The sequence below is a fragment of the Ylistrum balloti genome, unplaced genomic scaffold (genome assembly GCF_031769215.1).
Source record: "Ylistrum balloti isolate Yb309-2 unplaced genomic scaffold, AGI_CSIRO_Ybal_v1 Utg369948, whole genome shotgun sequence".
NCBI classification, from domain to species: Eukaryota; Metazoa; Mollusca; class Bivalvia; order Pectinida; family Pectinidae; genus Ylistrum; species Ylistrum balloti.
In genome coordinates this window covers 1-72,089 of record NW_026782052.1, presented here as the reverse complement: position 1 = coordinate 72,089, position 72,089 = coordinate 1, and the positions used below count along the sequence as shown (strand labels likewise).

Below are 72,089 nucleotides of genomic sequence, written 5' to 3'. Positions count from 1 at the left end.
TGTTTTATAAGTGTTGTTACAGTGTTATTTAAGTGTTGATACAGTGTTATATAAGTGTTGATACAGTGTTATATAAGTGTTGTTACAGTGTTATCTAAGTGTTGATACAGTGTTATCTAAGTGTTGATACAGTGTTATATAAGTGTTGTTACAGTGTTATCTAAGTGTTATATAAGTGTTGATACAGTGTTAGCTAAGTGTTGATACAGTGTTAAAAAGAAAAAAACACGAGACATTCAAACGTTAGCTTGCTGAATGCAATTTTATGGTTATTTTTTTTTATGTGATCTATCTTTTTGTTTATTTATTTTTTGTTTCCGTTTGTCACATGTCAAGGGCTCCCTCGCTCCGTTGTTAGGATTGGAACTGTTCAAGTGGTGTACAGTGTTGGGTCAAGTAGGTGTTATATTGTACCAAACACACACAAATGAAACGCAGTATTTTATACAAAGTTAGAGTTAGATACAATGGACAAAACAGGAAATGATTGTACTATAAACCCAATAGTGACATAGAACACTTCTGATTGAATAGATCTTACCAAACCGATTGACTTGGAACAAAGGTGTCGCCAACGTTTTCTTTAACAACATTTCTGGCTTTTTTCCATTTTAAAGAGTGATTTTTATGTTATTTATCCATAGCTTCCCATCATGCATTGCAATATATTTGTAGAGTGTTGTATACTCCATCGACACTTTAATCATATCTGCTGATAAGTGCCTTACACATTCTTTACATTAACTACGAACCGAATAATGTGTTTCAGGGTCTATTGATTGAAATGTTTGAGATGTCAGTGGAAATCAAGCTGGGTCGGCTGAAATATCAAAGTCTAGGTAGGGGTGTCCACTGACTGCATCATTCAACCAATTTCGTAGATTTTAGTATTCATTATATTATTTCAGAAGACCGTTCTGAGCAATGTCACTATTGAATGTAACACAAATCGGTACACAGGTCATACAGCTGTTTAGTCCTTCTAAGGCCTCTCAATAATGTTATATCATTCAACTGTTTCGTCCTTCTAGGATTCGTCAGTGATGCTGCATCATACAGCTGTTTCGTCCTTCTAGGACTCATCAGTGATGTTACATCATACAACTGTTTTGTCCTTCTCGGACGCGTCAGTGAAGCTGCATCATACAGCTGTTTCGCACTTCTAAGACTCGGCAGTGATGCTGCATCATACAGCTATTCCCTCTTTCAAGGAGTCATCAGTGATGCTGCAGCATACAGCTGTTTCGTTCTTCTAGGACTTATAAATGACTTTGTTCATACCACCAAAACTTGTTGATCTAATGACATAAATAAAATCTCATATAACAATTTAGATTTAGAAATGTTGGCAACCATTCTGTAACATGATTGATTTCCTACCATTCATCTCGAGTCCAGTAAATAATGTAATGAAGACAAGTATCTGAAATGACTCAAAAACAAGAGAAAAATGCAGATATTCTATCAGAATTGTTTCCATTGACTTCCCCATGTGCAATGATAACTTGGTTTTGCACATGGTAATTATTTGACAGCCTGGAATTAATTTGACAATTGTTGACCACATAGGGATATTTTTTGGCCACTAGATTATATTTTTTACCTCCAGATAATTTTTTTCCACCAGATAATTTATTTTTTTGACAACCAGATATCTGATTTTGGAACACAAGTTATATTTTTTAACCTGCAGATTAAATTTACTGACCTCCTGGGTATATCTTTAGAACACTAGATTAGATTTTCTCACAACCTGGGTATATTTTCACGCAGACTGTAGGAGACCATATGTACCGGAAAGGTAAGCTTTTTGGGCTCGTTATATACACACACCATTAAATATTTGCAGATCCATGTAAGTAATATGACGTTCTCATAATGAGAACCATATTTTTACAACGATTATAGTTTTATCAGCCGAAATGTTTTCATCTAAATTTGATGATGAATGTCTTATGTTTCAAGAACAAAACAAATGAAATTCATGTGCCAGTTTGTCGACTCCTAAACATTTATTTTTAACTCCCATTTTCTGGGGTTTTTTTTTCATTCTGCACTAAAACCCTGTAAACTATATTATGTACTAGCAATAGTAGGTCGTTGGTATGCTTTGCCTTTGTATAATTGTGTAACGGAGGGGACATTGATAAGTTGTGATAACTTGCATCGGATGAATTTGTAGATCATTACGCAGTAAAATTGGTTTTAATTAAAAAAAAAATAATAAATTAGAAAATATCAATTTTACTTTTTTGATATGCTTCTTTATAGAATTTTTGAGACATAAGTCTTTTTTTATTGATGACCAGAATCAATTACAGGAATGATGGTACAAGCTCTGATTGTCTGATGTTTCCTAGAAATATTAAAACGATGAAGAATACTTACAGTTTTAGTTAAACAAGAAGAGTACTTTTTTGTCGTCATCATTGGCCTTGCACTTACATCGAACATAAACCAACCATAAATCCAAATGTATATTCTTATTTACATGCAGTGTCCAGCGACGTTGCAAGGGAGACAACCTACAGCATAACAAACATATACGCCAAAAGCTACCCTGCTTCTTCTCCGAGTTATAATCGTCACTGAAAAGCAGACCAATCGACCGTCTGCACTCTGTAATTGAAATATTCTTTAAATTGTTGGTCATGTTTGAGATATACAGGTATAGCAGATTGGTTATGAAAAATACATCATTACATTTATATATATTTATAAACTACATAACAATTACATTGATAGTAGAGAGATAAAATTTGTGCAAATCAAATATTTCCTCTGATTTCTGACATGTGATTGCCATGTTAACCTACTGAAAAAATGCTAAAAATGCAAAAATACTGCTAATTCAAACCTAACACTACAACTTTCTAGAAGAAATTTATTTCTAAACACATATCTTACAATCAACAACACTGTCATGGTAACAAAGTATTATATTTCAGAAAATTCCAACTTGGAAATCTTCACAACATGGCCACATGTAAACACTATGAAAATTTCACTTCTTGTAAAGCTAGTTTTTGGTGTGTAGACACAGATTCGAGACTGCCCAAATAGTAATCTCCAACTCAAAGCTAAAATATTATTCTGAAAAAAAAAAAAAAAAAATGAAACCCCACATTGTCTACTTTAACATGACAAGACCAATTTTAGCAAGGATTTGTTTTTTTTTTTTTTTTTTAATTTTAATGAAAACCTTTATAATGGGGTAATCTAATGAACAAAAAATCACCCATGACCACGTGTCACAGATATTCAGAACTCAATCTTACAATAATTATGTCATCACCAGTCAATACTAATGGTAATTACGTCATCAACTTGTTAATTTGAACGGTTATTACGTCATCAACAGTCAATTCTTACGGTTATTACATGAAAGGTAGTCAAACTTTATGATAAGCCTGCTTGTATCTGTGGAACTCCTTGTGAAAATGCCTATCTTCTCGTTTCTGATTGTCCTTATTCTAGACACCGGGGTTTGGAGTTGTTTCAACGTTTGAATATAAACCATTAACTTAACCTAGAATATCTTCTATCATAGGTATTCCTGAATTGACAAAGTATACAATATGTATCACAGGAGAGGGCGTTAGTAATGTTGTACTAAGTTGTGCCCAATTCTATTGTCTATTTCAAGACAATAAGATATGTTTAACCTAAAACCAAAACTCCGGTATCAGTTACACATCTTAGGAACATAAATACGTAATCATTGTGGACCTTTGCCAAGAAAAAAATATTCAATACTAATACATAAAACGTTAAGATTAAGTTTTATGATGTATATATTTAGGGAGCTACATGTATAAAGTGGGGTTGATATATTTGTCCTCTATATTAGGCGGTCTATACCTTTTATTAAACAGCTGTGCAAAACTGCTCCAGTTAACGGGACAATGACTCCGTTTTACATTTGTATATACATGTACAAATGTATATACGGTAAAGTAAGGATAAAAATCAAACCAAATATTTAAACTTGTTTGAATTCCATGGTTTTATGACGCTTAGTCATCTACATTCATCTGTAGGAAAAATGACAGTCTCAATTATCCGATAAAAGATCGACGGAGACAGCTGATATAAAACATACATACAACGATGTTACCTGGGTAAATCATTGAGCGCGTGCTATCATACACTACATACATGTATATGACAATAGACCAGACCTGCAGAGGAGTTCCGAGGACTGGACACTAGGGTAACCGTCTCTTCAAGAACTAACATTACATGTATTATATATATATATATATAATATATAACGGTAATTATATCATCAGCAATCAGTCTTAATTACGTCATCATCGGTCAATCTTAACGATAATTACGTCATCGGCGGTCAATCTTTACAGTAATTACGTCATCGGCAGTCAATCTTTACAGTAATTACGTCATCGGCAGTCAATCTTCACAGTAGTACGTCATTGGCAGTCAATCTTTACTGTAGTTACGTCATCGGCAGTCAATCTTTACATTAATTACGTCATCGGCAGTCAATCTTTACAGTAGTTACGTCATCGGCGGTCAATCTTCACAGTAGTACGTCATTGGCAGTCAATCTTTATGGTAGTTACGTCATCGGCGGTCAATCTTCACAGTAATTACGTCATCGGCGGTCAATCTTTACAGTTATTACGTCATCATCGGTCAATCTTAACGATAATTACGTCATCATCGGTCAATCTTTACAGTAGTACGTCACCGACAGTCAATCTTTACGGTAGTTACGTCATCGGCGGTCAATCTTTACAGTTAATACGTCATCGGCAGTCAATCTTCACAATAATTACGTCATCGGCAGTCAATCTTTACGGTATTACGTCATCGGCAGTCAATCTTTACAGTAATTACGTCATCGGCAGTCAATCTTCACAGTAGTACGTCATTGGCAGTCAATATTTACTGTAGTTACGTCATCGGCGGTCAATGTTTACAGTAATTACGTCATCGACAGTCAATCTTTACGGTAGTTACGTTATCGGCAGTCAATCTTTACGGTAGTTACGTCATCGGCAGTCAATCTTTACAGTAATTACGTCATCGGCAGTCAATATTTACGGTAGTTACGTCATCGGCAGTCAATCTTTACGGTAGTTACGTCATTGGCAGTCAATGTTTACGGTAATTACGTCATCCCCAGTCAATATTAACGGATATTACATCATCGGCAGTCAACCTTTTCACAAATTAGTATTTGTTTTGAGTAGCCATTGTTTATAGCCCGGCTTGTATCTGCAGAACTCTTGTCTCTATCTTTCTTCTCTCTCTCTCTCTTTCTCTCTCTCTCAGGCTTCAAATTGACAAACATAAAATCTCGATGTTTTATGAAGTGTTCACAGATTCACTCTCTCTCTTCTAATGATTATATCTTTTGTATATATGTGAAATTGTTTGATCTCTCCTCTTCCTCCTCTTTTTCTCTGTCTCTTTGTCTCTCTCTCTCTCTCTCTCTTTGTCTCTCTCTCTGTCTCTCAATGTCTGTCTATCTGTCTCTCTCTGTCTCCCTGTGTCTCTTTCTCCCTCCCCCTCTCTCTCTGTCTCTCTCTATCACTTCTCTCCCAAACCTCTCTCTCTCTCTGTCCCTGTCTGTCTGTCCGTCTGTCTGTCTGTCTGTCTGTCTCACGTCACCCCTCTCTCTCACTTAATCTCTCTCCTTTGTCTTCTGTAGTTGCACTGAGTTCAATTAACATCCTACCGAGCAAGGTCGATATATATGTACAGTTGAAATATGTATCACAGGAGAAAACGTTAATAATGCCGTACTGAATTGTACCCTATCCTATGGTCTATTTCATGACAACAAAATATGTTTAAACTAAAACCTTAACACCGGTATCAGTTACACTTCCAATTTTTACAAATACTAAATCATTGTGGACCTTTAGCAAGAAAAAAATCATTTGATCCTTATACATAAAACGTTAAGATTAAGTTTTATGATGTATATATTTAGGGAGCTACATGTATAAAGTGGGGTTGATATGTTTGTCCTCTATATTAGGCGGTCTATACCTTTTATTAAACAGCTGTGCAAAACTGCTCCAGTTAACGGGACAATGACTCCGTTTTACATTTGTATATACATGTACAAATGTATATCGGTAAAGTAAGGATGAAAATCAAACCAAATATTTAAACTTGTTTGAATTCCATGGTTTTATGACGCTTAGTCATCTACATTCATCTGTAGGAAAAATGACAGTCTCAATTATCCGATAAAAGATCGACGGAGACAGCTGATATAAAACATACATACAACGATGTTACCTGGGTAAATCATTGAGCGCTTGCTATCATACACTACATACATGTATATGACAATAGACCAGACCTGCAGAGGAGTTCCGAGGACTGGACACTAGGGTAACCGTCTCTTCAAGAACTAACATTACGTGTATTATATATATTATATATAATATATAACGGTAATTATATCATCAGCAATCAGTCTTAATTACGTCATCATCGGTCAATCTTAACGATAATTACGTCATCGGCGGTCAATCTTTACAGTAATTACGTCATCGGCAGTCAATCTTTACAGTAATTACGTCATCGGCAGTCAATCTTTACGGTAGTTACGTCATTGGCAGTCAATCTTTACTGTAGTTACGTCATCGGCAGTCAATCTTTACAGTAATTACGTCATCGGCGGTCAATCTTTACAGTAGTTACGTCATCGGCGGTCAATATTTACGGTAGTTACGTCATCGGCAGTCAATCTGAATGGTAGTTACGTCATCGGCGGTCAATCTTTACAGTAATTACGTCATCGGCGGTCAATCTTTACAGTAATTACGTCATCATCGGTCAATCTTAACGATAATTACGTCATCATCGGTCAATCTTTACAGTAGTACGTCATCGGCAATCAATCTTTACGGTAGTTACGTCATCAGCGGTCAATCTTAATAGTAATTACGTCATCGGCAGTCAATCTATACAATAATTACGTCATCGGCAGTCAATCTTCACAGTAGTACGTCATTGGCAGTCAATATTTACTGTAGTTAGGTCATCGGCGGTCAATCTTTACAGTAATTACGTCATCGGCAGTCAATCTTTACGGTAGTTACGTTATCGGCAGTCAATCTTTACGGTAGTTACGTCATCGGCAGTCAATCTTTACAGTAATTACGTCATCGGCAGTCAATATTTACGGTAGTTACGTCATCGGCGGTCAATCTTTACAGTAAATACGTCATCTGCATTCAATCTTTACGGTAGTTACGTCATCGGCGGTCAATCTTTACAGTAATTACGTCATCGGCATTCAATCTTTACAGTAATTACGTCATCGGCGGTCAATCTTTACAGTAATTACGTCATCATCGGTCAATCTTAACGATAATTACGCCATCGGCAGTCAATCTTTATGGTAGTTACGTCATCGGCAGTCAATCTTTACGGTAGTTACGTCATCGGCAGTCAATGTTTACGGTAGTTACGTCATCGGCGGTCAATATTTACGGTAGTTACAACATCGGCAGTCAATCTTTTCACAAATTTAGTCAATTTAGAGTTAAAATTGTTGATAACCCTGCCTTTATCTGCAGAACTCCTTCTTTTTGACACCATAGGTTAGAGTTGTTTCAACGTTAGAATATAAATCATTAAATTAACCTAGATTGTCTATTATCAGGTTTCCGTGAATTGACAAAACACAATCTTGATGTTTTTCCAAGTATTCACAGATTCACGAAGATCGGTGGAAGTTTTGTTTCATAATGATTATATCATTTGTATTGATATGAAATTGCCCCCCCCCCCCACCGCTCTCTCTCTCTCTCTCACACTCAAACACACACACACTTCTCTCCCCCACCTCCCCCCTCTCTCTCTCTCTCACACACATTCCTCTCTCCCACCGCTCTCTCTCTCTCTCACTCTCTCACACACACACTCCTCTCCCTCACCTCCCCTCCTCTCTCTCTCACACACACACACACACACACCTCTCCCCCATCTCCCCCCCTCTCTCTCTCACACATTCCTCTCCCCCACCTCTCTCTCTCCTCCTCTCTCTCTCTCTCTCCCTCCCTCTCTCCCTAATCTTTCTGTCTCTCTCCCTCCTCCCTCTCCCTGTGTCTCTTCCCCCTCTCTCTCCCTTTCTGTCTGTCTGTCTGTCTGTCTGTCTGTCTCACGTCACCCCTCTCTCTCACTCTATCTCTCTCCTTTGTCTTCTGTAGTTGCACTGAGTTCAATTAACATCCTACCGAGCAAGGTCGATATATATGGACAGTTGAAATATGTATCACAGGAGAAAACGTTAATAATGCCGTACTGAATTGTACCGTATCCTATGGTCTATTTCATGACAACAAAATATGTTTAAACTAAAACCTTAACACCGGTATCAGTTACACTTCCAATTTTCACAAATACTAAATCCTTGTGGACCTTTAGCAAGAAAAAAATATTCAATACTAATACATAAAACGTTAAGATTAAGTTTTATGATGTATATATTTAGGGAGCTACATGTATAAAGTGGGGTTGATATGTTTGTCCTCTTTATTAGGCGGTCTATACCTTTTATTAAACAGCTGTGCAAAACTGCTCCAGTTAACGGGACAATGACTCCGTTTTACATTTGTATATACATGTACAAATGTATATACGGTAAAGTAAGGATGAAAATCAAACCAAATATTTAAACTTGTTTGAATTCCATGGTTTTATGACGCTTAGTCATCTACATTCATCTGTAGGAAAAATGACAGTCTCAATTATTCGATAAAAGATCGACGGAACCAGTTGATATAAAATGTACATACAACGATGTTACCTGGGTAAATCATTGAGCGCGTGCTATCATACACTACATACATTTATATGACACTAGACCAGACCTGCAGAGGAGTTCCGAGGACTGGACACTAGGGTAACCGTCTCTTCAAGAACTAACATTACGTGTATTATATATATATTATATATAATATATAACGGTAATTATATCATCAGCAATCAGTCTTAATTACGTCATCATCGGTCAATCTTAACGATAATTACGTCATCGGCGGTCAATCTTTACAGTAATTACGTCATTGGCAGTCAATCTTTACAGTAATTACGTCATCGGCAGTCAATCTTCACAGTAGTACGTCATTGGCAGTCAATCTTTACTGTAGTTACGTCATCGGCGGTCAATCTTTACAGTAATTACGTCATCGACGGTCAATCTTTACAGTAGTTACGTCATCGGCGGTCAATATTTACGGTAGTTACGTCATCGGCAGTCAATCTTTATGGTAGTTACGTCATCGGCGGTCAATCTTTACAGTAATTACGTCATCGGCAGTCAATCTTCACAGTAGTACGTCATTGGCAGTCAATATTTACTGTAGTTACGTCATCGGCGGTCAATCTTTACAGTAATTACGTCATCGACAGTCAATCTTTACGGTAGTTACGTTATCGGCAGTCAATCTTTACGGTAGTTACGTCATCGGCAGTCAATCTTTACAGTTATTACGTCATCGGCAGTTAATATTTACGGTAGTTACGTCATCGGCGGTCAATCTTTACAGTAATTACGTCATCATCGGTCAATCTTTACAGCAGTACGTCATCGGCAGTCAATCTTTACGGTAGTGACGTCATCGGCGGTCAATCTTTACAGTAATTACGTAATCGGCAGTCAATCTTTACAGTAATTACGTCATCATCGGTCAATCTTAACGATAATTATGTCATCATCGGTCAATCTTTACAGTAGTACGTCATCAGCAGTCAATCTTTACAGTAGTACGTCATCAGCAGTCAATCTTTACGGTATTACGTTATCGGCAGTCAATCTTTATAGTAATTACGTCATCGGCAGTCAATCTTCACAGTAGTACGTCATCGGCGGTCAATCTTTACAGTTAATACGTCATCGGCAGTCAATCTTTACAGTTAATACGTCATCGGCAGTCAATCTTTACAGTAATTACGTCATCGGCAGTCAATCTTTACAGTAATTACGTCATCGGCAGTCAATCTTTACTGTAGTTACGTCATCGGCGGTCAATCTTTACAGTAAATACGTCATCGGCAGTTAATATTTACGGTAGTTACGTCATTGGCGGTCAATCTTTACAGTAAATACGTCATCGGCATTCAATCTTTACGGTAGTTACGTTATCGGCAGTCAATCTTTACGGTAGTTACGTCATCGGCGGTCAATCTTTACAGTAATTACGTCATCGACAGTCAATCTTTACAGTAGTACGTCATTGGCAGTCAATATTTACTGTAGTTACGTCATCGGCGGTCAATCTTTACAGTAATTACGTCATCGGCATTCAATCTTCACAGTAGTACGTCATTGGCAGTCAATATTTACTGTAGTTACGTCATCGGCGGTCAATCTTTACAGTAATTACGTCATCGACATTCAATCTTCACAGTAGTACGTCATTGGCAGTCAATCTTTACTGTAGTTACGTCATCGGCGGTCAATCTTTACAGTAATTACGTCATCGACAGTCAATCTTTACGGTAGTTACGTTATCGGCAGTCAATCTTTACGGTAGTTACGTCATCGGCAGTCAATCTTTACAGTAATTACGTCATCGGCAGTTAATATTTACGGTAGTTACGTCATTGGCGGTCAATCTTTACAGTAAATACGTTATCGGCAGTCAATCTTTACGGTAGTTACGTCATCGGCGGTCAATCTTAACAGTAATTACGTCATCGGCGGTCAATCTTTACAGTAATTACGTCATCATTGGTTATGCTTAACGATAATTACGTCATCATCGGTCAATCTTTACAGTAGTACGTCATCGGCAGTCAATCTTTACGGTAGTTACGTCATCGGCGGTCAATCTTTACAGTAATTACGTCATCGGCAGTCAATCTTTACGGTAGTTACGTCATCGGCGGTCAATCTTAACAGTAGTTAGGTCATCGGCGGTCAATCTTTACAGTAGTTACGTCATCGGCGGTCAATCTTTACAATAATTACGTCATCGGCAGTCAATCTTTACGGTAGTTACGTCATCGGCGGTCAATCTTAACAGTAGTTAGGTCATCGGCGGTCAATCTTTACGGTAGTTACGTCATCGGCGGTCAATCTTAACAGTAGTTAGGTCATCGGCAGTCAATCTTCACAGTAGTACGTCATTGGCAGTCAATGTTTACGGTAGTTACGTCATCGGCGGTCAATATTTACGGAAGTACGTCATCGGCAGTCAATCTTTTCACAAATTTAGTCAATTTAGATTTAAAATTGTTGATAACCCTGCTTGTATCTGCAGAACTCCTTCTTTTTGACACCATAGGTTAGAGTTGTTTCAACGTTATAATATAAATCATAAAATTAACCTAGATTGTCTATTATCAGGTTTCCGTGAATTGACAAAACATAAAATCTTGATGTTTTATGAAGTGTTCACAGATTCACGAAGATCGGTGGAAGTTTTGATTGATAATGATTATATCTTTTGTATATATGTGAAATTGTTTGATCTCTCCTCTTCCTCCTCTTCTTTTCTGTCTCTTTGTCTCTCTCCCTCTCTCTCTGTCTCTGTCCTCGTCTCTCTCTCTCTCTCTGTGTCTGTCTGTCTCTGTCTCTGCTGTCTGTCTGTCTATCTTACGTCACCTCTCTCACTCTCTCTCTCTCTCTCTCTGTTTCTCCTCTCCCCCACCTCTCTGTCTGTCTGTCTGTCTGTCTGTCTATCTCACGTCACCCTTCTCTCTCACTCTCTCTCTCCTTTGTCTTCTTGTTTGTGGTTGCACTGAGTTCAATTAACATCCTACCGAGCAAGGTCGATATATATGTACAGTTGAAATATGTATCACAGGAGAGAACGTTAATAATGCCGTACTGAATTGTACCCAATCCTATGGTCTATTTCATGACAATAAAATATGTTTAAACTAAAACCTTAACCCAGTTATCAGTTACACATCCAAGTTATACAAATGCTTAATCAGTGTTGACCTTTGCCAAGACAAAATCATTTGATCCTTATACATAAAACGTTTAGATTAAGTTTTATGATGTATATATTTAGGGAGCTACATGTATAAAGTGGGGTTGATGTGTTTTGTCCTCTATATAAGACGGTCTATACCTCTTATTAAAGCGGCTATTACTTCAGATTTCAACATCGGGAAATGGAGAATCCAGCTTATGAATAATAAGATATATCCATAATAAAGCGATACACGCGCCTATAACGCCAAATTTGTTGTTTTTGTACATATTTTCATCTTCGGAACATTGTCTATCTTGACCATCGTTTATAAACATGTTCATGCTCTGTTTATTACGAAGAAAGCCGAGTGGGTCACATGGCTTGTCGCGTGACGAAGTCGAGGAAAGTGTAAACAAACGCGCATGTCTTATGTATGACACTTGCTTTTGCGCCATTCTGCTAATTCTTGTTTGCAGTAAATAATTCTATAGTGTTATAATATATAATTTTCAACAATCAATCTTAGTAATTCGTTTTGTTTTGGCTTGTCGTGCGAGAATTGTCGATCGGGGGCGCTATACTTGGAGGGCCCCAAAGGGGGTAATTACAATACAATACAATAACCTTTATTTTGTGTCGTATATGATAAACAAAGTCAACAGTAGCTCAGAGGAGCTATTATTACGACAAAACATATCAATATAAAAGAAAAAAAAACAAAAAACAAAATGTGAAACATACGTGTATGGACATAAATCATGCACAGAGTAGTAACTCGAGATGTTAATTACGGGATTTCCATTGATTAAAATGTACATAAAGACACAGCATATTAAAGTTATGAAAGCACTAATGGTTATAAATTAAAATGGCCCAGAGGTCTGGTAAGTTGGGCCAGGTCCCTAGTCCATAAAAAATATATAGAAACAAACAGTGAGAAATAAACATTGGCAACAAAGACCAAATGACAAGCACACACAGAAAGCAGATCAATGTTTCATTTTGGCACAGATAGAACAGGAACATATCGGGCCATCCCAGGTGTGGATCAGCCTCCTGAATTCTGGGTAGTATTCACACTTCCGTAATTCATTCGGAAGGCTGTTCCACACCCGTGCTGCCTCAAAACTAAACGATTTCTGTCCATACTTGGTAGACTTTACATTTGGCACAGTGACTGTGTAGTCCTTCTTAAAATTATAAATAGACTCTTTAAATTTCACCAGATCTTGAATGTATTCAGGGGACAATTTGTATAAAATTTTGTAAACTTCACAGCCCATGTCTTTAAGTCTCTTGATGTCTAAAAGAGTAGTTTTACTGTTTGTTAAAAGCTGAATAAAAGACGACTCATAATCACTTTTAACAAATCTTAGAGCACGCTCATGGATCTTTTCCATCTTTCGCACACTTTTCATAATTGTAAAATGCCAGACTAATGGGCAGAATTGGAAATTTGAAAATATAAAAGAATTATATATAACTTTTCTGCCCTGTTTATTTAAGTAAGTTCCAATTCTTTTCAGAACATTCAATTGTCTGGAGGCCTTTATACATAGCTCCGAGACATGAAAGTCAAAATCTAAAAGTGAATCAAAATAAACTCCAAGCAATTTTACAGTTTTCTCAGGTAAAATGGTTACATTATCTATTTTGAAATTTGCAAATGCCTCCATTGATTTTTTTACCTACACAAAGAGCCTGAAATTTTTCAGGATTTGCCCTCATTTGGTTCTTGTAAAACCATTTAACCAAGTTTGAACAGTCTGTTTTAACAGCTTGTTTTAGAGTGAGGGGATCTTTGCTAGAGTTACTGATGGTGTTATCATCAGCGTAATTATATAAGTTGGATGACTTGACATATAAAAACATATCATTAATGAAAATATTGAAAAGTAAAGGGCCCATGATTGAGCCTTGAGGGACACCTTTCAGCACTTTCATCCAGTCACCGCATTTGGAACCCAGCCTTACCTGCTGAATTCTGTCACTCAAATAGCTAGAGACCAGGTCTACTGAGCCAGAGCTCAGACCATAAGCCTCAAGCTTTCTGAGCAGCAGATCATGAGGAAGGCAGTCAAAAGCCTTGGATAGATCCATGAGTATGGCGGCGACATACTCCTGGTTATCCAAGGCCTTTCGCCAATCCTCAGATAATCTCAACAGGGTAGATTGACAACCAAATCCTGGTCGAAAGGCGGCTAGAAAGGAATTAAAAATATTACTGAAGTATTGCCCGAGTTGGTCACTCATACTCCTTTCAAAAATTTTTGAGATACATGGCAAGATACTGACAGGCCTGTAATTTTGCTTATCCATGGCATCTTTCTTTTTATAAACAGGAACCACTTGAGCCATTTTAAGTTGACTTGGAAAAGTACTGGATTGGAGTGGATAGCTGATGCTGTTATTACAAGCCTTCAGTAGTGTGGCCGAAATTCCATCAAGGCCTGTTGCCTTTTTGGTACTTAACTGCTTTATACTTTTGTGAACATACACAGGAGAAACTGGATTAAAATCAAAAATGTTATTTTCAGGACTTTTGATATGGTAATGATGTCATCATCTGCGACATCACCACCAATATCACTAGCCACATTTACATAAAAGTCATTTAAAACATTACACACTTCAGTCTGGTCACAAACAATTGATTCGTTTTCTTTCAAGATAATGTTATTGTCAGCACTATAGCCATTTTTGGAGAGGAAAGGTTTGATGGTGGGCCAAAAATCCCGAGATGTTGGCCCACCAGCACACCTTTCAATAAAGTAGTTTCTCAAAGACTGTTTTCAGATCTTTGTCACCAAATTTCTTTGCTGTCTATACATCTCCCAATTATGTTGGGTTCTGATCTTCTTGTACTTGTTAAAAAGCATACGCTTACGATAAATAGCTTCACGAAGTGAGCTATTAAAAAATGGACATCTCTTTTGCCTTACCTGCTTTTCCTTAATGGGGGCATGCTCATCTATAATTTCCATGAATAGTTTTTCATGAGCCCAAATGGCCAATGATTTCATTCCTCTGAATATATCAGAGTCACGATAATTGTGTGATATTGACGTGTGTTCGGCAACTCTAGGGTGAGTAGTGTTCAGTGAAAATTTATACAACAGTAATTTCACACATGCAGTGTTAGATTTCTCCCAATTTTCACTCAAAATGTATTTACAGACATTGTTCTTACTTATCTGCGTCAGCTGAATGTTAGAGGGGGAAAGAAAAAAAAACTCAGTGCACAGAAATGCACAGGAATAAATACTTTGTCTGTACACATTAATATACATTGTTTACCATTCAATATGTGTCTATGTGTTTATTATGAGGTTGCATTTATCATCACGGTCGTTATTCTCACAGTAACACCAGTGCCGTCATATCTTTACACTTAGAACGAATACCCCCAATTGGGCCCCTCCTTACAACAACAAACACACGTTATCTACAGTAAATTCAAGCGCATAACACAACTATTTTCATTCAACATTTATCAGATGATAGTTTTAGTAGTGTTTTTCATAACATATTCACGCGTCAAACACTGGATATTGGATTATAATCAATGACAGGCGGATACGTTATAATTATAGGGCTGACGTTAAGCTTCGCAGATTGTCCTTCATCTTTCGCCGTCTATCGATCTCCTGTCTAATGTAACTTCATGCCTGTCCTCTGTTCTGGTCTGACTCCTTTCTCTTACGCTTTTTGGCAATTTCTGTAATGTAACTTTTAGGTCCTCGTCGCCTTTTTGTATTTGCGTCCGCCATATTGCTTCTTTCTAGGCTTATACGCATGCGCAGCATTAGGGTTACGAGCGGTAATGTATGAATTAGATCAAGACCGCACTGTTTACATTCTTTATTTTTCAGATATCAATAAAAAAAATGGTTGCATTGACTTCCAATTTTAGTAATTAACAGAAAGTCTTAGTTTTGTAATATACTATTAGAAAATAGAACGTTTTATATCGTTTTCTCGTAGTGTCTTTTAAATGTTAGGCGATATAACTGCCAACCGAAATTCCAGAAATGTTGCTAAGGTTCCTGGAAGATTTGCAGTCAGGGAATTCTGCAATTATATCGACTACAATCACCATAATATGTCAATAATTTATCTACAGTGTACCAATTACATATAATTGGGATCAGGCACAAGGTTTCCAACTTATGTCAAACCTTCTCCCAAAAATGATATGTAACACCTCAACATTTACACAAGATGGCATACATATCTATATGTAAAATAATTGTTTCCTTTATGGAAGAATAGGTAGGGCACAGATGGTTTGTAATGTCAGAAGGAAATGTATAAGGTTGGGGAAATCGGAGGTCTCCTTCATGTTCATTTTTGTACCGTAACTTTTGAATAATTTTATCAATAATACATTAGGTTAAGTGAGGATTTTTTTCCCGACCCATCTGGCACTAGTAACCATTCTTTTAGAAAAATAATGTATTCAGCGTCAAATTTACGATATTTCTTTGTCTATATATATCAAATAAGTGTTATGTGGGAAGGAATAAGGCAATGCATAAGGAGGGGAAACGTGGGTTTTCTTTATGTTCACTTTGGTACGGAAAATTCATAATGATTTGCTAAATGATGTTTTAAACTGAATGAGTGAACTACATTCCTCCTATAGCTATTTTCAAAAAGAAATTTACATCACAGGCCCAGGTACAGTTGTGGAAACGTACAACGAACAAAAACATACATGTGTTCACCACGGATACATCGAGCGCACATCACGCGAACACGCGCGATACAACATCGTGCGCACAACTGTTCGATGGGATCGCAAATTTTGTACGGTTTGGTAAAAACGGTTGGTTAATAATACGCAAACGGAAAATTCGTGAAGTTATTGTTAAATAACGATCACGTGAACATTAAAATTGTTCGGTGAGTATAAAAGTCACACTTGACCTGCATTAATTAGTGTTATCGGATATAGTTTCACACCTCAGACTGTCGTTAGTAGTGGTGCCTCGGGCAACAAACGTTTACCTGTAACATTGCGCGTTCCCATAACTATAAATAGCAAATGCACCAGAATCGTGACAAAGCAGACCATGACGTCACTCGCATATCGTTGTTAATCACGTAATACGAACCTCTAAAGAAGTATTGTTTTCATAAGTTCTTTGGTCAGTTACCTAACCCGACAAGTCGTCATTTAAATAAATATCCTTATTACGTGCACGTGTTACTGATTTCGGACATTCGTCGGCTTGTGACGTCACGATGATCTATTCATGCTGAAGCGGGCAGGGACAAGCCGGACGTGTTGGTATTGTACAGGTAATTTAGATTGTCGGGTAACTCTTAAAACGTCCTATTGACCGCGTTGTTGTTATTTACAAGGAATCTACCGTGACGTACATATTTAAACAAAGCATCAATGCATAGATGGAGTGTAAACGGGTTTCAAGACTAGTGAGTTCACATATATAAAAATAGCTAGAAACTGTTCCCCTGAAGATCAGGTAAGTGAGTTTTTTATCATTATTCTGCAGCAAAGTTTAAATTGTATGTGTATAGTATGATCCCCTTGAACTATATGACGTTTTCACAGTTAATAAAACGTGATGTTTGGTTACCCGTGACCGGATGATCGTCTGTCGGTTACGGAGTGATTTCGTATTATAGCGTGGTGTGAAAATTAACAAAATATCTGTGTAGGGACCAGTATTGACTAAATATCTGTGTAGGGACCAGTATTGACTAAATATCTGTGTAGGGACCAGTATTGACTAAATATCTGTGTAGGGACCAGTATTAAATAAATATCTTTGTAGGGACCAATATCAACTAAATATCTGTGTAGGGACCAATATTAACTAAATATCTGTTTAGACCAATATTAACTAAATATCTGTGTAGGGACCAATATTAACTAAATATCTGTGTAGGGACCAATATTAACTAAATATCTGTGTAGGGACCAGTATTGACTAAATATCTGTGTAGGGACCAATATTAACTAAATATCTGTGTAGGGACCAATATTAACTAAATATCTGTGTAGTGACCAATATTAACTAAATATCTGTGTAGGGACCAGTATTAACTAAATATCTGTGTAGGGACCAATATCAACTAAATATCTGTGTAGGGACCAATATCAACTAAATATCTGTGTAGGGACCAATATTAGCTAAATATCTGTGTAGGGACCAATATCAACTAAATATCTGTGTAGGGACCAATATCGACTAAATATCTGTGTAGGGACCAGTATTGACTAAATATCTGTGTAGGGACCAATATCAACTAAATATCTGTGTAGGGACCAATATCGACTAAATATCTGTGTAGGGACCAGTATCGACTAAATATCTGTGTAGGGACCAGTATTGACTAAATATCTGTGTAGGGACCAGTATTGACTAAATATCTGTGTAGGGACCAGTATTGACTAAATATCTGTGTAGGGACCAATATTAACTAAATATCTGTGTAGGGACCAATATTAACTAAATATCTGTGTAGTGACCAATATTAACTAAATATCTGTGTAGGGACCAGTATTAACTAAATATCTGTGTAGGGACCAATATCAACTAAATATCTGTGTAGGGACCAATATCAACTAAATATCTGTGTAGGGACCAATATCGACTAAATATCTGTGTAGGGACCAATATCGACTAAATATCTGTGTAGGGACCAGTATTGACTAAATATCTGTGTAGGGACCAATATCAACTAAATATCTGTGTAGGGACCAATATCGACTAAATATCTGTGTAGGGACCAGTATTGACTAAATATCTGTGTAGGGACCAGTATTGACTTAATATCTGTGTAGGGACCAGTATTGACTAAATATCTGTGTAGGGACCAATATTAACTAAATATCTGTGTAGGGACCAATATTAACTAAATATCTGTGTAGGGACCAATATTAACAAAATACTAAATATTAAGTATTTCTTAAATATATTTCCTTGTTATCTAGTTCAATCTCTATAAACGGGTCATCTCTCTATACGGGTCACCTATCTGGAAGGGTCACCTATCATAAAAATAACCGCGATATAATTAAGTACACACACTCATCAAAATTGTATCAGAACCATCTCAGAATGAAGAATACATCTCTGATATATTAAGAGCATTTTTCTATTACAACAGACTCACTGATACGATCACTTCTTAAGTGTTATATATACAAATAATTAATTATTACAAGTGTAGGAATAATACTTAGTTATTATGATATATACAAATAATTAATTATTACAAGTGAAGAACACCTTTTTATTACAACCATCTTAATATTGCACACACATACACCCTCACACACACACACACACACACACACACACACACACACACACACACACACACACACACACACACACACACACACACACACACACACACACACACACACACACACACACACACACACACACACACACACACACACACACACACACACACACACACACACGCACACACACACACACACACACACACACACAATGAAGTAATTACGACAGCAAGTGCAAGTGAATTTATGTGTCTCGATAATCCCTTCGGTCGATGAACTGTCCTTTACAATGGACTGTGATATTACAAACAATCAAAATTATAAATTGCTGTTTTAACATAGCAGAGCCTAACATTACTAAAACATGCCTGTTTTGTAATCGTCAAGGCGGAATTACACAAGCATGTCAGTATCTATTTTACAATAATTGTGAAAAAAGCTTTCGACTTATATTAATCACTCGTGTTGACCCGGATGGGCGCGCGAGGAGTATCCAAGGAAAGCCAACATGGTCGGTAGGTTACCTTTTCACGTCTGTGCCAGGAATCGAACCCCAGACGCCTTGGTGAAAGGCGAGTGAGTAACCACTGCGCCATCATATTTGAAGTTCCAACAGGACATGTCCTTACAAATCTATCACTTCCCCATACTTCTTCATACTTCTCTTCTTTTCCAAGCTCCCCCAACATTCCACCTTTATACACTTCTCCTCGTTCCTTTCACATTTCGTCCTTTCACCCATTTCACTTCTCGTTCCCCCACATCTCGTTCCTCCCACATTCCGTCATTTCACCCATCCCATTTCTCGTTCCTCCCACATTTCGTCATTTCACCCATCCCACTTCCCGTTCCTCCCACATTCCGTCATTTCACCCATCCCACTTCTCGTTGCTCCCGCATTTCGTCATTTCACCCATCTCACTTCTCGTTCCTTCTACACTCCGTCATTTCACCCATCCCACTTCTCGTTCTTTCCACATTTCGTCATTTCACCCATCCCACTTCTCGTTCCTCCCGCATATCGTCATTTCCCCCATCTCACTTCTCGTTCTTCCCGCATTTCGTCATTTCACCCATCCCATCCATCCCACTTCTCGTTCCTTCCACATTTCGTCATTTCACCCATCCCACTTCTCGTTCCCCCACATCTCGTTCCTTCTACATTTCGTCATTTCACAAATCTCACTTCTCGTTCCTTCTACATTTCGTCATTTCACCCATACCACTTCTCGTTCCTCCCGCATTTCGTCATTTCACCCATCCCACTTCTCGTTCCCCCACATCTCGTTCTTTCTACATTTCGTCATTTCACCCATTCCACTTCTCGTTCCTCCCGCATTTCGTCATTTCACCCATCCCACTTTTCGTTCCCCAACATCTCGTTCCTTCTACATTTCGTCATTTCACCCATCCCACTTCTCGTTCATTCCACATGCTGTCATTTCACCCATCCCACTTCCCGTTCCTTCCACATTTCGTCATTTCACCCATCCCACTTCTCGTTCCTCCCGCATTTCGTTCCTTCTACATTTCGTCATTTCACCCATCTCACTTCTCTTTCCCCCACATCTCGTTCCTTCTACATTTCGTCATTTCACCCATCTCACTTCTCGTTCCTTCTACATTTCGTCATTTCACCCATCCCACTTCTCTTTCCTTCTACATTTCGTCATTTCACCCATCCCACTTCTCGTTTCCCCAAATCTCGTTCTTTCTACATTTCGTCATTTCACCCATCCCACTTCTCGTTCCTCCCGCATTTCGTCATTTCACCCATCCCACTTCTCGTTCTTCCCGCATTTCGTCATTTCACCCATCCCACTTTCTTCCCCCACATCTAAATTTCGTCATTTCACCCATCTCACTTCTCGTTCCATGTACATTTCGTCATTTCACCCATACCACTTCTCGTTCCTCCCGCATTTCGTCATTTCACCCATCCCACTTCTCGTTCCCCCATATCTCGTTCCTTCTACATTTCGTCATTTCACCCATCTCACTTCTCGTTCCTCCCACATTACGTCATTTCACCCATTTCACTTCTCGTTCCTTCTACATTTCGCCATTTCACCCATACCACTTCTCGTTCCTCCCGCATTTCATCATTTCACCCATCCCATTTCTCGTTCCTCCCGCATTTCTTTATTTCACCCATCCCACTTCTCGTTCCTCCCGCATTTCGTCATTTCACCCATCCCACTTCTCGTTCCTCCCGCATTTCGTCGTTTCACCCATTCCACATCTCGTTCCCCCACATTTCTTTCTTTCTACATTTCGTCATTTCACCCATCCCACTTCTCGTTCCTCCCGCATTTCGTCATTTCACCTATCCAACTTCTCGTTCTTCCCGCGTTTCGTCATTTCACCCATACCACTTCTCGTTCCCCAACATCTCCTTCTTTCTACATTTCGTCATTTCACCCATTCCACTTCTCGTTCCTCTCGCATTTCGTCATTTCACCCATTTCACTCCTCGTTCGCCCACATCTCGTTCCTCCCAAATTTTCGTCATATCACCCATCCCACTTCTCGTTCCTCCTGCATTTCGTTATTTAACCCATCTCACTTTTCGTTCATTCCACATTCTGTCATTTCACCCATCCCACTTCCCGTTCCTTCCACATTCCGTCATTTAACCCATCCCACTTCCCTTTCCTCTCGCATTTCGTCATTTCGCCCATCCCATTTCTCGTTCCATCCGAATTTCGTCATTTCACCCATCCCACTTCTCGTTCCTTCCACATTTCGTCATTTCAGCCATCTCACTACTCGTTCCCCTACATCTCTATCCTCCTGCATTTCGTCATTTCAATCATCTCACTTCTCGTTCCTCCCGCATTTCATCATTTCACCCATCTCACTTCTCGTTCCTCCTGCATTTCGTCATTTCACCCATCTCACGTCTCGTTCCTACCACATTCCGTCGTTTCACCCATCCCACTTCTCGGTCCTCCGGCATTTCGTCATTTCACCCATCTCACTTCTCGTTCCCCAACATCTCGTTCCTTGTACATTTCGTCATTTCACCCATCTCACTTTTCGTTCCCCTACATCTCGTTCCTCCCGCATTTCGTCATTTCACCCATCTCACTTCTCGTTCCCCAACATCTCGTTCCTTCTACATTTCGTCATTTTACCCATCCCACTTCTCGTTCCCCAACATCTCGTTCCTTCTACATTTCGTCATTTCACCCATCCCACTTCTCGTTCCTTCTACATTTCGTCATTTCACCCATTTCACTTCTCGTTCTTCCCGCATTTCGTCATTTCACCCATCCCACTTCTCATTCCCCCACATCTCGTTCCTTCTACATTTCGTCATTTCACTCATCCCACTTCTCGCTCCTCCCACATTCCGGCATTTCACCCATCTCACTTCTCGTTCCCCCACTTTTCGTTCCTTCTACATTTCGTCATTTCACCCATCCCACTTCTCGTTCCTTTTACATTTCGTCATTTCACTCATCCCACTTCTAGTTCCTTCAATATTCTGTCATTTCACCCATCCAACTGCTCGTTCCTCCCGCATTTCGTCATTTCACCCATCCCACTTCTCGTTCCTCCCACATTCCGTCATTTCACCCATACCACTTCTCGTTCCTCCTGCATTCCGTCATTTCACCCATCTCACTTCTCGTTCATTCCACATTCTGTCATTTCACCCATCCCACTTCCCGTTCCTTACACATTCTGTCATTTCACCCATCCCACTTCTCGTTTCTTCCACATTCTGTCATTTCACCCATCCCACCTCTCGTTCCTACCACATTCCGTCATTTCACCCATCCCACTTCTCTTTCCTTCCACATTTCGTCATTTCAGCCATCTCACGTCTCGTTCCCCAACATCTCGTTCCTCCCGCATTTCGTCATTTCACCCATCTCACTTCTCGTTCCTCCTGCATTTCGTCATTTCAACCATCTCACTTCTTGTTCCTACCACATTCCGTCGTTTCACCCATCCCACTTCTCGTTCCTCCCGCATTTCGTCATTTCACCCATCTCACTTCTCGTTCCCCTACATCTCGTTCCTCCCGCATTTCCTCATTTCACCCATCTCACTTCTCGTTCCTCCCGCATTTCGTCATTTCACCCATCCCATTTCTCGTTCCTCCCTCATTTCGTCATTTCAACCATCCCACTTCTCGTTCCTTCTTCATTTCGTCATTCACCCATCCCACTTCTCGCTCCTCCCACATTCCATCATTTCACCCATCTCACTTCTCGTTCCCCCCATTTCGTCATTTCACCCATCTCACTTCTCGTTCCTACCACATTCCGTCGTTTCACCCATCCCACTTCTCGGTCCTCCGGCATTTCGTCATTTCACCCATCCCACTTCTCGTTCCTTGTACATTTCGTCATTTCACCCATCTCACTTTTCGTTCCCCTACATCTCGTTCCTCCCGCATTTCGTCATTTCACCCATCTCACTTCTCGTTCCCCAACATCTCGTTCCTTCTACATTTCGTCATTTCACCCATCCCACTTCTCGTTCCCCAACATCTCGTTCCTTCTACATTTCGTCATTTCACCCATCCCACTTCTCGTTCCTTCTACATTTCGTCATTTCAACCATCCCACTTCTCGTTCCTTCTTCATTTCGTCATTCACCCATCCCACTTCTCGCTCCTCCCACATTCCATCATTTCACCCATCTCACTTCTCGTTCCCCCCATTTCGTCATTTCACCCTTCCCACTTCTCGTTCTCCCTGCATTTCGTCATTTCACCCATCTCACTTCTCGTTCCCCCACATCTCGTCCTTCCCACACTTTGTCCTATACCTCTTCAAACATCTCATTCCTCCCACTTTTCTTTTCATCCTTCTTATCCTAGCTCCACTCATATTTCCTCTCATCCTTCTTTTCCTAGCTCCTCCCACATTTCCTCTCATCCTTCCTTTCCTAGCTCCTCCCACATTTCCTTTCATCCTTCCTTTCCTAGCTCCTCCCACATTTCCTCTCATCCTTCCTTTCCTAGCTCCTCCCACTTTTCCTGTTATACTTCCTTTCCTAGCTCCTCCCACATTTCCTTTCATCCTTCCTTTCCTAGCTCCTCCCACATTTCCTTTCATCCTTCCTTTCCTAGCTCCTCCTACAGTTCCTTTCATCCTTCTTTTCCTAGCTCCTCCCACATTTCCTCTCGTCCTTCCTTCCGTTGTTTCCTATGCCTCGCACTGTTACCCATTTCCGGTGAAAGACATCTTGTGTTTCAGATGTTGGACGCTACGGTGATATACAATGTAAGCTCTAATTTTATTTGTACATTTGCGCTGTCAATTCTTATTTCGGAATTTATCCCTAATGTTAATATGGTTTATAAAATGTATTAGCACGGACTTAATACGTGGTAACAACGTTTTTAAATTCGGATAAATCCGGCAAAGCCCGGATGTTTGTGGAGTTTGCCGATATCTTTTCTATGTACCTGATTATAGACAGTTGAACACTGTGGGCTGTTTTTATAATACTGACCCTTGTCAACACATCCCGTCTGATTGGCAGACGCGTCTGACGAATCTATAGTTAAGAGATTATTCTCATATAATATTTATTTGGTTCGTGTTATTGTTGTTGGCGTCAGTTTGTAATTTATCCTGTCAATAACCAGCATGTAACCTGTGATTACAACAATATATATTCCTTGTAATTGTAGCAAATTAAAATAAAGAAAAAAATATATCATTATTGGTCTTATTGACTGAGTGTTGTTTGATGTGCGTAATGAATCACGTTTAAATAGCCCGAATTTATATTACCAACGCCGCGTCAAGCATTGACTTACACGTTACCTTGTAGTCATGCCTGTGTACAATGGCCTCGTTCACGAACATCGATGGGGTCAATCAGCATTTGTCAAATTTAATAAGTTTATAACTACAGCGTCACGAACATTTTCTCAAAGACAAATCCTGGCCCCACTTGTATAAAACATCTCAACTTGAGATTTCCTCATGTCGAGATTTTCCTCAGGTGATATCTCCTCAATAACGGTTTGTATAAAATATTCTCAAGGAACAGGAGGAAGTCATCGGCTAGGATGTCCTGAAATTCCTTGAGGAATTTTCATACAAGATATTTTCAAGGAGATATTAGTTGAGGAAAATCTCGACTTGAGGAAATCTCAAGTTGAGATGTTTTATACAAGTGGGGCCTGACCATATCGAAGAGAATGAGAGAGAGATATAAATTTACATTCGAGAAAAGTTTCCTAATTATTGGAGTAATTAAAAATAATTAACAAAACTATCTTGGCTCTCTACTGAACCTTATTACCTGAATGATCTTAATGAAAAGAACCTTTCTCCGTCTACTAGATTTGAATATATAATCGGTTCTAAATTTTTAACCAAAGAAAGAATTCGATATGATAAAATATGAAAAAGCAGCTTGTCAGTGTTTAACTGAAAATATTAAAATCGATAAAGTTAATTATGTCATGGTTTTTAGATAAAATCCGTTTATCCGATCGTTTACTGATCTGTGTCCCATTCAAGTTGTACAGGATTTCTCTGTCAATCTTTGGGTATGACAAAATGCACGCGCTTATCTTCTGAACCGGAACCAGAACCTATTTGAAAGCGGAATCCTTGGATTTCGAAGGAATATTTTCTAACGAAGCCGTATTCCAACATCTGGTGGATATCAATATCTACTTTAGCTCTATCTAAATCCGGGATGTGGTTTATTTGCCCCATTTTTAGGGAAAATTATAGAACCCGTGCTTTAAGGAAGTTTCACTTATCGACGACCTGTCGTTGTAGAAAATTTGGAAGAAATGTCGTTTTTAGACAATATTCATCAGACATTGATATCAGAATGCAGTTGGTCGCATGTTAGGAAGAAATCTCTGCCTATGGAACAGCCACAAGTCTATCATTGTATACATTCTGAACAGTGACATTGATCTCTGACCTTAGAAAACAAATCAATTAGAATGTTATGTAAAATATATTGCTAGATTTAATGAAAGTATGCACATTTCTTGATATCATTTCATTCGTGTGTACAGGCAGATTTTTATTTCAAGAGAGAAGATTAACTCAAAACTGCGTATTCACAGATTAAGGAAAAATATACGTCTCTGGTGTTTATAATTGGGACAATAAAAAAACGAAAGGGAAAGCATTTTCACGAGTATTTTGACATGACTTTTCGACTCCATCAGTCAGGTTTACACCAAACATTTCAAAGACCTGAATCGGTGACGTAACTTTGTGCAAACTATGAGCTTTAGATCCAGCGTTATAGGAATTCAAATATTTGTTAATGAATTCGACTTCAAAGTCACGTTTGGTGTGTGTTAAGAAAAAATAACTCCTGTCAAAGGAATAACAACTGACGCTGTCATGGTTTACTGTTGAGTTGACTGTTATAAGAGAATGGCGTCACAAACTAAATACTGGTGAAAGATTCCGAAGTTTATCAATCCTACACAAAACAATATCTACAGACATCGACTACAATCCAGCATTATTCTGTTTTTTGTTAGGTAAGATATTAACTGCTTTAGATCGATCTTGTTAACACCATGTGTACACCAGACACATTTAAAACTGCAACACTATACAATATGCTGTATGGCAGTATAACCCTTCTACGTACGGATCAAATATCACAGTACAGAAGTTACACGCGCTCCAAACACGCGACCTAAATATACCTTTCTGCAGTTAATATACAATAGAGTCTATGTTTTTTAATCTCTGCTGTGATTTATTTTCTAACTAGATAGATAGATAAAATAAATGAAAAATAAAATAAATAAATAAATGAGTAAATACATAAATATAATTAATTGATTAAATAAAGAAATAGAATTATAAGTAATTAATTAAATAAATTAAGAATAATTCAAAATACTCTTCCTTTCAGTTGGTTTGTTGGCTGGGTCTATAGCCCCCAGTTTAACTAAAGTCATTTCAGTTGGTTTGTTGGCTGGGTCTATAGCCCCCAGTTTAACTAAAGTCATTTCAGTTGGTTTGTTGGCTGGGTCTATAGCCCCCAGTTTAACTAAAGTCATTTCAGTTGGTTTGTTGGCTGGGTCTATAGCCCCCAGTTTAACTAAAGTCATTTCAGTTGGTTTGTTGGCTGGGTCTATAGCCCCCAGTTTAACTTAAGTCATTTCAGTTGGTTTGTTGGCTGGGTCTATAGCCCCCAGTTTAACTAAAATCATTTCAGTTGGTTTGTTAGCTGGGTCTATAGCCCCCAGTTTAACTAAAGTCATTTCAGTGTTTCCTTGTAGAATAGAACTGTCTCGTTCAACAGCCTACATTTTTAATAACATAAGCGTAAACGCATTCGGTCGAAGTTACGTAATTATATATATATATATAAAAAATAATTAAGTTTACTTTAACACTTTCCATCTAATATCTAAAAACGTTTAAATTTAAAGATCTGTACATGTAACATAGTCATTAAACTACAGTCATGTAAATTTCTGAAATCAGTTTTTAATACAAAAGCACATTGTCTGTTTTAAACTTCCCAAGTATATACTACGCGGCTCAAATTGTGCCCAACTAAAACAACAGCTCTGTTCTTGCTCATAGTGTTAGGTATGGTTTGGTTCGAGCATGTGACCTGTCCCGTAAATTCAATAGTTTCGTAAGCATTTTTCACAGATTAAAATCTACTGACGTCAGTTACTCTCCACGTGGTGGACAATAGGGTATACAATCAAATGTCACGCTTGATAGGTTGCCGTCTCGCGTCGTCCAATTGGTCAGTTTGACGATCAGGTATTGGCTTAGTCTAAGGTATTGATTTTTCTTTGTGTATTTATATAGATGAATGTAATCTATATTCCAGACGGAAGGAAAGTTACTGCCTTGGTGTAATGGCGGTTTCTGACCAGCGCCTTTTTCTTCGAGTCGCCCTTATTTTCGCTACACTGACTTTTTTAGGTAAGTATTTTAGTTTTTTCTTAATCAGATTTATTCATAAATTTATTAATATTTTTCAATTACATTTTTTTTATTTTGCTTTTGTTTTCGTTTGTTAATAAAAAGTTCAACTTTTCCCACTGGAGAGAAAATCTATAGATTTCAGCTATCCAGAATCTCGAATATCCGGAATCTCATCTTTCCGAAAGCTCGGTTGTCCGGAATCTTGTCTATCCGAAAGCTCGGTTGTCCGGAATCTTGTCTATCCGGAATCTTGGCTGTCCGGGTCCAAAATTAGAAACGGATTGTCCGCATTCACATCCCCAATTACAACACCAGCTAATTTTACGATATGTATCTTTTAACATTAAAAAAAGAAAGATACACGAAAATATGTTTCACTGTTGACAGGTCTGCAACAGATTGATTTACTTGAAATAAAAATAAATTATTCCCCTGAAAAGTTGTTTGATTAAAACATATTCTATTTGTATGAAATATATACAAAACGATTGGGCACAAGTTATCAAACTTATGTTGAGCCGTTTTCTGAAAATATTCAGCAATATAAACCATCAAGATGGACAATTATATAATATGGATATATATTTATTTATAATTATATATATATGTATATAACTGTCCATATTTGTAATATATAAATAAATATATATATAGACATATATATTATATACACATATATTTATTTATATTACAAATACATATCAGTGAATTGAATATGAAGGATTTCTGTTGGTGCTGTAATGAAAAGTATCTAGTAAGGCTGATTTGATGTATCTCACTGTGGCTTCAATTTACGATCCAATTGTCGGATTACAACTGTATTAACACTTGCATTGACTCAACAAAATTATCTTTTATCTTGCTTGAATATTACATTTGAATTGTGGCTAACTTTAAAGTAGTGAACAGGTTTATAAACGAAAGCTCGTGAAATTCAGTTATATGTGTTTAAGTATGGAATTGCTTTGTGAATAATTCTGCGCGGAGCAACCATTTTGGCGTTAACACGCATAATTCGACGTTAACAAAACTTAAAAAAAACAAACCTTTGGCGCTCCGGAAACCTGCAATTTAAATAAAGTTGCCAATTAAATAGAATAAATTATCAGTGTCATAGAATGTAAGCAGCGAACAGAAAGATAAAGGTGGTTCACAGCTTATGTTTTAAATAAGATACCGCTGAAAAAAAAAATAAATAAAAAAACACAAAAAAATTAAAAAAAAAAAAACAAAAACAAAAAAAAACCCCACAGAATTGACTGTATCTTATAGTTGTGTTTGTTCCTAGGTAACAGCTCTTTGCATTACACTATGTTACTAAAACAACAAATTTCTGTTGAAAAAGATATTTACCTGAGGCGGTACATGGCCGTTATAGGTAATAACAGCATTTTGTAGCAAGAAAAGGAAAGAAAGTGATGTTTAATGTCTGATTAACACAGTAAAGTGATTTACAGAGAGTACCAACATTTGTCCAAGCTATGATCGTAATGAACCCTGGGAAGTTTTAAGTGTATCCGTTGGAAACTACTATCGAGCAGGTACTGTTTAGGTTATCGAAATCAGGGGTCATAACTCTGTAAATTACAGGTCGAAAGTTGCGGTTATCGAACTTGTACGAGCTATCCCTATGACGATTGCTGTTGATCCATTGAAGCCTACTTTCGATAATGATTGGACGATGTTGCCGTTATGAAATAAAGGCCAAAAACTCCATAAAGTTTGGTCCGAATATGAGCTTGCCTATAAAGTTTGAAATTATTTTGTTAATAACTGCTTGCCATATCATGAACAAGGGGCCATAACTCCGTAAATTTTAGGGTGATCGAAGTTGTTTGAGCTATCATGGTAATTGACTTCCACGTGAAGTTTGAAGTTGGTCCGTTGAAAATTACTCCTGTTACTGAGCGGACACCGCCTGACCGCTCAAATGATGACACGATAAGACCAGTCTATCGACGAGCGTATAAAAAAGAATGTCGGTGTTTAGGAAACACTTCAATCGGCCTCAGGAATTCTGACCCGGAGTAACAAATACATAGCTCAATGTGTTAAAGTAAAATTACCTGTGGCTGTGTCAATAGGAAGGGTTTCATTTTTGTTTAAGTTTATTGTCTTATCAACAGCCGAGGTCATTTAAGGAAGGTATCCCAATGTAGGCGAGGTGAGCGCAAGTATTAAATGCGCGTGTTTCCGAGAGGTTGTGATATGTTTGTATAAGTCTGCTGTGTGAAAATGCGGACATGATGCAGATTTATAGTGCTGTCACACTGAAGTATACTACAGAATTCCCTAACAGGTCACGTCATCTCTGGTAATGCATGATAGTGAAATGGGCGAACTAATTATTACGTTTCCACCATGACGAGCGTTAAGCTGTTTCTTTTTAAGACTATTTTGTCTCGGCAAGAGGCAGAACGCAATGTCTTGCTCACAGAGTCAAACTCCCTACTAAAGGCCAAAGGTTAGAAGGGAGGACCAAGGGAAATGTTAAAAACTGCATGGAATGTACGTATATCCCTAGTTCAGAATAGATGACCGAGATGATGTCGATCGGTTACTTACTTAATTATTTTCTCTTTGAGGGATGATCAGGTTTCTCATTATAGCGTATCTTTAAATGTTTATACATTAATCAAGAAAGAGATAGAACTATCAGAATAAAATCTGATTTAATTATCATAGCATGTCACAATCAGATCGTTCTCGACATGCTTATGATATTTGAATCCTGGTAAATTCAAAAGTAGCACCCTTTGGTTTGGACGAAGTGTAATTATAAAGAAGAATGAAATCTATCGGTATGATCACCTCGAGGTAATCGATATATACCAACACGGGATGATCGGGTTTTGATTTCTGTAAACCTATCAATATCTTAAATAGCATTTAAGAATAATGATCAGAAGATTATACCTTTAATTTCCTCATTATGAATATTTCTACAGTCGTAATGGATGAAGTCATTAATAATACCTTGTTGGGATTCGAACTAATGACCCCTCAATCTCTAGCCTAACACTCTACCGCTCGATTAAAGAGAATTTTCCACAAACCAAGCTTATTAAAGCAACAAGTATTCTTAATTTCTACATCACTCCCTCCTTCAAAATGTCTTCGACCCCGAAGACTAAAACCCTTGGAGATGAGATAGATATATATCTCAATCGTGGAAGGGGGGTGGGGGTAGTGGTGGGGCGTTGGGGGATGGGGGTTGGGGGTTGGGGGGGGGGGGGGGGGGGGGGTGAGAAGATTAAGTTAACAAACACGAAGCTTGCCGAGTGAAAATCTTTTCCCTGGGAAACACCCCCCCCTCCGTCTCAACTCTAGGGTGTGACCAGGAAATCTCACACTGGTAATAAGCATAGATTGACCTGTTAAGGATAAGAGAAAACAAAATCCCGGGTTCGTTATCTCAAAGGAAACATCCCAATTAAGGGCAACAAATCTGTAATAGGGAGGTGTTATGAAAAATATCCTCCGGCAGCTTGAGTTGGAACTAAAGACCATTCGGTCATCTCAGTATATCTTCTATCATGTCGGCGGCATAAAATCTATAAAAGAAGAAAAACGCCCTGCCAGCACTGGAAATCGAACTAGTAATGCTTTCCCCTCTAGCTGGTCACTCTGCCGCTCGGCTAAAGATAAATTCCCACTAGTCAGATGTAGTAAGTCAACTTGTACTTTAAAATCTTCACAATACACATTATATAGTTACAGTATACAGTTTGATTGGTGTTTCATGTCCCGTAGAAACTACATATAATTTGCGTACGATTATCGTACATTTTTATAGTGTGATCACACTGAAATCTCACGACCTGTACACTCTAGGATAGCGCCCTGTCTGGTCACATTATACTGAAGGTAGGACACCATTCTGGGAGGGACGTGCCGATTCTATCAACTTCGATTTGTTGGTCCGAGATCAGAACCTAAAGTTTTCATTACTTGGATTGGAACTCAATCCAATAATAAAAAAGTCTCATAGCGTGGCTCTGTGAGGCATGTATAACACAGATTTTCGCGCCGAAAAAAGGTGAAGCTTCTGACACAGATCGGGGTGAAATGTAAGTTTGTCATTGAATACAAATTATAAAAATATACATCATACATCAACTCCATGTTTAATAAATTATTTGTGATGAAGAAATGAAAATAAAAGATATTTATTTTTTTATGTTTTCACCTTTGATATATACAAACATGTAAACAATGTGAAGGAAATACCGCCGTGTGATTTGTGTGTGTGTTTTTACAAAATTTGAAATACATGTAGAAATATCTTTATTTCAGTTCCTGCAATCGCCATATACTGCATCAGCCGTAAACCAAATTGAAAGTTTTAATCGTGATTTTGACGGATCTAATTTTAAGTATAACACTGCTAACGTACTACCATCGTTTTATGGAACAAACAGTTTTATATGATAAATATAGCGATGTCCACGAGACATCAAAGTGCCTGAGATTTAATGAATTGGTCACTTTATAAATGGTGTTACCGAGTCGCGAGTACATTTATTGGAAAACAATAATGTTTTATTGGAAACTCACATTGGAGTAGAATTTCATTATCTTCCATTCAATGTGTGATGTTGATGCATTGACCGACATCCTCGTAACTCTGGTATTTCACCTTTAATATGTATTATAGTATATCTCTTGTCGATAAATTACGTATCTTGAAAACAGAGTCGGTGGGATTTGAAGCTTACGTCTTCAATGAACACCATAAGGGAGGCCCATCGCATTAAGTGAACTGTTTTGCCTGAGATTAAAATCAGTACAACTCCATCCAAAAGTCAAACCGCCTTGAATCGTACCCCGGACGGCTAGGTTAAAGGCGAGTGCGTTACCACTGCGTCACCCAACCACCTATATTAGGTATCACAACCCAATTAAGTGTGGATCAGACCTCAGACCTCGGATCCATATTGGAGGGTGTGAAGCTGGTGACTATCGAGATACCTGAACATCAGCTGAAATGTTTGCTAAAATATACATAATCACAAAATACTTATCTATAAGTTAACTCTCAAGTAACTATATTTTATATATATATCTAAAAGTACATACTCGAGTCACCCTTAAAATTGATTTAAAGTTCAACTGACCGACCGGACAGGTCAGAACAATATTTCTTCTTTGAGGGCAGACTTTACTCTGACGTCAATCAATAAGTGCCTTTACTTTGACGTAATTTAAATGGTTTAAGCACCTTTGATTGCTATGACTTGTGTCCAAATTGGTCTCAAAGTTCGAGATTAAATTCAGATTTATTTAAAGAGTATATCAGCTGGAATAACATTTGATAATCCGCAGACAATTAAATCTTAATCCATGTTTTTTTATACATTTGATCAGTTATAAATAACCATACAAACTAATAACCAGCCGACGCCGGGACAAATACATGTAAAATAAACAAGAGTTGACGGCCGAATGATCAGAGCTGTTTAAGTATATTGGTAACATTTAACACATCTGGTACATCTGTACCTAACATTTTACAGAAAAACTTGGACCTATTGTCCTAGAAGGCGGTCAGGCAGGGGTCAGCACTTCACGTCGTGAACTTTTGACATGTGGTGCATATTAAATATATTATAAATATTTAAAATAGATCTGTGATAATCTAATTATGAATGCTACATTTGCACGTCAGCTTTGATATAGGTAAAACATTTTTTCTTTATTTTAAATCCACATACATTTGACAACAAAATAATAATAATAATAATGATAAAAACCTGTCTGACATGAGGACGCAAACTTTACGAATTCTTTGATTTGGACGTATATATTAAAAAAAATCGGAAGTTTCCATGTAATTAAGGTATTTCGTTTGTATGTAATATTTGTTTATGGTGTTCTCTCACAATCACCTTAAAATCAATTTTTTTGTTTTTTTTTTGTTTTTTTTTTTTATTTTCGTAACCATCATTTGCGTAAATATCTACATAATCATGTAGATTTTCGGACTTACACAAGTCCCAGCAAAGTACAAGTCTAAATTCCTGCCTTGATAAATAAATTCAGAACGTCCGTTTTATTCCGGAAGACTGTCTCTGTATGATACGTGGTTTGTATATCATACGGATTGCTAAATCATGTCTAATCCGTCATTATTCTATGACTGGTCATTTCTCCGGACACTCACAAGATGAGTTCCTGACCTCATCTATTTAGAAATATAAAAGAAAAACGTTGATTTTTCGTCGGCTCATGACAAATAACTAATATCTATAAAGATTCCAAAATTAAACATACGGATTTATAGAATATTTGAAGAAACCCGTATCCGCATTCGCATAATAAAACGGTCCAGTCGATCCGTGTACTTTTAGATCATTATCTAACAGGCCACTGGCTATTTTAATTCTAGATTTGTGTAGGTTACAGTTAATGGTCAAGCTTCGGTCCCATTACACGGTTGTTTTGACCAATATTAAAGCTAACCCGATATTTTACACAACAGCTTTAAATACTTTGTGGTGATTGTAATCTCCTCAATCGTCATTGGGAGACAGTGCTTTGTGTCTCTCGTCAGCATTTAACCGTTCACTGCTTCTCCTCTGTTCACCTTCTTATGGTGTCGATTGTAACAGGAATTTCATTTAAGGAATAAGAAGGTATATTTATTCATACCGCGGTTGTATAAACACTTCTCATTCTTCATAAGTCAAAGTACGTAATTTAATTACAATTTCAAGAGATCAGTGTTTTGTCAAGATAAGAAAACAATATCTTTGTCTGGTGTGCTTTCAATGTGGTCGGTTGCGCATGACTTAATTCGTCCAGGATATGGAACACAACATAAGTACACAGATAATCTACTTTGAATATCAATTAATATTTCATATAGTAAGTGTTGCATGTTCATACCTACATTTAAACAGAATACGCTTCTGAGGCACATAGTTATGAAATTACACATTAAATCCTCATATGATACATTTGTAGGAGAAGCGCCGTCTTTACATAAATTAGAATGTTACAGGCGAAAAAAAAAAATGGTTTTTTTATTTTTATTTTTTTATTTGTTTTGTTTTTGTTTTTGCTTATTTTCTGTTATTTTTATTCTTTATTTTTCTACCTCGTCATCAATTTAAAAATTTAATCTAACCGTTTATTGTTTTAAATCGTGTCATTTTAATGACATACATTTCCTCTAACTTTACAGCGCCAGATCATTGAGTCAGTCACATAGTTGATAAAATTACCACTATAATCGTTGATATTTCATTTGTCATCATTCATTACAAATATGGTACAGTTTTACTATCACACCTAAATAATGTAGAAACATGATCGATATGAGTGAATTCGTGTTAATAAACCTATCTCTTTTAAAAGGTTGACATTAAACCTACTTTCTGACCATAAAACAGGCATGATACGCGTTTTCCTTATTTACGAGTTATTGAGTGTTTCCACTTCGTAATTTATTCTACAAGTTTTAAATCCCTAATGGGTATTTCCTCCTTTTAACACAAAAAAATCAACCCATATAAAAGACACATGGGTTTATTAATGTTTACAAGAATCACAAACAGGTTTATTAATGTTTTAGTCTTATTACACGTAGTACGTTTTAAAACGTAGCAAATCTCAAAGGGCGTTCAAAATCCTATTCATTATAAAGGTCGGTCTTCTAATCAAGCGATATATTGATAAAAATTTTCTGAAAATGCGTTGAAATATAATTCACAACCAATTAATAAATAAATCAATGAAATGTGCTCATCTCCTTCGAAAATCATTCAACATGTTGTTTTTCAAAATAAGATATCTCGCGCGCCTCAAACTAATTGATAATAACCCAATGGAAAATGAACAAGAAGGGGAAAAAAAACCGTGAATCCTTCATGTTTCATAAACTTGGAATTACATGACATATGTTCGATCGGTTGGCTGACTTTTGACCTTTCTTTCACTAAAAGTAAATATATTCTGTTTGTATAAAACCTTATACAGCAATTATGAAGTCGTGGAATGGCCCAGTTTTGAAAAGGTGAAATACATTTATAAACAAACGAACACTTAATTCTGTTTGAACTCAATTTCATTTATACATGACAAACAAGGAATCAATAACGACGGACGATAGAAGTAAAACATTTCAATTAAAACAACTGATATCATTTTGATTCGATAAATTAAATTTATTCACTCTAAAGTGTCTGTGTTTTCTCAAACATTGTTGTACAATAATATTTTCTCCCTAAATTGAAATGTAAATACATGTAGGATATAGAGGTGTTTAAATAAACGCACGCTGGTTTAGTTTAAACATATTTTATTAAAACAAAGAGATTTGACTCCAGTTATTGAACCTATAGAAAACCTCCTCCCGCATGATTACAAACATACATTTACAAATGTAAATGGACGCCGGTCAGTTGACAAGACGGGTCAAATGGAACCAGAACATAATGCGTGTACTTTGGTCCTTTTTTGTCCGTGGTCACGTAAATATTGAATATTCGGAATCTCTTTTCAGTGTTTCATCGTAATAAAAAACCACTTTACATTGGCATCTGATCAATGGCAGAGTACTACAGTTGTGGTAGTATCGGTAAAACTATTGGACGTTATACCAAACACAACGGGCAAAGAAATGCAGGGTCAGCATTGAAGATGATTCTATGTAAGACGTATAACATTCAATATTTTAAAATAAAAATGAAGATGGATCAATACAGAACAGACTGCTATATTAACGATTTGTATCTGGTAAGTGATTTAGAAGTTATTGAAAGGAATTGAAACAGAACCCTGTAACCTGATATCGATATGGACTGATTGTGGTAGCTGGCTAGTCAATACCAGGCATATTCCCCATTCGCTCTCTTCACAGCCTTGATTTCATACGCCAGAGTAATCGGGGAATGCTGGCGTCGTCGAACCAGTCTATCCAGCTGGTCACACAACTGCTCAATAGGGGATAGGTCGGGGATGTATGGCGTTCAGCATTATCCTGCTGGAATGTGAAATTGTTTTTTTGCAATAATAGGACAACATGGGGTCGGAGGATCTCATCTCTACATCTAGGTGACAATCCGCCCAGTTTCCGTTTTTCGTCTACAAAGACGTTCTATAGTACAAATATGCACACCGAGATGTCTAGCAACTTGTATTTACCGTTGACCTTGCATAATCATCGCAATGGCCTGACCCCTCTGAACTTCTGTCAACAGGTCCATTGGTTAATGCTATCAGAAATTAACCAAAATGTATGACGAGCAGTGTAACTCAGCGCCACAACACTGCTGAAAGACATCATCACGCAATACAATAATGCAACGTGCGATATCGGGCCACGTGCATTGTGACCTAAATATTTGCTTGACTGGTTTTCATTGTTTTTGAACAATGCGTTTACAAGATATTGCAAGAAAAATTGTCACGTTGCGTTACTTTATCCCTTGAGTATATATACCACTTGTATAGATGTCGGACACCTGGGCACCGAGAAAACGATCATATCACTGGATATATTGAAACACCGACTTAAAAGAATAAACATTTATTATAAACAAACCACAAATTGCCTTTGTTCGTTTAAAGGGAGATTTGATATATAAAAGAATTAGGTATGGACACTCGTCAATTATATGTCTGTCACAGAGACGAGTCATAATAGGTTTTGTTGATTTTTCATCTTAGTCGTGTTTTAATATTTATAATAACTAGCCCACAGGAAAATTAATTAATAAAGTCACCTGTGGTTTTTGTACAACTAAGGACTTGGGAATCGGAAATGTGTTTATACACCTGCGTTTTAGGTTAATGTTAGATACTTTGTAAGACATTTCCCGACAACTGTGTATCATAGCTAATGTTTAAAGATAACATTTCTGCCATAAACAAGTACCGATTTATGTTTTGATAGACTTACCTAATCTTCTTATACTTAGTATGGGCTGAGACGATAGCAGATTACGCTGTAGGGTTGGACGTTATAAACTGTATCCAGTTAGGTAAACATATATGGTAATTACAAAAACAAATATTTTGTATAAATCTTGTTTGATGTCAGTCACATTTACTTATAACGTCTTATCTATAAAGGATGTAATTCTGTAAATAATTAAGTTATTGTGTCCAACATCTGAAGTGTAAACAACTGGTTTTTGTTACAAAACGATTTTGATTATTGAAATATTTAATCGTTTCTAAACCAAACGAGATCACTGTTCTATGTTTCCCTAGTATTAAAGTACATTTCGATTGTGACTTTAATCTTTTATTTTATCTATTAATCTGTCGCACAAACATCAATTCATATTTTTTTCACAACTGTTAAGTACTAACGTACAGTAATGTATTATAACATATCATTTTAATGGCCTCTTGTTAGCTTTCAATTTTTAAACGTCATCCTTTCTGATCAGGTAGATACAGTACATTAGAGACTGTATTATACAAAAGTTACATTAGAATGGGTGACACAAATGTTAAATTAGAATGTGTGACACAAATGGTACATTAGAATGTGTGACACAAATGTTACATTAGAATGTGTGACACAATGTTACATTATAATGTGTGACACAAATGTTACATTAGAATGTGTGACACGAATGTTTACATTAGAATGTGACACGAATGTTTACATTAGAATGTGACACGAATGTTACATTAGAATGTGTGACACAATGTTACATTAGAATGTATGACACAAATGTTTACATTAGAATGTGTGACACAATGTTACATTAGAATGTGTGACATAAATGTTACATTAGAATGTGTGACACAATGTTACTTTAGAATGTGTGACACAAATGTTACATTAGAATGTGTGACACAATGTTACTTTAGAATGTGTGACACAATGTTACATTAGAATGTGTGACACAAATGGTACAATAGAATCTGTAACACAAATGGTACATTAGAATGTGTGACACAAATGTTACATTAGAATGTGTGACACAAATGTTACATTAGAATGTGTGACACAATGTTACATTAGAATGTTTGACACAAATGGTACATTAGAATGTGTGACACAAATGTTACATTAGAATGTGTGACACAAATGTTACATTAGAATGTGTGACACAAATGTTACATTAGAATGTGTGACACAATGTTTACATTTGAATGTGTGACACAAATGCTACATTAGAATGTGTGTCACAATGTTACATAAGAATGTGTGACACAAATGTTACTTTAGAATGTGTGACACAATGTTACATTAGAATGCTTGACACAAATGTTTACATTAGAATGTGTGACAAAATGTTACATTAGAATGTGTGACACAATGTTTACATTAGAATGTGTGACACAAATGCTACATTAGAATGTGTGTCACAATGTTACATTAGAATGTGACACGAATGGTTACATTAGAATGTGACACGAATGTTTACATTAGAATGTGACACGAATGTTACATTAGAATGTGTGACACAATGTTGCATTAGAATGTATGACACAAATGTTTACATTAGAATGTGTGACACAATGTTACATTAGAATGTGTGACATAAATGTTACATTAGAATGTGTGACACAATGTTACTTTAGAATGTGTGACACAAATGTTACATTAGAATGTGTGACACAATGTTACATTAGAATGTTTGACACAAATGTTACATTAGAATGTGTGACACAATGTTTACATTTAAATGTGTGACACAAATGTTACATTAGAATGTGTGACACAATGTTACATTAGAATGTGTGACACAAATGGTACATTAGAATGTGTGACACAAATGTTACATTAGAATGTGTGACACAAATGTTACATTAGAATGTGTGATACAAATGTTACATTAGAATGTGTGACACAATGTTACATTAGAATGTTTGACACAAATGGTACATTAGAATGTGTGACACAAATGTTACATTAGAATGTGTGACACAAATGTTACATTAGAATGTGTGACACAATGTTTACATTTGAATGTGTGACACAAATGCTACATTAGAATGTGTGACACAATGTTACTTTAGAATGTGTGACACAAATGTTACATTAGAATGTGTGACACAATGTTACATTAGAATGTTTGACACAAATGTGTACATTAGAATGTGTGACACAATGTTACATTAGAATGTGTGACACAATGTTTACATTTGAATGTGTGACACAAATGCTACATTAGAATGTGTGTCACAATGTTACATTAGAATGTGTGACACATTGTTTACATTTGAATGTGTGACACAAATGCTACATTAGAATGTGTGTCACAATGTTACATTAGAATGTGACACGAATGTTACATTAGAATGTTTGACACAAATGCTACATTAGAATGTGTGTCACAATGTTACATAAGAATGTGTGACACAATGTTACATTAGAATGTTTGACACAAATGTTTACATTAGAATGTGTGACACAATGTTACATTAGAATGTGTGACACAATTTTACATTAGAATGTGTGACACAAATGTTACATTAGAATGTTTGACACAAATGTTACAATAGAATGTGTGACACGAATGTTTACATTAGAATGTGTGACACAAATGTTACATTAGAATGTGTGACACAAATGTTACAATAGAATCTGTAACACAAATGTTACATTAGAATGTGTGACACAAATGTTACATTAGAATGTGTGACACAAATGTTACATTAGAATGTGTGACACAAATGTTACAATAGAATCTGTAACACAAATGTTTACATTAGAATGTGTGACACAAATGTTACATTAGAATGTGTGACACAATGTTTACATTTGAATGTGTGACATAAATGTTACATTAGAATGTGTGACACGAATGTTTACATTAGAATGTGTGACATAAATGTTACTTTAGAATGTGTGACATAAATGTTACATTGGAATGTGTGACACGAATGTTTACATTAGAATGTGTGACACAAATGTTACATTAGAATGTGTGACACAAATGTTACAATAGAATCTGTAACACAAATGTTACATTAGAATGTGTGACACAAATGTTACAATAGAATCTGTAACACAAATGTTACATTAGAATGTGTGACACAAATGTTACATTAGAATGTGTGACACAAATGTTACAATAGAATCTGTAACACAAATGGTACATTAGAATGTGTGACACAAATGTTACAATAGAATCTGTAACACAAATGGTACATTAGAATGTGTGACACAAATATTTACATTAGAATGTGTGACACGAATGTTTACATTAGAATGTGACACGAATGTTACATTAGAATGTGTGACACAAATGTTACTTTTTATATCAATACAGTAATTTTTGCTTTCGACATCGGTTCAAGTCAACTTTTGCATTCTCAAGTTTATGCCATTCGAAGCTCACAAATCATTTAATGAGGATCATACAGCAAGTCTTAAATACACAAGAACTGTTTCAAAAACAGTATAAAGTGTTTGGGTAGCGAAGTTGGTTTCTCCCTTCACCAAGGCGATACGGGTTCGAGTCTCGCTTGGTAGTCAAGATTTATAGAACTTCAATTCCCTTATGTCATTCATGTTCCTTTTGTTATGCATTTTTTGTTTACATGTTGATTATACTAGTCTTATTTTTTGCATTACAGAAAGTGCCGATGTCACCAGTGTAAATCCTTCCAAAGGAAGTACAAATGGAGCGGTTAGGTTAACAATTGCAGGTAACGGCTTCGCCCAGAATCAGTTTAACTATGGGGAAGGAAACTCTCACCTCGGTAACACTGTCACACTGGTATCGGGGACCCATCAGTTTGACTGTCCCATTCATAAAGATGGTACCCACGAGACACAGATCCAGTGCGATACTCTGTAAGTATGACGTCATCTTAGCTCGTGATCATTTCCTGTCCTTTAATTGGTTTGACAAAGGTTCTATGTCTCTGTGACTCTTTTGAACCGTTGTTGTGTTCCAAATTTGATATCTGCAACAACATGTGTCGATCTTAGTGTAAAAAATGGATTACTTTTAAAATATGTTTATTGATTATGCGTAATTTTAAGAATTTTAATGTCTCATAAGTCAAACAATTATGGGTGAATTTTGATAATTGATTCTTATTTTCTATTCCTTGATAGTCGTATGCCGGCTGACTCATACTCAGTTAAAGTAGCTGTTGATGGGGTTTCAATCGACGACAGCAACATATGTAACGACTGTCCTTTTGCTGTAAGTATGTCATTGTGTTTGACTCAAACATAAGATATATCAATTTTGCAACATTGTCTGAAAAAGGAAAGTGACTTCAACACATTTTAAATGTCTTGTCATGTATCACATCTGAGTTTTCTGTTTTAAAACATACGTACTGCAGGTCACCTTACACGATTACATATTGATAAAAAATCAATAACACTTGTTTTTCAAGTAAATTAATTTTTATGTACAACACAACCCTTTATTACTCGGACTTTTCTCCAGTGACGTCACTATTAAGTAAAACATAGTCTATTTTGAACACGTTCACGATTATAACGATTTCTTGTTACAATTTCAGCCTAGTGATTCAAACACACCAACCGTTACTTCTATTGAGCCTCGTTCTGGTCCTCCAGGTAGGAAACCGTTGTTTTTTCCCTGGTTTTATAGCTACGTTATTTATTTACAAAGAGTCATGTACGTACAATATCTATAATTTCTGTTTATTTGACTATAGTCTTTATCTCATGTTATGACGAAATCTTGTGAGACAATGTAACCTTCTGAGAGGCTAACATTGATATAATGGCAAAACACGATCGTTGTTTAATCACTTCAATAGTATATAGACAAATTATGATAAACATTTATGATATACATTGTATGATAAACATGGTATATATGAGATCTACATGTATGTCAAGTTGTAAATCTCTAACACGGTAAGAGTTTAAATGATGATGCCGACAGAACATCTATGTGGTACTATTGAACTCATGATTGGGCTGAACTGTGTATATCTGATTCTAAATTGTACTGAAAGGTGCTATTTACATGCGACTTTTGTAGATTATTGAAATAAAGTTAGATTGAATCTAAAGATATTTCGTAAGATAAAGTGTCCATATTTACATCAGACACAGAAATAGCCTGTTTGTTGATTCTGAGAAGTCAATCATTAGTATTATAAGTGTTACAGGATACAATTTTCTGGGTTCCAGGTACAATTATAACACTTTCTGGAAAGATCTTCACAGATATGTATGGAAGTAACAAGGATGAAAGTTCCAATGGGAAAACAGTCAATATTGTACGGTATGTTTATTTCATGAAAACAATTGTCATGTGAGTGAGGATTTAGTTTAAAAAACTATTGCAGATCCAGATAATGAATAAAATGCAACGAATAATTCTAACTCCACGTAACCAAGAAGAATGAAAAGTAAACATAATATTAGACTAGGTATTAAAAAAAAAAAAAAAACTTTTAGGTAGATATCGTGAGAAAGAATGGCGAGTACATATAACAATACATATGTTAAGTTTTCGCTACTCGAGCAGTATCATGCAGCTAGAAATTGAACAGAGTAACACTTATTCTTCCCAAAACGATTTTGAAAGCATAGATAAAGGAACGCTTGGTTTTGATGCTAGATCCATGCTTTGTCTTGTAGAGTTTATGTTGGGGGTCAAAATTGTGAGCTGAAGCAAGCAGATGACGTATTGTAAGTATCCAGTTCATCCGCCGAAAACGTTCAGACCAATGTAATCAAATCTTCATTGTATAGATAGTCCTTGCTTACTTTCTCGTACTTAATGTTTATTGTGTATACATATATCAAACATTAAATACAACAAGAAAATACCAGTATGCCAACATTATCATAATGCAAACTCAGATGCAACAAAACTAGGGCAAAATATGACCAAAAGAAAGATTTACATCGAGACTCGTGGACAAAATACAAGGAGCAAAGGCAAGGTGTTTCGGAAAAGTAAGCGTCTTCTACTGTATTGATGACATCCGCCATGTATGTGTTTTGTACAGTTCCAGTTTTATTCGTAAAAGCTAATATGTCTAAACCAGACATCACGTTTTATACACATTTTTTAGCTGTGTTGGCTGCTCAAATGGTACGGATCGATGGTTTCTATTCCCAGGAAAAAGTTAAAAAGACAGTTATTTTCATCATCAATATTTTATAACAAGTTATTGTCTCCACAGTTATGGGATCCAGTTGGACAACAACGGTGACAGTGATGATGGTTATATCAAATGTAAAATCGGAGTGAATGGCACTAAAATAGGTAAGTAATCGATTGACCACTGGTCAGCTAGTCGGTCAATGTTTGTAGTGATAGTGAAATTAATATATACCACACTATTTCTATACAATAAACTTCACTTGTGTCGTTTGATTGAAAGGCCATTATTTGTAGATTTAGAGCGGAAAATAAGTATGATAAGATGTTGTCAATTTCACCTGTATACCCGACATACACAACACACACTTTCTGCACAAAACCCGTAGTGACTCCATTTTAAAGTGCTTTAAACGTGTGTTTAAAAACTGTAAATTTTATATCTTGATTATTATGTGTTTAACCAATGAATTCAAATTTGAATTTATAAGAAATAAAATTAAATAGATTAATAAAATCCTAGATCGATGTTTGTTTTTAACCATAGAACAATACTTTTTATTGTGACATTCCGCTTTGTATCCACCATACTGTCTTTTTGTTATTCTATCAATGCTCTGCTTATGCAATATTTCAAAATGACATGGAACATTTAGAGAATTCTCACTCTGCCCCAAAAGTTAATATGAAGGTTTATCGACATGTCAACCTCCTGAGTCGATACTAACAATGCTAAAACCTTATCAAACATCTGTCACAATCCCTTGAATATCAACATTTGTATTTGGTTACTTATAGGGAACATCAATGGCACTTTCATCATTTCTGATGAGTACGGAAGGTGAGTAGATTTTTTTTTCAATTTGAATGTCGCTTGTTGCCATTTTCTAATGAATTATAGCATTTGTTTTACGTATTACGAAAAAGAAACATCATGCGCTTTTACCTTTAGAAACATTACTCAAGTGTGAATAAAAAAGTACTAAACTTCGTATTTGTCAAATCAGAATCTATTTGCGTTATGTTCAGGGCTGAACCAAGTAAGGACTTATACCAAGTCAGTGGGAATTACCAGTTCTACATGTTCCAGACTTACGCTGGTATGTACATTGTTTAACCATGAAATGAGACATAATCATCATAAAACATACCTTACGGGATTGTAAACAAGGTAATAGATTCTGTATGTTAAACTATACACGAGCAGTAAGTTCTAAACTTATTGTGGGCGGAGATAGTGCTTTCATTCTACCCATATAGACTTTTCTTGAATTGTAAATTTCTTGGTTCCTACTGGTTAACAAAAGCCAACTGAATATTTTGGTGTTTTGATAATTTCATTAACATTGATATAAAAAACGAGTTTCACGAAATTGCTTCTGATACATATACTTCTTTTTATGTTGAAACGTCGTGTTCTATTTATCCACGATAACCACGGTCACCCCAGCCACTGGCAGTGTGGAGGGTGGGACTCCGTTCTTCATTATACTTCTGTTCATGTTAAATGGTCGTGTTCTATTTATCAGAGATAACCTCGGTCACCCCAGCCACTGGCAGTGTGGAGGGTGGAACCCTGATCTCCATCAACGGAAATAACTTTGACGAATCTCGCACTGGTGCCGTTGTAATGGTTGGAGGTAGGTATCAATTAAGCCATATTAATTGTCTTGATTTCTAAAGGGTATGTAATTTAGCGATGTTGATTTTGTTACGTATCATACATATGAGAATGGCGTGTACTATTGACTTATGTCCCTAAGTTTATGAAACACGCGCGAAGAAGCTACCAAAAATAAATTCAAATCCAGTTTTGAACGATGTACTTTACACATAACAACAATTTTACGGAGAGAGTAGGGGGGGGGGGGGGGATTAACAAACAAAACAAAACAAAATACAATACCAATAATTTTCTATTGACTTTCTTAGCTATTTTGAAGACTGTCTTAGTTTTATAACCGTCATTAAAAATCAACAGTCTCACGAGTTATTTTATTTTATTCTATTGACTTTTATGAGCGATATGCAATTTGTCTTTAGTAATTCAGGAAAATAAAGGCATACACAAACCTTGCTAACTTAAAATGTTGTTTGTATTATAGGTACGCCCTGTACTATAAAGGGCGCCGTGAGTAAAACACTGATTACATGCGAGACTGCAGCTAAACCGGTATCGACTCCAGCCAAACATGCAGGTAGTATCTGTTACACACCATCAACATGTTTTCTGGTTTGATCGTATAACTTTTATTATGCTAATTGCGTTGTGTCTATGTCCCTCAGCTATACATCCCTCACAGGAACATGATGTTCACTCTCTCTTCACACCGAGCTTCGCTTTCAATCTAGTCTCTCAGACCCCTCGTTATCGTATATATTGACCTGTAGGTTTAAACACTCTGTGAATACTGTTTCTTTTGGATGAAAACTATGTATTTTCATTATTTGCTTAGGAAACCGTGGTCTAAAGCTTGAGATCTGGAATGCCACCACAAAGACACAGGCTCTTTTGTCCGAAGTTGGAGCTCTAGACAGTAGTGCCGGAGACTACTTCACGGATTTCCTAGATGAGGCATACTACACTGACAGTACCATGGATAATATGGTCACGAAAATGAGCGGATTCTTCAAACCACCTTTTGACGGATCCTACAGTTTCCATATCATGGCAGATGATGGGGCTGAACTTTATCTCAGCACTGACGATGACCCTGCCAATATGGTTAGTCATGGAATTTTATTTCAGCTTAGATATGTTGGATGTACATGTCTTCTTCAGAACGGTAAACATTATGCTTATATCTAAAAGAAGTTTGCACTCTTGCGTGCGACTTATTCTGCCCTATATTATGCAGATAATACATCTTCTACCTCAGTATTTAAACTGGTCAAACGAAAGTAATCTTTATGATGCGTGCCGAAATAGGAATTTCAAATGCTTTGTGATTCAAAATAAATGGGTAACTATTGAATTTTGACTGCAGGGGTAGTTAAGTACTCACTACTTTTGAAGACAGCTGCTTATTTTCAACACTATGGTGCCTTTTACTGTGTGTCATTAAGCGGTAATGAGAATATCCCTCCATTCAATGTTTTTTTCATAATGCTATTTATGAATAGTTGATCGGAATTAAGCTACGATTATTCAATGCATTGGTGTGATCAGTGATTGCATTGCTGTTAACTTGCTCTACTTGATAAGGCTGTACATTGTACAAGTTTTCAATATCTTAAAGACGCGTATCATTCCGGAACATATGATTGCATTATCATTGTCCTTTTTCACATTTCTTCTTATAAAGGCTCGTGCTTTCCCCACTTTAACTCATTTTTGTCGTGTTTATTTGAGTTCAAATGATAGTTTTATATATATCGGTATACTATACTTGCGCTGTTTCCGACCTCAGTTTGTCTTATCCTTTCAATAAGATGCAATTCCATTTATTTGATGTGTGTTCTGTCGTTTGAAACCTCATACCAATTAATAATTATAGCAAAGAGTGCATGTTTTCTTAGACTTTATATGTTTATTCATTAGGTGAGAATTGCTTACGCGGGACTTACAAGCAACTATGATAGCGCCATTAGTCAGAGTTCCTCAAGGAAAAACCTGGCCAAGGCTAACAGGTAAAAATACCATAGTGTACAGATATTTTATAGACAAAAACAGTTGATATTGTCTTAGGTCTTCAGAAAGTGGTCAACATGTAAATATATTTATAGACCAAAATAGTTATTATCATATGTCATAAGGAAAATGGTCAACATATTGCAGATATCATGATACATCACGATTGGACGAGACACAAACTCATTACTATTCAATGTAAAATATCATTTAAATCGATGTTATTGTGGGACATTATTATTGTGGAACATGTACGTACAGGCTCAAAGACAGTGATTGCCAATATTTCTGTCAGATTTCATTTGACAGCTTTATTGAATGTTTTAGTTGGTTATGGTAAGTTTCCATTTTTCAAGAAAAGCTTTATCGCTGATGTATGTGGGAAACCATTTAGCCCATCATTGCGTTACTCCTCCTTTGTGTTTAAAATTAAGTACCTGTACATTGAAATTAATCTTTTCTGTTGAGATTTCTTGCACATTATGATATTATAAATTCGCATTTACAACTCTTCTTACATTCTCTAAAAGTTATCCTCCTATACATGTCTCTGAAGAAAATAATTGAAAGAGACAACTGCCGAGAAACTAAAAATTAGGGGTGAATTTTATATAGATACAAACGAAGAGTTTATACAGATTTTGTACATTAACTATATAACGCATTTATTGATTGTTGTAGATATTATATGGAAGTCTATCACCGTGAAGGAACAGTTGGGGCGTACGCCAAAGTTTCAGCTCGCTTCTACGATACAAATTTAACAAGGGCTTACACAAACAACGCTAAGTCGGAAGTTCAAAAGATAGAGGTTACATCTACCATTAAACGTGAGATCCAGGATATCACCTTCTCTGGTTTTACTACCGGATCTTCGACCTCTGCTGTACAGGAAGTCACAATTGAGGAGAAAGTATCTGGATCAGGAGGCCAGTTCAGATTGTCCCTTTACAATGCGTTTACAGGTACATGATGAGAGGAAACAGTCCTTACTTATGCTCACTGCTGATTAATTACATATGCATAGCCCGTGTTAATTATATCATATATGTTAGCATAGCCTGGCCTTCATGTGAAACAAAATCTGAAACCAGTCCGTTTACAGAACGTGAAATTGTTGATAAAGTGTCCCTACTTCTGTCCATAGAAAATACCCAGTTCTTGCTATATAAGCATACTAACTCATACTTCTCACAAGACTCCGCTAGAATTTTAATATTTTTCTTCGGTCCTCATGGCTGGCTAGTTGTCTACCTTTCCTTATCTGTACTATCGTTATTCCTTCAAAACCCTAAACTATTTATGATTGCAGATTTAATCGCGTTCCAGGCGGACTCCGCTGATGTAGCGACAGCTATCAATAAGCTCCCAGTGTTTAGTAGCGGTGAAAGTGTATCTGTTACGTCACAAACTACCTCCACGAACGGCTTCAAATACACAATCACCTTTACATCGGATAGGGGTAAGTACCTGTAAACTTAATCATTTGATGAGATCATGTGTACAAAACATATACTATCATGTATATCTCTCCTTCCTTAGTAACGATCCATCATCGATTGACCTATTTTATCAGTATTTACGTCGTTCCGTTCGCCCTTCGTCATTGATAGGTATGATGAATTTCTTCACTTGATCTTATAATGTTCCTGATTTCTGATATGTCAATTATATCACATCAAATATGACCTGACGCAATTAGGGGACACTGGAGATACTGACCTTCCATTGATGCAATTTGTTTCAGGAGACTTCCCAGCCTTTGATTTCGAGACTTCAGCTTCACTTACAGTGAGCGTAACCAAGACAACAACTGGAGTTCCGAGTGGTGCAGTGGTGGCTTTGTCTATTGCTGGAGTTCCTGCACCGCTCTTGTCACCAGGGGCGTCATCTAGCGAGGTATGAACTTGTCAACTGAATATAGTGCCGATAGTAATGCTGTTTGGTTTATTTTAGATTACATACTATTGTATTTTACTTCTTGTCTTGACTTTTCAGTGAATAGTTTATATCAGATAACACCTTCTAGTATGATGTTCTAAAGTACAAGAAGTGTTTTCTTCTTTGCTACCAGTTTATTGTAATACATTCACTTCTGAATGTAGAGTACCTCTGGTTTTATTGACAATTCTCATACAAATACTATTGAATACAGTTCAGATTTATTTAGCTTTACAGTCTATTTTGTGGCGCTGTACATGAATATAGAATTACCGCATGGTGCCAGTTTGGCCACGAAATCATACTACGCTTTACAAGGAGTTCTTAAATTAACATTTTGATAATATTAACGATGATTATCATCAAGGTACAAACTGCAATGGAGACACTCTTCAGCACAAGATGTCCGTCACATATATCGAGCCCTGCTGGAAAGAAAGTGCAGTACACATTTGAATCTTCCTCTTCTACCCCGTCCTACAACCGATATAACCGTTTTAAAGAAATGGAAGCCTTCTGCGGCAAGTTTGTCGTCAAAAACCCGAGATATATCTTCAGATCTGATTCAAACACTGATCCACTTTCCTTGACGCTGAGCCCAAAGGTATTTACTTCTAAAAAGACGAAACAGCTGTATAATGGATTGATTGTTTCGCTGAACTGAATTAGTTTAGCGAAATTTAGCTAGTACCTGGTAAGGAGAAATACACTATTCAGGTCTATAGTATGGCTCTACAGCAGATCAGTAGTAGGTTAAATGACTTGTTTTATCTACCTCTCATTAACTTCTACTGATAAACAAGGACCTTATTTATCACTGGAAAACACGATAACCGTTCTTATATCATTAAATACAAAGTATAAAACAGCTAGTGATTATTAAACTTTCACGTAACCAAAACATGTCAATTTATTACAGCTATGTTTCGCTCATCAAGGGGCTATCGGGACTAACCTCAGGGTGTCGTACACATACACAAACCAACAATCAGAGTCTGTTGATGCATGGGCAACATTGTCAAACGTCATTACAACAACCGGAACTACATCGTATGTATTTCTGTATTAGGGATATTGTTTAAGGAAGTCTGAAACATACAACAAATGTGCACTTGAAAGATGATGCCGACTAAAATCAGTTCAGTGCTTAAAGGAAATAAATGTATTTTATTATTTTGATCTTCATTAATCATGATACCGGAACCCGCGCAAAAAACCGTTTTTTATTTTACCAAAATATTCATCTTCAAATATTAGCTTGGATCAATAAATTCAACTAAGCATTTTTGGTTCCCTTCTAGGTGGGAATACAGCTGTGTCGAGGTCTTGACTGCTTTGAGCGCCATCGCAACTGGAGGAAGCAGATTTTTCCTGAATACAGTAATTGTCTATCGTTCCGGAGATATGTACATCGATGAAGTGTACATGGGTACAACAACGCCCACCACTGATGGTAGATTTAATTGTATTTTTGCATTAAAATTAAACACAAGTTTTTAAGAAATGTCTCTGGATCACGTGATATTTTTATAGTCTGTATCAAGGACACAGTTGATTACACAAAATACTCTTACTTGTTATAGATAATGCTTTCGCTATTTTCATGCATTAATTGAAATCGCACAAAAATAGATACCATGAAAATGTAATTAAAAGAAACACGGGGCAGACTTTTTAAAATTTTTGAAAATTGAAACACTGTGAAAATCGTTTCTTTTTTTGTTTTGTTTTTAATTAAGAATGTCGTCTATCGGTATTATCTAAATCAGATAAGGCTTGTTTGTGAACTATGCCTCTCGATAGCTTTCATGTAGTTCTGCATTGTCCACTTACCAAAACAATTTCGCCCCTTGTTCGTTAGATAGGTAGACCCATGACCTCTTTAAATTGATTCAATTCGTAACTGTTAGTCAGCTACAAGTTGGCATTATTAAATATCAAGTCAAAATCGATCTTAATTCTTAATTATCTGCTGCAGCTGGAATCGCGATGCAACGTCTAAAGGCAGCCACACCAAACGGTGTACAAGTAGATAGTGTCACAGTGACTGGGTCAGCAGGTAGTCACCAAGTTACCATTGTCCCGCTTAATTGTGGATACAATTTCCCACTTTTCACTTCCGCTTCGTCACAGGTAAGAAACATAGACATTTTGATAAATAGATGACTAAGACCCAAATAATATAAAGGATCCCTATGTTATACTTCTCAATTCTTTAGCGATATAGACCCAAATAATATAAAGGATCCCTATGTTATACTTCTCAATTCTTTAGAGATATAGACCCAAATAATATAAAGGATCCCTATGTTATACTTCTCAATTCTTTAGAGATATAGACCCAAATAATATAAAGGATCCCTATGTTATACTTCTCAATTCTTTAGAGATATAGACCCAAATAATATAAAGGATCCCTATGTTATACTTCTCAATTCTTTAGAGATATAGACCCAAATAATATAAAGGATCCCTATGTTATACTTCTCAATTCTTTAGAGATATAGACCCAAATAATATAAAGGATCCCTATGTTATACTTCTCAATTCTTTAGAGATATAGACCCAAATAATATAAAGGATCCCTATGTTATACTTCTCAATTCTTTAGAGATATAGACCCAAATAATATAAAGGATCCCTATGTTATACTTCTCAATTCTTCAGAGATATAGACCCAAATAATATAAAGGATCCCTATGTTATACTTCTCAATTCTTTAGAGATATAGACCCAAATAATATAAAGGATCCCTATGTTATACTTCTCAATTCTTTAGAGATATAGACCCAAATAATATAAAGGATCCCTATGTTATACTTCTCAATTCTTTAGAGATATAGACCCAAATAATATAAAGGATCCCTATGTTATACTTCTCAATTCTTTAGAGATATAGACCCAAATAATATAAAGGATCCCTATGTTATACTTCTCAATTCTTTAGAGATATAGACCCAAATAATATAAAGGATCCCTATGTTATACTTCTCAATTCTTTAGAGATATAGACCCAAATAATATAAAGGATCCCTATGTTATACTTCTCAATTCTTTAGAGATAATACAAAAACTTCGAAACAAAAATAAGACTGGGTTTTATTTAAACAGAACACATGCTTTTCCTTATATTTCCAAATAAAGAAAACAAGAAATGAGATTGATTAGAGGGAAATATGAATTAACAAATACGATTTTTTCAAGGAAAATATAGAATATAATGTAAAGAGACATGACACGCTAGAAATGTACCAACAAATAACACCAGAAAACTTATCTGTACGTTTTGTCAAAGACTCCTTCTGGGGCAAACGTGGCCGGGTCCAGAGTTCAAGCAGCATCTCCTCCGATCCAGGGCACGTTTACTGTAACATTTTTAGGAACGACAACTCCTGGTGAGTAACGACAATTCGATTACTTGGTGAATAGGGTTTTAAGATCAATAATTTAAACTCCTTGTGCATTGACCTATTGATAAATAGTTTTAATTATATCTATTTCTTTGTTTCTTTTTCTTTTGTTTCAATTTTTGTGAATTTTTCGTTTTCGTTTTATTAGTATCATTGTTGATATTATCATTGGAGAAAAACAATCAATAAAAAAATGTGAATGCTGAAGAGCTCTTAAAAGAAAGACAACTCTTTATTATAGAAATTTAATCATTATTGGGTACATTTTGTTTTATTTCATACAGAACTGAACATAATTCTAAAGTTTTATTTAAAAAGGTGTCATTATTTTCTTTGTGACTTTTGTACAATCAACCACGATTTTGCTACTGAAATATTCTAGCACGTGTCTGTTTTTATTTAATCCTTTAAAAAGCAATGCCGGCCGACATTGATACAGACAGTTTAGCAGACAACTTGAAGTCAATTGAGGGTCTCAATGATGCATCGGTTACAAAAGACGGAGATTGCGCCAATTTCAATTGGATGATAACTTACGACTCTTTGGCCGGGGACCAGGCGCTAATTCAGGTGAAAAAAGTCTTGAATTTAAACACAGATATAGAAAAACACTTGCTTCAGTGAAATATGTAGAAGGTGCATCCAATTTACAGATAATGCATCCTTTCTCTGAAGTTATTTGTTGGTTATTTTCCCAGGTTGACTCTAGTCGTCTTACAGGAGAATCTGTTGTCATGCTACCTAAAGATGTGACAGACGGCCATGTTGTTTTTGATCCTATACCAGGGGAATTACTCAGAGTTCCCGATAGTAAAGCACAGGTACTTATGTCAGTTACTGATGTTCGTTCTATCTGAAAGATAATCGATTTTTTTTTAATTTTTGAAATCATCAATCAAGTTGAATCTGTTCAGTATTGATGATCTTTACAGAAAACACCATTTTTGTTTTATTTTAAACATAGTACTAACATAACCTTTAAACTTAAATTTAAAGAATCTGGTTATTTAGTTTAATACATGGAAGGGATATTCAAGAACAAATAAAGATTAATATAGATAAGTAACAAAATGTGTGAAGACGTGAAAATATTGACTCGTTAATGATTCTCCTGGAGTAGTCCTAGTGTATAAGTTTAGAGATAAAAGAATGTAAAGACAAATATTTTTGAAAGCTGTATGTTGGTTAGTTAGAGGTTTATCGCACATTTTTAAAATCATATTTGTGCTCCAGGTGACGACATTTATCAATGATGTGCCGACTAAATGTTCTGGAACATGTGACTTTGAATGGTTAATGAGTAGTACGCCTACAGTAACAGGCATATCTCCGGGTACAGGTAAGTCTTCAAAATGCACAAGGAGAGGAAATCCTTAGAGAAGTGACTTATTCAAATTATCCTGACTTCGTTCCGGGTTGTCCTTTCATATCTATCTTTTACGTTATAACAATATGAGCCTGTTCAGTCTTTTCAAGCCTCAATCCACTAGACCTCGAGTCAGAGATATAGCTATTACAAAAGCACGCTTTTCTCATACCTTTTGAAAGTATTATACATACAAATTTATCAAACAATGCGGCAATTAATGGGATTTTGACATTTTGTTTTGTTTTGATATTTTTAGAATTAAACTACTGGATGATACAGTTCGAATAGTCATCTAATCACATGATCCCTTAAGATAATTGTTTATTGAAACGTGATAATGATTTTTCCTGCAATCAATAGTTTTGCCTATTATGACCAAGCAGTTTAAGTTATTGAACATGTTTTCCATTAAAACTAAAACTAATGAAATATTATTTGAATGTTCATAATTTTACCTCCAGTGAGCAACATTATATAATAATATATAATGAACGTATTGTAGAAAGTTGAACTTTTTTTGGATAATCAGATCTACCAAACTCTACTTTTGACAGGGGTCCCTGGTACAGTCGCTACCATCTCCGGGACGGGGTTTAGTGGAACACCTGCTGACAATTCTGTAATGATTGGAGGCACGGCCTGTGTTGTGACTGGATCCACATCTACATCAATTACTTGTACAATTGGCAGCGGCCCAGAGGGCATTTACAAGGTAGATGCCAATGTGGCTGGTTCTGGAATGGCGCAACACAGTGGTGGTGACGTCAGTTACATCTATACTACAGGAATCAACAGTTTCACACCATCGTCCAGTAGTTTAGGCGGTAAGTACAGCCATCTATGATTTCTCCACCATTCTTTTGTAGTCTGAGCGGTTTACACTGTTTTCGATGTCCCTCTTCTGTAGTTTATGGTTTATACACCCTCTTCAAGTTGTTGAAGTACTATGTAATCCCTACAGTTTTTAATGTAATATGACTCATTAAATAAGTCGATGTCGGTTCATTTCGCTTTCTAGGTGGCGTAAATCTGACTGTTGATGGATATGGCTTCAGGAGCGATGCAACAGTGACCGTAGATGGTCAAAACTGTCCAGTCATCTCCACATCCCCTGACCAGATAGTGTGCGTCATACCTCCCAAGGTCAGTACTCTGTTATAGTTATACCAACTTCATCATTCAAACACTTAATTGAACTTTCGTATTGGTAAATTTGATTACAGTCCTATTTCTCCCACGTAATATTTTGTATTGTTTTGACCATTTGTTCGTGTGTTTTGCATTTGAAGACATCAGCTGGGGCTGTATCTGTGGTTGTGGCCATGGCGGGAGTTCCATCGTCTACAGCCTCAAGCTCATTTACATATGATTCTGGAATCACCGCTCAGATCTCTTCCATTACTCCAACAACATCAGGGGTTAAAGGTCAGTTTAATTCAAAGTCGTGTTTGTAATGAATCATAATAATAAATACAATACAGTATATCTGTACTATATCATCAATGCTAACATTTTCTATGATTTTCTTCCTAGTTTTTCATATTTAGTGTTGTTGTTGTTTGATTGTTTGATGTAATGTTATCTTACGCCAGGTGGAGCTACAATAACGATCTCCGGGTCAGGATTTGGCAGCTCTGGAACAGTAATCATCGGTGGTACAGTTGTCTCCCCTTCGATATATTCGAACACGCAAGTGACCGCTACCCTTCCATCGCTTACTCCAGGATTGAAGGCTGTTCAAGTTGTCGTTGGAACAGATGGCGCTGCTGTTCTTTCTAGGTAGTTATGTTCTAATATCTGTGTGAAAGTTGAAGTTCAAAGGTTAGACATGCTTAACAGGTTTGCATTGGTTATATTACCAGCTAGTATCAGACGTTATGGAATTTTGAATATCATTTGATTTAGCGGAGAGCAGGCTTAATTTAACTGAATTATGAGATAAGATGGATATCAATTTCATGGTAAATAGCATGATATCCAATGAAAATTATGAAATGAAACGGAGTTCACGTTATTTTTTATTAGATTATACATCGACGAAAAATCGATTCTTACAACTTTATTCAAATGTGTAATCTTATGAGTTTTGTAAGGAAAAACATTTTGCCAAAGACTGTAATATGATTTTTACAGAAACCTCCAAGATTTATCAATAAAAAAGCTAATCGTTGAAAATGCACATTTTCTGGTATTGGTAGTACAAAGTAGTATGTAATATCGCTATGCAGTAAACATATCTCTGTAAATTCCTTCAAATTGTCACAAAGTGATGGATTAACACATTTATTTATCATGCAGCTCAAATGCTGTGCCTACAGTTGACTACCTCATGAAAGTCACCAACGTTTACCCACTTCAAGGCTCGCTCCATGGAGGGACCATGGTTACCATTACCGGAGACGGTTTGGGTTCTGATGCTGAAGTAAAATTTGGAGATACCGTCTGTGATGTTGACGCTGCAACTGCTACGTCAACGCAGATCGTATGCAAAATTGGTGACACAGGAATAGTCCACAATATTGACAATCAGGGATCGCATTTCGGTGAGGATTATGATTCAGGGTAACACTTGTAGATGTTGTTGGCCTTGGGAAGAAACACTAATTCCGTAATATTTTTCTTAGAATTCATATGCAGTCACTGAATAAAATAAATAAGGAAAATAGAGAAAAAATAGTTAAATAAAACTCAGAGCTCTTTGATAGTAACTTTCAATATTACAAAATTGTTTGATAATGGTTGCAAGAGGGAAAAAGTAAGAATGAAAATTGCAAAACCTGACCAAATCAGGTGGAACAAAAAAGAGGAAATGGAAAAAAAGAAATGTTTTTGAGTTTCAACTGAGATTTGCAAGTAATTTGAAACGTTTTCAGCTTTTGGCATTGGTTATGCTTGGAACCCAAAGAACCTACAAGTGAATCAGGGTGACACGGTTCGCTGGACTTGGGACTACCCAACCTGGGTGGCCGGAATGAACCCGAGAGTGCAACAGACCACTAATGCTAGTTCTATTGAAGCCGAAACCGATGGTTTCAGTAGTGGTCCCACTGGAACAAAAACAGGTAAGAATCATCCTGATCAAATGGTATACAAAACATCTAAAAACTTAATCGCAACTATGTTGATATTCAATTGCAAAAACTAGTAGAACCACTACAAAATAAGTCCTTTCAACACTTTTTGGCACTGCGCCATTTGTATAATTTTAATCCAAGCGCAAAATTTTACATCAGAGAATTTACCCAAAGGTAAACATCGACACTATAAGCCATATTAACGAACACCCACTACTTAACAGAGAGATCATTGCGATCAAATAAAGTGTTCATTACACTCATACACCACAATGATCCAATAAAACAATTTCAACAGTCCTTGAAAAATAAAACATGTGTATATATATTGTACTATGAAAGTGTATTTTCTTTTCTTTGCAGGCGCTTTTGAATTCAAGTTTAATACATTGGGCACCAAATACTTTTGGAGTGATTATGTAGATATCTATACAACTACATGGTTCCGAGGGTCCATTAGCGTGGTAACCAAGGCATCGTATGTTGGAGACTTAAGTGTCAAAATTGGTGGAATTGAGGCTGTCTATGACAAGAATTCGGGTAAGACGTCATAATGATTTGAAATAGGAAAGTTCACGTGTGAACTCTTACTAGCTATATGAAAGATTAACTTTGATGTAAAAACATGTATTTTTCGTTTGTGCTCGGCTCTTTTAACCAGTCAACTTATTATGATTTAAACATATAAGTTTATGGATTAAGAATAACCACGAAATCAAAGAAAATTAATCCGACTTGAACCATTTTTACCATGTTGTCCCGTCGACTCAAATTGGAAAATTGTTCATAGATCTGATTTTTAATCAGTTGCAAAGTTCATATTTCTAATTATCAACATTCAATGTTTTTTTTTTTTTTTTTTTTGATAAAACTGTTTTTGGTCTTACATTAAAGGTAATCGTAGTTTAAGTTATACAATGACTTTTGTCATGTGTGTAGGTGTTGGCAACCCTTCAGCGTCCGGATCCTGTGTCGGTACACTTAGTACTATCTCCGGCTGTTCAGATTCTGCACCTACGGGTGGAGGTTCTGGAAAGTTTAACTTCAAGTTCTGGTCATGTCTGACACCAACAATTACATCAATCAGCAGGAATAATGGAACAGCCAATGATGATATCGTTTTAACTGGAACTGGACTGTCAACCACTAAATGCCAGAACGAGGTCTTGTTTGGTAGCGATTCTTGTACAGTTTCCGCCGCCACTGCTTCATCCCTTACATGTAAGCTTGACTCATCTTCAAGTCCCCCTGTCGGTGTACAGCAGGCATTAGATGTCCGTGTAGGAAACCTGGGAAGCGCCCGTATAGCCATTCCCGGCCAGATAGCCAAGACATTTGCTGCAATTCCTGTTGTTTCTAGTTTCTCTCCTGTTTTGGGATCATTGGAAGGAAGTACACCACTGACCATCACTGGAGCAGGATTTCAAGGTACTATGTCGGATGTCACGGTGACAATTGGGGGTTATCCTTGCCCTATCAACTCTCTCTCCTACACTAACATTGTCTGTTTCACTCCATCGTCGCTGACTGATGGGACCAAATCACTAGAGGTTAAGGTCAGTGCCGCAGGACAGATGGTGACTGCAGAATGTGATGCCCAGTCATGTGATTATACCTACGACCTTGGGTCTACTCCTAGCGTTGAGTCTGTTTCACCCACAACACTAGACGGTTCTTCAGCGACATTGACTATTACCGGGAAGAGATTTGGAAGTACTAGAGCAGACGTAAGTGTGACTGTAGGGGGCGAGGTTTGCGCTGTAACAATTGCTGCAGATACCAAAATACAATGTACCATTTCTGCTGTTCCAGTAGGCTCCCAGTCATTGGTTGTAGATGTTACGCCGAAAGGTCGCTCAAAGCACGACCCGTCACCCGTTACTGTCACTGGTCAAGCAGTGATAAGTTCTGTCAGCCCATCAGCCGGAAGTACTAACGGCGGCACCTCGGTTTCCATCTTTGGTAATGGATTCGGTTCGGACGCCGGTGTCACTATAGATGGCACTGACTGCCCAGTTACCTCTGTAACACTCTCGCAGGTCGTCTGCACCACAGCTGCGCACGCTGCCGCAAATAATCTTGACCTTATTGTAACATCAGGAGGAACTACCTATTCAAGTGAGACATTTAGTCACACCATTGGAGCCACGCCAGTGGTAGCATCCGTCTCACCAACATCCGGGTCTTCGGGAGACACTATCACACTGAGCGGTTCAAATTTTGGGGTAAACACAATCGACAACAACGTCACTCTGGGTGACAGGGAGTGCACTGTGACGTCGGCCTCAACTACGGAGATAACTTGCATTGTTGGTAACTACAGGGCCGGAAGCTATGAGTTACTAGTGGATGTCGCAGGCATTGGACTCTCAAATAACGACATTTAGACATTTACCTTCGATATGTCTGCTTCTAGTATCAGTCCCAATTCAGGTAATTTATATGTATGTGTTCAATAATTTGGCGTATTGCAATTTTGAATAAATTTGCCTTGATAATTTACCGTTTTATAATTAAGTGTTGCTGGTATATCATGCCAATGAACATTTATCAACAGGAAGTACAAGTGGTGACCAGACGGTGACAATATCAGGATCCGGATTTGATAACACCACATCAGTGACCATTTGTTCCCAGCCATGTATCCGATCAACCAAATACAATTCCACAGAAACACAATTTATCTGTGTCACACCTGCTTCAACAGGTAAGTTGTTCTCGCCTTATTCGTTTGAGGTTTGCACAACCTCCTCCGTGATGATTACAACTAGTGAATCACCTGTCGTCCAGATTATGTACATTGAGCGAGTTTAATCATCAAAAGGCACGTAAAAACAATAATTTCAATTACCTCTCAAGTTTTCCAGGTATTTGTGATACTATTTATAGAATAACTCATTTATCGCTGTCTATTGATTGATATCCTTATGTAAAATGAAACTCAAGAATCTGAATTACTGTATGAAGCATTTGATACATGTGATTCGAGTTGTCGCTTATGGATTGTGTATTATACACTGTACTCTTGCAGAAATAATATTATCTTTCATATCCATGTTAGCATTGAATCGATGTCAGCATCAGTTTTGGTGATCAATATTTTGATATTAATAATTCCTTCTCTAAAATAATTTTATTATATGTACCTGAAGATATCGAAGCCAATATATTTCATGCAAATTCGGAAAAAAAATAAATTGTATAATATGTATTGACCTGTGATTTAAGGCACCACAACACAGGCCTGTACTGTATCTATCACCGTTAATGCTGTCACTCAGACGCTTAGTTACACATATGATTCGACAAAGACACCGGACATCACAGGAGTAACCCCAACACGTGGTGGTACAGGAGGTGGGACACGTATCACAGTTGCAGGTTCAGGATTCGGGTACGCATTTCAAATAGAACACTTACAATTCGTGACGATTTCTGATAAGTCCTGTATCTGTATCTATTTCTAAAAACATATTTTGCCTTGCATTATTTTCCTCTTTTCTGGCTTCCAAACAATTTAGTTCCAGCATTTAGACATGTTAAAAAAGCTTAGTATGCTGCATTTCTTTACACAAATAGCATATACTGCCAACTTTTGAAATTGATACACAGGGGCAATATTTACTGATTGTTCCTGAATGCAATTTTTATTATCGCTTTTCAATTTGAAAGGTTATCTTAGTTATTTTTAAGGAAACGTCGATTTTTCGTTCGTTCTTATGCAAATAAAGCTATCGTCATTGTTTCGTTAATTAGGTAATCCTAAAATATTGAATGAATCTTGGTTTGATGTTTTGATGAGCTGACAACTTCCTACCACATTATGTTTTACATACAGAACGACAGCGTCTGACTGTGCCGTAAGTATAGAGGGCAGTGTGTGTGCAGTCGTCAGCGTCAGTGCTAGCCAAATTATATGTGACACGGGTTCTATTCCCGCTTCAGTCCGAGGCAAGGTCCGAGTGGAGATCGCCGGAAATGGTCAAGCCAGACAGGTTTGTATATTGTAACTGGTTTCTACGTAATGAAGATAATGTTACTGTATGCATTTATATATGGACGTAAGTCACATGACCTGATGTGGAAACTGTGATTCCATCAAGGATACAAGATTCAAAGTTCCAAAATATATACTTCCAAGTCGTTGCTATAGTTGCGATTTTAAGAAAACAACACCATATATATAGCATGTAACTTTATCAAGTTCAACCTAGCTGTGTGAATTCGGGAGAGTGAACGGTGATGTCAACCTAGCATCCTTTTGGGGTTAGGTGCTCCTGATATCGTGTTCATATGATAGATCGTATGAAAATGCATCATTCGAATAAATACATATTTGATAGTATATGTTACATACCAGTTACGTTGATTTTCGTCACTTCCAAACGAAGAATGAAAGTTTCTCGGAACACAAAACTTACCTCCACAAGGTGTAGGTTTAAAGATAAGAATCAATATGTTTATACCTTTCTACTGAGTTATGAGATGGGTCCACTTACTAGATTCTCATTGATGATTTGTTGAATGCTCTTGATAACTGACTCCGTTTTTCTTAATAGACTTCCGCGGATTATCATTACGTTGATGTCTGGTCATCAGTGTATTCCTGGGGAGGGGTGTCACTGCCAACAGATGGTGACCTTGTCGTTATCCAAGCCGGCCAAACAATCTACCTAGACACGACCACCGCCACTCTCAAAATGCTTCTTATTCAAGGGGGAGAACTCATTTTCGATGACAACCAAGATGTGGAATTGAATTCAGAAATTGTTTTAGTCACAAACGGAGGACTGTTTCAGGTATCTTTAAAGAAACTCTTCATTTATTAAGTAGAATAATGTTCCGTTAAGTTGTGCGATATCTGGAAGTGTGATTAAGACATGTTTATAGGATACCATGCTGCAAGGTATCTCTATATATTTATCATATAATAAAATTTGATCGTATATATTTAGATGCATTATAGACACAGACGTACTAATGATTTTATACTTATGATGTATATCTTTAATGGATTTTTTTATCAAACAATGGCTAGGGCTATGACTTTGTCAATTGTAATGCATAATAGCTTTAAACCTACGTATTCAGCGGTAGGTACGTGGGAAACCATCGTAACAGTTTCATAAATTGACGACATTAAATAGTGTAGGCCTGGCAGAAGTTGTGCAGTGGAGTTTCGTGTTGATGCTGTATATACTAAATAGTTTACTTTTGGATAAAATGGCTTTCCACTCGAATACATGTAAAGGAAATACTTTAACAGAGAAAGTTATCTGAAGAAAATAATAACTGGCACAAACTCCAGTTTCCATTTTGCAACAACTTGCTTTACAGAATTAGGTAGGGTAAATAAAATATGTTGATTTCCGAACAACAGGTTGGAACAGAACAAACACCTTTTCAACACAAAGCAACCATTACCTTACATGGACATCATCGCAGTAAAGAGCTCCCAATATATGGTACTAAGACGCTGGCTATCCGTGAAGGCACATTGGACCTGCATGGTACAATACTGTTTTGTTTTCTCATTATGTTAATTTGCTTCCTTCTGTTCCATTCTCTGTTATATCTTTGAAATAGTGTGATGTGATGTAGGTGAAAACAGACAAAAGTCATACTTAAATTATTGCAAAATAGCGTAAAATATATTATAGCATACACTTAGTTATGAATCGAACACTTGTTTAGATGATGTTAATGCGTATTTTAGGTATACCGACACCAGTTACCTGGACGAAACTTTCACAAACAGCTGCTGCAGGTACAAACGTTATTAAACTCGACCAAGCTGTTAATTGGAATGTAGGAGATCAGATCATCATTGCCACAACTGGCGACATGAAGTCACAGTCTCAGAACGAACTCAAAACCATCACAGCGATAGCCGGAGACCTAAAGACCTTGACCTTAGACTCTAATCTCGCAAACGAGCACATTGCCGTCACTGAAAGTTTTGGAACCAGCGCTAACGCAGCCACCATGAATTTTGCAGCTGAAGTCGGTCTCTTAACACATAATGTTAAAGTTCAGGGCACAAGTGACGCGCAGTGGATTGAGAAAATTGAAGCATGTCCTGACGGCTTTGATACTGGTAAGCATTTTTCATATTAGGAATGACATTATATAGGCGTATTGTAAGTCTAGTTTGATTAAGGCAATGCATATACTAACGACTGTATTTTTTTATGAAAATATTATTGTTCATACTTCACAATTATTGGGAAAAATAACACTAAAGCATACCATGTATCTGGTCTACAGGTGAGTTTGCCACCCAGACATGTTTTCAAGGACGTTTTGGCGAAGAAATGGGAAGCGATCAATTTGGCGGCCAAATAATGATTCATGCCCCCGAGTACGACACACATAGATCTACTGGCCGTTTACAATATGTAGAATTATTCCACATGGGTCAGGCCTTTAGACTGGGACGCTATCCTGTGCATTTCCATCTCAATGGCGACATGTCACACTGTTACGTCCGTGGACTGGGCATCCATGAAACGTTCAACCGTGCCGTGAATATACATGGTACAAAAAATCTGCTTGTTGAACACGTTGTTATCTATAACGTTATGGGAGGTGCCTTCTTCTTCGAGGACGGCATTGAGACTGGTAACATTATCCAGTACAACCTAGCTGTGTTCGTACGGGAGAGTTCAAGTCTACTTAACGATGATGTCACTCCAGCATCCTTCTGGATTACAAATCCGAACAATACACTCCAGCACAACCACGCTGCCGGTGGATCTCACTTTGGATTCTGGTACCGCATGCATGACCATCCGGAAGGGCCATCATTTACCCGCTCTGTCTGTCCCAAACTGATCACGTTGGGTACATTCTTCAACAATAGTGCTCACTCATTTGGTTGGTTTGGTCTTTGGATCTTTCCTACATACACACCTAGAGTAGACGGTATTTGTGGATCTTCTGTGCCACAACCCGTAAATTTTGATACATTCGATGCTTGGAATAACGAAAAAGGCGTAGAGACTGTGAACACCGGCGCCCTCCAGTTCAGTAAAATCCGTGCAGTAGCAAACAAAAAGGCTGGATTTGAAGGCAAACTTATTGTGGAAGGTGAAGATTCTTCAAATCCGTCAAATGAAGCTGCTATCAAGGACTCCCTAATTGTTGGTTACGCGTCATTTTCACCTAATTCTGTCTGTACTAATGGAGCTATTGTGCTTCCATACGGATTCATGTTTGGGGTAACAAATGTTGAATTTGTCAATTTTGATAAATCGAGCTGTTCCGCCTTTACCTGGACAAGAATAGACGGTACATGTGGTGACCAATGTGGTGGGTACTATTACAAAACATCAGGTCTGACCTGGACAAATTCTCCCAATCGTGGCCGATATGAATGGTTATTCGAGGGCGTTCTACATGATCTTGATGGCACTTTGTGCAACAGTGTAAATTGTAAAGTCGTACCAAGTACTGGAACACTCCCACCCAGTTGTACTGCATTCTCCGATTTCAATAACAGCATACCCGCAAGTGTATGTCCTTCTTCTGTCAAGTTCCACAGGTTTGGTTTTAATAACATTTTGCCTGCTTCTTTAGAATTCAAGCAAACAAATTTGACAAATCAGTACGGATCATCCCTCGGCGAGTATCGTGAAAAACGAATCACTCACAAGGGCGGCTGGGTAGTATTACTCGTTAGTACCGAGACCTATTCTCTTACTTTTGTTGACGCTGCAATCCAAACGAATCTCAGTTTCTCTGGCACACTTTACCATTTCGAGGTAAGTAGTTTTTTTCTTTTTTCACCCGATGCAAAGATATACATAAAGTAACGATAACAGATATAGTTTGTATTCACAGCCGATAATTCTAACATCATGTTTTACGTTCAGGTTTAATTTAAGAATATGAAAACTAATAATTATTTAATTATAATGAAAAAGCCGCTGTTATAATTGAAACGAAAAGTATTGAACAAACATAAATGTTATTGTGAATTTAATATCCCTTTCAACAAGGAAATAAAACCCATCTTGGCATAAATCTAACTCAATTATTGTTATTATTTATCTTATAGAACAATGACTATATTTATCTGCGTCAAAAAGTAAACAAGAAACCAGACAGACTAAAGAGTGACGCCCGTGGATTTGTCGAGTCATCTGATGTGACTCTGGATCCTAGCGTTCATGTAAACGGGGACTGGACATACGATCATTATACCAACGAAATCACAATTCTTGGTTCGTGTACAAATCTCGGAATATTCCATATTACTTACCACATGAAATGTAAACACAATGACAATAGCTTAGCGCATTTATGGTTTATGAAAAAAACGGGAATTTCTTCTTGAATATTGAATTGTGAACATATTTGATAAAGAACAATCTGTCTAAAACGTAATTGAATCAGATAAGAAGTGCATTTGTATACAACAAAGCTTTATGGAATTGACAACAAAAAGCAACAATAAGTGTAATCCATGCACATTGATTTTCTGTCTCGGATTAAGCCTGTCTATACTGAGTGTCATTAATCCGTAATGGTATTGAACATCAATTGTGTTTTAGTGCTTTAGTAAATATCTTTCTAACGATGTAATAGATCACGGAAGAAAATAAAATAGAAAGAGGAATGAAATGAAAAAAAAAAAAATGAAAAATACTCGATCATTACGTGTATGTTACAAAGTAATTACATAATTCTATTATGGTTCTTTTCTTGTATGAGATGCTTTTCAATCACACTATAATTGTGTGTGGGTTATTGTGAATGCTAACACGACTATCTGATTACCTGATTTCCTATCATTCCCTTTCGTCTTATATCTGTGTTTACTCTTTCAGTAAAAGGAAGTGGTGGAGCGAGCGGTAGAAAAAAGCGTGGTTCTCCCGCTTTGCCAACCGGTATCGCCAGTATATCATTCGATTTTCAGGCCTTCAAATGTTTCTACGCCAACTGTACACCACCACCGGATCCTAACACAGTACCCCCTGTCACTCAGCGACCATCGGATTTCGTGTATTGGTCAGAGGCAAACTCTTGGACTTGGCTTAACAATACACTTCCAGTAGCCAATACTGACCTGACTATTCCACAAGGTAATTATTGTCCCTGATTTGTGCGTTACAAGATTTACGTCTTACTTGAAGACGAAGACGCTTACTCTTTAAGAAGACCTGGTCTTATTATCCCCTCCTTGTTTTGATGTGTGAAATTATGTCATTTCCTTTATTGCTTTGAATCAGCTTAAATATTGTTTGTTGGTTGTTCCATCGATACGATGATGAAACACATGATACTATGAAGTGGCCTTTTCCTAAGTAGATGATTGATTATATATACCACTGTATATTTTATTTTGACAAATAGCCACATTAATAGAATTTGATCTTAGCCGAGTCTTTAGCCAACAATTATATTACAAACATTGAACATACTATTACATTGCTCTGACATAAGTCAAAGGTTATGTTAATTTAATTACTCATACTCATTAAGAAGTAATCAAAACGTTTGTTTGTTTGCTTGTTTTGTTTTTTTTTGTTTTTGTTTTGTTTTTGTTTTTTGTTTTTTGTTTGTTATGCTACCAGAATGACCAAGTTGATCACTTGGCGTCATTGATTCATAACAATGTTTTAAACAGTAAGTAAAATGTAATTTCGAACTGAATTTGAATCATCAGAGGTGTGGATGGTAGCAGACATGGCTATTCCCTCACTCAATAAGTTAATCCTGTATGGCGTCTTGGAGTTTGATCACGGCACGTCAGCTCCTTACCGTGACATTGACCTCAATGCCACCCACATCATCATTCTGGGAGGGCGACTTATAATAGGATGGCCGGATGCTCCCTACCTCGGTAACTCTCAAGTCATCCTTAGAGGCAGCTGGGATAGTGACGAGTACACAGATCTCACCAATGCTCCAACTGTGGGGGCGAAGGCAATTGGTATGTGTTGTTCAGTCACGTGTATGTATACTAAGTAGTGTTGCCGTCTGTTATAGATAATGGTAATGAATGAAAACTGGTTTGCAATTATTCTAGTCTTTTTAAATGATGACAAATCAAAAATTATAATGAAAAATGGTAACATTTTCACAAGCATTAACAATCAGATACCTGTTCATGTTATAAACTGTATACCAGACAATGCCGTTTGGGGCAGGTGTCACCATATTTATTCCTACAATTACAATGCTTTGTATGTAAAAATTACAAACAGGTGTATTTGGAGGCCTTGACCTTCACGGGATCGATGTTGGGGTGTCATGGACACGGTTAGCTTCGACAGCGAACGCCGGGGCATCCACAATCTCTTTAGCACAGGCTGTCAACTGGACTGCGGGTAGCGACATCGTTCTAGCGACAACAAGTTATGATATGTGGGAAACAGAGACATTCAGGATCACTGGAGTATCTACTGATGGACTGACGCTTACCCTTAACAGCTCGTTACTGTACAAACATGTTGGTATGTATGTACGAAAATCCCAGCCTTCACCATCATTGAAGTATTATCTGACATGATTTTTTATGCTTTCCGCATTCCTTAAAACAGATAATTCTTGTCAGTCGAAAAGATTGAGAATGATACTTCTCTTAAATTCAAAAAAATCATTATTATGGGCGAGGCTTTATTTTCGTTGGATTCGTGGGTACTGTAAGTTTTACTTTCATGAAATGAAATTAATATAAATGCATATATGGAGTTAATTTATCCACGAAATCGAATGCTAATGATCTTTAAAACTTGAGCCCATTGGAAATAAGTTAGTTTACAGGTGGAAAGAAATAATAACAAAAGAAAAGGAAAATTGCAGTTAATTAATAAATTTGGTGGGACTATATTACATTATTGAAAGTTTTGGCATTTTAATTAAAATTGTAATTTAGAATTAGAGAAGACATTTTTTGCCAATGTTAATGAAATAAGAATAGAGGATGTAGATATTGGATTTTGTGTATTTTCTAGTCCATTCGGAGACAATAAATGGAAAAACCATCAGTCTTGGAGCCGAGGTTGGACTTCTCTCAAGAAATGTCAAAGTCGTCGGCGAGGACTATTCTAGAATGTTTAAGGAATCATTTGGTGCCCGGACGTTAGTAGGAACAGCACAAAAAGGAAGCAGCCAGTATATTGGTGAATGACGCCATTTGATAAATGAAATAAAGTGCAACATATAAATGATTTTGAGTAGTAAGGCTACATATTCATCTCGAGTCAAATTTAATTTCGTATTGAATGATAAACTGAAACGACGATGTTCAGCATTATTATGATCACGTGGAATAGAAATATTAAAACGTAAAAAGTAATAATTTTGAAGTTAGAATTTCAGATTTCAAATCAGAATGTGTTTTTCCATAACGGTTTTTATGTTTGTATTCCAAGGTTATGCTCGCTTGAGCAATGTGGAGTTTTTCCACACGGGACAGGAAAGCTACACCGAATTCTACGATGCACGATTTTCATTGACATTCCTTGATGGTGGAACAGTCAGCAATATTAAACCTTCATACATAAACAAATGCGCCTTCCACAACGGGTTTTCTCCGGCTATTGGTGTTTTCGGAACGCATGGTTTGCCCATAGAAGATAACGTCGTTCATCATGCAATCTGGTGGGGTAAGTAACGAGAATATACGTTTTCACATATATCATTTCTTTGTTCCAACATTCACTTCCTTTATGATACATTAATGCCGCAGCTAGTTTAAAGGGATACGTAAGTTTACAATGACATGTACGTTTTTTAATCTTTCTTTTGATTATAAAAGTATTGTCAGCATTTTAGTTTCTTTAATATCAGTTTAGAGAAGCAAAATTGGTTGAAATAAGCCCACATGTAGAACATTGGAGTTCAGTCAGAAAAAAAATAATACTGTGTAAAATACCCCTTTGATATATCGCTATTGTGCATGATACCTTTTCGGTTTCGAATTTTTTTTTTTTTGAAAAGTGCTGTTCATTCGTAGATGTTATTGTATGCACCGTGTTTAACCCTTATTTGATGGGTTTAGGTATTGAAACGTCTTCTGATGATACACGACTGCGCCGAAACCTGGTAACACTTGTTGTATGGGAAGGAGCGTACCAAGACCGTCAAGAACCATTCAACTTCCGCTACAATGGTGGAATTCAAGCTCCAGATGCCAAGGCTATTATAATTGAGGATAATGTTGTAGCGGGAGCTGAAAGGGTTGCCTACAGGTTAGGCGCCATTGAATGCGGTGCTGTTGGTTATGGAAGTAATCTGGCTCACAGTTCCCTAATGGGATTCGGGATATTTCCCGAAGACAAGTTAACAGTTTCATGTGTTCAAATTTCAAATTTCACAGTTTGGAAATCTCGAGACGGTGGTATTTTTTATGAGAACAGTCCAAGTGCGGAAATAAAAGACGTTGTCCTAGTTGAAAACACTGTGGGTACTGCACCGTTTATTGTTGGCCCATCAGCTGTGGGGCATGAAACTGCTGATAAGTATGTCTTAATCAAAGATTCGACAATAGTTGGTGCGACAACTTCTTTTGACTGCACATCTGACGCATTGAAATCTGATGAAAATGTTCAATTTAGCAGCCAAGGCCGCACGTGGAACACAGATGGTAGTCACATCGGCGTTGGGTTTACTAATTTCTTCCAATCATCCAATAATATGCCAATGAAGCCACATTATGGGACCATGTCTTACTCTTCGGTGTTCGGAGTAATGAAACTTGACGGTAAGTGATTTTCGTACATAAAGGAATATAAATGAAATCTATTTAATTATGGGGTTTGTACACAGTCCCATTGAGGTTCTGACATATCATTCAATCACTTCGGATATTCCATAGTCGCCTCCTAGGCTTCTAATTTCAGATTCATAGTATCACAGACAAGTCCTAGAAGGACGAAACAGCTGTATGATGCAGTTTGATTATTTTTTCAGGTCTACTTTATGTAACACACAACAATTCTGCGAGAATTCATCTTCCGCTGTAAAGTGAGATATTTAGCTCCATATAAAGCTAATGTTAGCCAGTTAATCATCTATGTGTTGATCATGGACGAAGCAGCTGGTGCAAAATGTGCAATTTCCATACATCATAGAATAAATTTAATATGTTACTTACATACGTAATACAAGAGGGTATCTCAATATCAAAATTTGCAGGTATATCACATCTGGCATCACAAGGAAAATATCCTGAAAGCTATTGTGTGCAGTATTTACTTTAGACGAAACAATCACCTGCCTCTTAAAATAGGTTTCTGCTTGATGTATAGTGTCTATTTTTTTATTTTTGAACAGGTGTGTCATTTGCTCATTTCAAAACAACTTGTGGCAGGAACGACTTCGCTGTAACCACGAATGCGAAAGGCGACGATGGCCAACATCCGATTGAATCGAAGAACGCATTTACCACTGATGTAGCAACAAATAACAAAATATTCTATCACAGGCCAAATGTGGGGTAAGAAATGTTATTTATCAAAAGATTTTCCTTAGTGTCTTAGATTTCGTCCTCTAACTATTCAAATCAAAGATGTATCTAACTATTGAGATTGCTAGTAGCATAGTATGTCGCTAATAAAATGTCTATTGTCGCATGAATGTATATGTTCGGTTAATATGCACTCTAAAGGGAAAAACAAATAAAAGAATAATTCTTTTTACTTCATTCGTCTTCAGAAAAATTAACAGTGCCGATTGTGTGGATATGGACTGTGATGGTCTGAAAAAGGATTTGTTTACTGACCAGGACGGTACTTTCCTTGGAAGTGTTGGAGCAGTTATTTCAGAATCGGAATGGCAGTGGGGTGGTGATCCACGCAGAGGTCTTGGTGATTACAGAATTCCAAAAACAATGCTTACTGAACAAATGGAACGCGCATACCGGTCAATAATATAGCACCTAACAAAGGTAAGTAACTGATATTCAACAGAATATTAACACCAAATAAATCTATGCAGTTGCATCAAAATAACTTTAAATTAATTCATATAAAGTATTTTCGATGGTTGATATGGATAACCTACGAAGCAGATAAGCAAGGTCCTGTTATAAGGTCTATGTCGGCAGCTGAACATGTTTAAATGTTGATATCTATCAAAACCGATGGCACAACGTCACACAGTCGATGAAATTCGAAATTCTTCCTGAAACTGTCATGGATGCAGAAATATACAGAGTCCTCACCAACAAAGTGTAGAATGTAGGTCGAGAGTGTAGAAAAAACAAACAGCTCCTTCGCAATTTTCTTTATTCGTGCATCAAGCTGATGACATGTTTCGGATCCAAGAAATTCAAGCTCAATACTAACATTACATGTAGGGCAGTGATTAAATTAGTTAATTATTTCATTATAACAATGATTTTTCTGTATCCGATATTATCATAGGTATCATCCGCAACAGCAACTGTGTTTTACACTCGGCATGGCAGGCTTATGAGTGTCACAACCTCAACTACAGGATTCTTATCATCGAAAGTATGGATTCGGACACTGAGACCCGCCGAGTATCACCTGTTGCTATTCTGGAGACGGGTATCTTG

The 72,089-nt window shown here is 36.9% G+C and overlaps 1 protein-coding gene across 1 annotated transcript; it reads left to right on the top strand.

Moving 5' to 3' along the window:
- Positions 1–30,476: 30,476 nt before the first annotated feature.
- On the top strand, positions 30,477–72,081 carry LOC132547344 (fibrocystin-L-like; the record flags this gene model as incomplete). The annotated part of the gene is given in 50 exon segments (XM_060211111.1): positions 30,477–30,579; positions 41,664–41,883; positions 42,151–42,241; positions 42,570–42,627; positions 43,213–43,306; positions 43,666–43,716; positions 44,217–44,299; positions 44,933–44,975; positions 45,164–45,234; positions 45,664–45,774; positions 46,240–46,332; positions 46,591–46,859; positions 47,676–47,764; positions 48,447–48,730; positions 49,078–49,227; positions 49,513–49,664; positions 50,074–50,310; positions 50,626–50,756; positions 51,008–51,159; positions 51,685–51,839; positions 53,002–53,101; positions 53,532–53,686; positions 53,815–53,937; positions 54,350–54,455; positions 55,040–55,309; positions 55,504–55,628; positions 55,775–55,910; positions 56,078–56,264; positions 56,784–57,028; positions 57,359–57,547; positions 57,923–58,099; positions 58,499–59,992; positions 60,117–60,266; positions 60,788–60,953; positions 61,398–61,554; positions 62,119–62,358; positions 62,940–63,069; positions 63,276–63,656; positions 63,827–65,322; positions 65,619–65,784; positions 66,391–66,645; positions 67,230–67,496; positions 67,771–68,019; positions 68,521–68,688; positions 68,941–69,174; positions 69,570–70,271; positions 70,844–71,006; positions 71,225–71,406; positions 71,409–71,456; positions 71,935–72,081. Coding segments are annotated over 50 exon segments (11,245 nt in total), but the record flags the coding sequence as incomplete, so codon positions are not given.
- Positions 72,082–72,089: the final 8 nt, after the last annotated feature.